General features: G+C 38.7%; 5 protein-coding genes across 7 annotated transcripts; 3 read left to right on the plus strand and 2 right to left on the minus strand.

Moving 5' to 3' along the window:
* Positions 1-3514: 3514 nt before the first annotated feature.
* LOC105041572 (kinesin-like protein KIN-13B) lies at positions 3515-10775 on the minus strand. 3 transcript variants are annotated; one of them, XR_012139226.1, is made up of 13 exons: positions 10281-10762; positions 9977-10174; positions 9603-9797; positions 9214-9321; positions 7296-7373; positions 7136-7217; positions 5826-5985; positions 5437-5739; positions 5134-5352; positions 4576-5047; positions 4430-4495; positions 3976-4356; positions 3515-3767 (listed from the first exon to the last, which is right to left on the minus strand). XR_012139226.1 is itself a non-coding variant. In XM_073252993.1 (13 exons), exons 2-13 carry the CDS (start codon positions 10446-10448, stop codon positions 4177-4179), a joined length of 2229 nt encoding a protein of 742 aa, XP_073109094.1. In that variant the 5' UTR covers positions 10449-10536; positions 10674-10775; the 3' UTR covers positions 3851-4176. The 3 variants fall into 3 exon arrangements, 1 of the variants encoding a protein (XP_073109094.1); XM_073252993.1 differs by lacking the exon at positions 3515-3767 and having other exon boundaries at positions 3851-4356; positions 10281-10536; positions 10674-10775; XR_012139227.1 differs by lacking the exons at positions 3515-3767; positions 3976-4356 and having other exon boundaries at positions 4576-4716; positions 4797-5047; positions 10281-10763.
* A 14132-nt stretch (positions 10776-24907) lies between these two features.
* On the plus strand, positions 24908-26661 carry LOC105041582 (WRKY transcription factor 22). Its single transcript, XM_010918528.3, is given in 4 exon segments — positions 24908-25159; positions 25162-25445; positions 25545-25658; positions 25744-26661. Coding segments are annotated over 4 exon segments (1038 nt in total). The 5' UTR covers positions 24908-25051; the 3' UTR covers positions 26276-26661.
* A 563-nt stretch (positions 26662-27224) lies between these two features.
* Positions 27225-29335, minus strand: LOC140855377 (endoglucanase-like). Its single transcript, XM_073251268.1, has 5 exons — positions 29281-29335; positions 28210-28334; positions 27944-28132; positions 27599-27724; positions 27225-27509 (listed from the first exon to the last, which is right to left on the minus strand). Exons 1-5 carry the CDS (start codon positions 29333-29335, stop codon positions 27225-27227), a joined length of 780 nt encoding a protein of 259 aa, XP_073107369.1.
* Positions 29336-31008: 1673 nt separating this feature from the next.
* LOC105042030 (uncharacterized) lies at positions 31009-35486 on the plus strand. The gene is made up of 2 exons (XM_010919138.4): positions 31009-31513; positions 35124-35486. The coding sequence occupies exons 1-2, from the start codon at positions 31056-31058 to the stop codon at positions 35299-35301; spliced, it is 636 nt and encodes a 211-aa protein (XP_010917440.4). The 5' UTR covers positions 31009-31055; the 3' UTR covers positions 35302-35486.
* Positions 35487-38620: 3134 nt separating this feature from the next.
* LOC105041594 (protein SGT1 homolog) lies at positions 38621-55108 on the plus strand. Its single transcript, XM_073252994.1, has 10 exons — positions 38621-38946; positions 41347-41416; positions 41753-41877; positions 44196-44328; positions 46940-47036; positions 47148-47213; positions 48771-48909; positions 53991-54112; positions 54199-54303; positions 54710-55108. Exons 1-10 carry the CDS (start codon positions 38787-38789, stop codon positions 54815-54817), a joined length of 1125 nt encoding a protein of 374 aa, XP_073109095.1. The 5' UTR covers positions 38621-38786; the 3' UTR covers positions 54818-55108.
* The last annotated feature ends 16403 nt before the right edge of the window (positions 55109-71511 follow it).

The following is a 71511-nucleotide window of genomic DNA, read 5'->3' on the forward strand; positions in this document are numbered from 1 at the left end:
TTAGATAATTAAACTTTATAATTACAAAATCAAAGATATTTTTAAATAGATGATAAATCAAGTTGATAGTATATTTATATAATGATATATTTTTTCTTAAAAATTAATAAGTGTTATATAAAATTATATAGGATTAGAGACAGATTCGAATATTCGGATATGGATCGGATAATTATCTATCCATATCCATATCCATTTCTTTTCATTGATATAAATGTGGATATGGATATTAGATAGATTCTCAAATTTCTATGCATATTTGAATTGATTCGGATACAAAAATAGATGCAGGTGGATATTATTCATATTATTTTTACCGCGAGATGGAACTCATCAAATGAACCACTGTGCTCCAATGGCTGGTGGAATGTTGGTGCAGCTTTTTCTCCTGAAACCACTCTAGGGCCCCTAGCGTTCCGTTGGTTTTATCCCTTCGACAAGAGTTACCCTCTGCTCTCCCGTGGATGATCTTTCGAATCAAAGACACCGTACTCGCCGTTTCAAGAATTAAGGAGTCAGATCAGATTAACGAGAGAGGCAGTAACCCAGTGACAGTGAAGTGCCATTCGCATATCCTGTTCCACCAGAATTCGAGGGATGAATAGAGAACTTGCACAAAGAAATTGCAGAGGTGACGTGTAACATTTCTATTGAAGCATGGCCCAACGAGTGCTGGGTCCTTAATGGCAATTGGTGGTTCGGGCTAGGTCGGGGCTGGTCTGTGGTGGTTGGACCCCATATATTTTTTCCGGCTTGGGTTTTCTTGTTGTCTCTAGTTTTTTGTTTTCTTTGATGTTTTCTCTTATCCCTCTCCTCTTCATCTACTGCAATAAACAAGGAATTTTCACTAGAGCGTTTTTATGACAGTACAAAAAGTGTAGGTACGAACAGCCAATGAAAGGAACATGTGAAAGTTAAGTGACATCTGTCTAATTTATTTAAGTGGGATTTATGTGGTACATTAGCACGGTTCTTCGCATAATAGTTTCAGCAATTTACAAACGAACTTCCAACCGGTCCTTCTCAAATTAAGTTTCCAGTGCAATATGCTGCTACATTAATACATGTCTCAAAAATACATATTCCTACTGTTATCACGGAGGATAATAGATGATTGGTGGGGAGATGTGGGATCAATAAAGATGATGAACAGGGAGGTGTGGGAGTCTTTAGGGCCTTGTGCCAGGCCTCCTCAAAATTTTCAATTTGCTTGGTCTAGAGTCTGTATTGAATGAGATCCAGTATTTTCATCCAAAAAAAAAGAGGAAAAAGAGAGATCCAACATGACTCGAGAACACCACGTTATCAAAAAATAAAAAGGTTTCAACTTGAGTTGTCCATAAGGGTTCATTCCCAACAAAAATCCAGATATTAACTTAATCACAAAAGTTACGAAATAGTTTTGGTGATCAAGCCGAAGTACTCAAAGTCTATTAATTAAGAAAACAAATCTTGTTCTCGCTGAGATATCAATTTACTAGCCGTGGGCCTACAATTTTGGAATCGTCTTGACTGGACCAAGCCTGGGGGCCTGTAATAATAAGCTGGACGATTTCCTGTCCCGAAAAAATCTCAACCCAGCTTGGAACAAATGTCACTTGGTCTCGGGTCTTGGTCGAAAAATCAAAATAATAAAGAGAAGGGCTTGCGCACGGTTCTGCACCGCCCGCGGTGCACAAAGAATTTCTCATAACGCCAGATGGCGCCCGATTCGAACAACAGCCAGATGGTGCTGATTTATCGGGCCGCATTCCTAAATCGGCCGGGTGCAGGGGTGTTCTGTTGGGGGAATAAAAAAAAATATAAAAAAGGGGTTTTGAGACCCCACATCATATTGTGGAATACAAATTTAAACAATAGCCATTATTTTAATAATTATTTATTTAAAATTGCTATTATATAGTGGAAGTAACAGTAACTGATTGCTGAGTAATTTAGCTGGCAGGTTTGTTTGTTATAGCTTCAAATTGGCAACTCCGAATTTGCTCTTTCCTAATGATTTTTTATTTGAAAATCAAAAAAAAAAAAAAATTAGTTAAAGGTAGAGGCAAAACACCCTACACTCATTAGAGAAATGAAGATTTTAATTAAAATCTTGTTCCAAACAAGCCATCTAGCTTTCAGAGGGTATTTGGGGCTTCCCAAGGGCTCATGCTTGCTTGTCTCTAGGCCTGGCGGGAAGGAATTGGTGAAGAAGGCGAGCAGCACACACGCTATAAGAGAGAGCCATGATTGCCTGCTTCACGCGTTTCGCCATGCGACTACGTCACACCTCAAGCCAGTAACTTGTCCCACTTAATAAGCGAATAAAACTTAACTGCCCGTCAACCATTTACAGGTCAAGGACAGCATCTAGATGCATCGTCGAAGGATTCTTTCCCCGAGGATTGAGAGTATGCACGAACGTTCTAGTGTGGCTGCTTTCCTTCTTACCAGGAATCAGAGAGTATGAGAATGTCCTCAATGATAAACCGGCAACGGCTATCCTGGTAGTACAACCCATTATCTAGTTGAAAAGGGAAAGGATTTCAATGCTGGAGGAACAGGAGCCCAAGTCGAGAATTATTAATTAGAACTCCTACAACACGCATCTTAGACCCCCTAATGAGAAGCCATCACATCACCTATAATTGAAAAAAAAATATACTATTATTCAAGCTTAACTAAAAATTTTAAATAAAAAAAATTTATTGTTAATTATGATTGGCCAATAGACAGCTTTTGCTATTTTGAACGAGAAAGATTCATTTTTTTGGATGACACGATGATTTCTTATTGAATGACCTAAGATACATATAATAAATTAATTTAATTTAAACTAATAATTTTTTGTTCAAGTCTCGTCCCTCAAAGACATTGACCACGGTTCATTTATTCTGGGATTTTTTCCAACCAAAAATCATGATCAGCCTAGTTAGTTATGGAAGGGACCTAATCTCTCCTAATTTTAAATATGTACAATTAAATAAACAAACGAAGAAGATGAGAAGAACTGTAACAATAAAAGATTCTCTAATCATAACATTCCTATAAGACTCCAATTCAATGCAGATATGGCTGAGATCAAATATCGTTCGAGGATTGAAACACCAAAAGAAAACCTACAAGGGAGGTTCACTCTCATCAGAATTTTTTGGACAGAGGACCTTTCGATGCTTAAGTAAGCTAGAATTTGAGAATAATAAAGAAAAGAGTGTAAAAAAAAAATGGAGTAAGAGCATGAGGACGTTCTCTGAAATTGAACTTATGTAAGGATCCTCTTATTACCTCTTTATGTAGAGGTGGAGCTTTAAGTTGTTAAGCTGAAACTTGATAGATCATTAGATCCTAATTCTCTAGACTACTAAACCACAATCTGACAAATTAGGATGAGAAATCTATCCACTAATCTGAGGGTCAGTATTGTTAATCGTGGATGTCAGACACAGATCGTGCCCATATTTTGAAAATTATTTAGGAGATTTCAGAGATCATTCACGTAGTTAAATAGACTGATGGCTAGGGATCGGCATAAATCGAATATCATCCTTGTCGTTGGCAAGGTCCTGAACTTGGGGTCACCAAGCATCCGCCCCAAAGATCAGACAGAAACCGACGATATAAAATTGCCTTGCCTTGATTTCTTGAATCTTCTCTCGATATCCGAGGTTGCTCCATCGATAAGTATTCGGTCATAATCCAAAGAGAGAATGCCGGAACGGACAGCGGATGCCCTCCATAACACATAGAATAGCAGCACCCAAGCTTCCAATCGCAGCCATATAAGCCTAGAATATTATGATGCACTTATTTCAGACAGATCTGGTCAATATATTTACGAAAATATTTACACAAAATGCAGCTCAAAGCATGAAGACCTCAAAAAGCAATATAGATATATTGAAGGGAAAAAAGGAAAATAACACAAGCTTTTATGTCAACAAATAATCAGCAATCTATGAAGGGGTCAAAGGTAAAGATTTACAGGCAAAATACCTATCGATATTTGAGTGACTAAGAACCGTGGATCCTGTTATAGCTTTTCCGATACAACGGGATGACACAGAAACAAACAGCCATTCTTGCCATCGCCTAGAGAGATAGCAACCTGGTCGAATGGGGGCTGATTTAGCACCATAGATCTTCATCGATATATATAATTATGCCCAACTGTGGTAAGCGTCTAAAGATTTTAAATCATGGCCCTGGAGAAGGAAGCAGAACATTGTGCTTATTCAGATGCCTCTGAAACCGAGCCAGACGAGCCTGCAGATTTACAATTCCAGCAGCCTTCTGTGAAAGAATAGCGTTCAATTTTGAAATGTAATCATCCAACTGGTTACCAGGTTGATCTGCTTTCACCAACAGATTCATCTCCTGTAAAAACAAAAGAATGAAGTTACCAGATGCAGTTTTCATTCACTCTAGCGTATATAATAAAGATACTTACCTCCCTAACAATATCAATAGTCTCCTCCACTTGTTTCTGATGTGCGATCACCAGATCTTCCTCTTCCTGAGATTCACCAACTATCATGTGTCAAATAGTTGTCTTTGTACAGAAAATGCTATACTTGGTGTTGAACGAGTTCCTACCTGTAATAGAGCACTCAAATCATCTTCAACGTCATTAGCCACATCCTTCCACTTTTGATGTGGTGCATCAACTCTCTTCGCTCTATCCTCTGAAGATGAAACCGAGTAGATATCTGCTTTCCCCTTCCTCAAAGCTTTTCCCTGCTCATATGCCATTGAAGATAAATCAAACACTTCTGCAGTTGTCAAACCCTTGCTTCCCTGCTCCTTGAAATAATCACCATTTAATGTAGCCACCTGCACCTTCTCCTTCCTGTTGGGGACACGATCCACATTAAAAGGTGGAGATGTCTCTCTTCTAGGTTGTTTTGATAAACCAAATTTTTTTTTTTCAATGGCAATTTCATCGTTGCTGCCCTCAAGGGTGGTGACAGGTGGTACAATTGAAGATAAGGGTAAAGAAGTTGACTCTCTTAACAGTGCTGGTGGAAGGTCCTTCCCGGGGTTGCTGCCCTTTGAGAGGCTCTTCACCCTGGCCAAAAAATAAAGCCTCTTTTCTGTAAATAAAACCAAGAATATGTGATTCTTATGGATACAAGTATAAAAGAAAACAATCACCTATCAGCATATCTCAACGTGTTGAGAGTGTGTTCACATGAGCCAGAACTTGGAGAAATGCATGAAATCATTACAGTGCGGGAATCTCCAATGAATGAGTCCCTCAGAACTTCCGTCAATTTACTTCCCCTGAAAGGAATATGTAGCTGATCATTGTCAAGTGCTCGAATGCATTCCTTTAGTGCAAGCAAACTTTTATTGATCTCCGCACCTTCAATTCTGCATTGTATTTGGGGATTTACTTGTTAGCACAGAGAGCCTACATTCCCTCAATTATGGTGAAGAAATCCATTGAATAATTACCTTGTATGCTTATCATTATCGGTGGTATCTGCACCACGCTCACTGCCTGCAAGGTCTATGAAGGATAGCTTGCCAACAATCCGATGTGGCTTTGATTCACTATTATCTACTGACTTTTTGATAGCAAGCTGAAGAATGGCATGAGATCGTGAAGATTCTTCATTCGCACCAGTTGTACCTGTACTCCTGGTTGCATTTCCTTTTTCAATTAGCTCCCCGATAGCATCCACATTGGAAACTCTATGCTCTTGTAAACCCACAATGCAAACTTTCTGTTTACCATCCTCTCTCATGCAAAGTTTTCTGCGAAAGCCAAGTTCAAGAGTCAACCCCCAACAAAAGAAAAAAGGAGAATTTTCACAACTAAAGTGAAAATAATTTTGACAAACCTCCTGTCATTTAGAAGATCAAAGAGTTTCCCACCATATATCTCAAAGAAACTGACAAACAACTGAAAACCTTGATTGCAGTATGTATCTTTCATAAGTCTCAGAATATCTTGCGATGCTTTAAGGGGGAGTGGTTGCATAGTGTATGTCTTTCCACTACCTAATCAAAAAAAGGTCAAAACAATAGAAGCTCATACAAGTTCTTTTGAGACCAAGATAGCAAAAGCAATGTGCTCTATAACAGTCAGCAATGGCACTAAAAAGCATGAATTCAGATATATATAATCTGAAAATCGAGCTGCAAGTACCCCACAAAATGTAACTACGATGCAATTTGCATGCAAAAGGTTGCATAAATCAAAGCATGGCAGGGAATGAGAATATCCACCTATTGACCTCATCCAAAGTGGGAGAAACAAAAGAACACCAAACCAATGCCTAAAGGACGTAAATCAATAGTGCCTTTATATTAAGACATTTGAGTTTCTTATTACAAAAGCAACCTACTGGCATAATAGAAATTCGATCATGGAATAAAAGGATTTCAGGAAGTAACTGCTGAAGTCTGAACCAAATAAGTCATCTTGAGCACAATAAACCAGAGTTCACAAATATCCCAGCCCATCAATGCATCTTTACCCATCTCAGATCATACAGGCATAAGCTGCCACAGTAGCGTAATTGTGATGTTTTCATAGCATAACAGCAACTGTTTCAGAAATGATGAGAAATTGCAATAACACAAAACAAAGTATCAGCAAAGTGCTGGAGATTCTGCATATTGAAAATAAACAAAAAAAATGGCGTGTACCAAAAGATCAAGGAAACAAGTATCAAAGATATAATAGCTATAGAATGTTGGACAAATTATAAGAAATGGTCATAAAAGTAAGAAAAAGACAATATAGGATGCTTTTTAACTAGGAGTAAAATGGAAGTTGGTTCATGCTTTGCATATTAAATAAATAATAAATACAATTGATGTTAGTAAAAAAAAAAAAAAATCCACCAACGAATGGTGCAAGAATTATCTTTTTCTGAGGGAAAGAATTGGACAAAGCCCAATACAAAATTTATTAGCAAGAATTATCTTTTTCAAACTACCAGAAATTTTTAAAAAAAAAACACCTTCTCGAGAATCAAAACAGCAAAAAGAATGTCACAAACCCTACCAAAATGTTAAGCATTGGCATATGAAAAAGCTACTAGAAGCAATACATGAAAAATGTTACATCTATGGTTTCCATAAGCAAATTAAAGCAGCATCTGTTGACTTCTCCATATAAGTATATGAATACACAATCACTTGCCTGTTTGTCCATAAGCAAAACAAGTTGCCTTGGTACGCTGAAAAATTGCAGGGACAATTGGCTCAACTGTCTCTCGATAAACCTGGAAATCAAAGAAACATCAAATCTTGGTGAAGAGAATATTCCTCAAGAAAATTTTGCATCATCATTTTGCACTCACTTCATCATTTGAAACATCCTCATTCAGCACAGAGTCAAATACAAACTCATGTTTCTCAACATACTCTGTCAGGTCAACCTGCAGGAAGATAATAAGATCAGAGGTGAACAGCATACACTCTACAATATTAACTGAAAAATTATGAATCGACACAGATATTGGAAAATCCTCTGCAGGTGGCGAACGTTATGTTACAAAGAGCTAGGAAACAAAAATGAGGCTCTGGACGAGAACACATGGATAACTATCACGTATAAGCAGAGTGGGATAAGAAATAGTGATAGGAATCACAGTTTACAATGAGTGGCTTCCCTCTTCTAGATTCCTGACATTGAAGCAATCAACATAATTTACTTTTCTTGGTTGTTGTAATCTTGTAAATCCTTGTTCCTAGCCCATGAAAGGAGATAGGTGACAAAATAACCCTCAATTCTTACTGTAAAACAATGGCCACATAAAAGGCAATGGACAGAGTGGGCAGCAACAGAGTTGCATACACTGTTGCCCACAAGCGTTTTGGGGATTTTCTATTCAATTTCTCAGGTTGCAAAAGATGATAATGGAAAGGGCATGGGATTTAATCAACTGAAGGAAAAAATTTTAGTCAGCGAGATGTTTCCAACAATACATGATTGATTCTTCAAATTATCATGTGGTAAAATACATTTCCTGGCCACAAATATAAATAATTTAGTCATGATATCTGAAAGTTTTCAATTTCATTGGACCATGTGTTGAGATTTCATACAAGGGATAGGACTAGATAATATTGATCATGGAGGGCAATGCATCATGATATAAAATAGGTTGAGAGCAATTTTGTTGCTGTGAGGGAGGCAAATGAAGTAAAAAAAACAAAAACAAAAAAAAACAAAAACAAAAGAAAAACGGGAAACCTCACTACATCATCCTAGCTTCTGCCAAGTCCTTCAGGTCTATAGAACCTTGGCTTTCAGTATTTTTACTGGCTCGTGGATCTTAACTTTCATCTGTTGAAAATAAAGTGCTGTAACTTAACAACATCTAGGGGACAGTTTGGTGGGCTGCAACGTTGTACAATGGAGACCCATGAATTATCTGATTCATGAGTTTTACGATGCTGACGAATCAGGTTTTTATCTTGTAGTGCAGAATTAATGTTTAACAGGTTTGAATTGAGACATAAATTTTAATAGCCCTGATTATGCATTAGGACCTTCATATGCTTAAATCTAGGGAAGTTTCATATTCATTTGGATCAAGAGATCATGTTGAATCCATATTTTTCAGTTGTAGGGCACATGTGGGTTTTCTATTAAGTTGCTGCGGTCCCCATATTTTGGGTCTTTTTGTCCTTTTAGTTTCCTGTTACAGGTGATGAGGGACTAGGGGAGGGGTTGTCTTAAATATTTGCTTAAATGCATATATTATATGAGGATTGGGTTTTTCTTTTCTAGAAATTTTGTCAAATTTGTGACGGTTGAAGATTGAGCTCAGGTTGGTGCATCATCCCAGAATGATATAAGGCAAAGAATTCTAGGAATAAGGTCACTGGTTAGAGACATGCTTGCAAGCATGTGTGGCCCCTTCATCTCTGCTTCACTTAATGGTTCAACCTCTGAAAAATGGTTCTGATATGAAAACAATAGTTTCACACGCTAAAGTGCCTGCATCACAATGTACACAAACAACTTGGTGAGGAAGAATGCACCATGAATCACATAGGGCAAAAATGATGAACAAATCATATAGCATGTCCCATGGAGTCAAGTTCTTCACCCTAGTCCTTTTCCACTAGCCAGAGAGGTTTCATCAAAAAATAACTAAGAAATTGGCAACTAAAGTTTTCATGGTTAAATAAGGTAGTCATCGTAAGACTATAACAGAAGAAAATACAACAAACGAGGAATAGAATTTCTGTGATCCACTTGACACTCACCTTCAGTTTAGTCTCATGAACGGTAAGAGAGTTCGAATTTGGTTCTATTGTGATGTTGTCTTGCTCTTTCTTTGCTATTTCCTTTTTGTTAAGCGGCCTCTTACGCACCTGCATTTGGAGTTCCAGACTATTAGAAGGTTTCTTTACCATTTAAGTTAAAAAGATAACCTTTTAGCCAGTGCATAGAACATGAGCATGAGAGTGCATCTATGTCCTTTCAGTCCAGAACATGCAGCCTAATGTCACAAACACGCACTACGGCCAACTCAAGGAAGCCACTATTATTACAGACATTAGATTTATTTTAAGAGGTTATGATCATATCACTTTGAAAAAATATTAAAAGCCATTTGAGGTTAAGAGGCAATAATAATTTGAAGATATCATACCACGACTTTGATCTTAGCGACAGAGGCCAGCTTCTCTTTGTCTGCTGAGAAACTTCTCAAGGGATTGCTCTCTCCCACAAATTGAGCCATACTCATCTGTTTGCTGGCAGAAAAGCTTGGATCCGAATCATCAAAGCCTCTACCTGGAGCATATCCAAATGGCTGAACACCATCATACAATCCAGGAATCGGAATCTGCCCATGTTTGTAAACAAATTAGCAAAACCGCGACAAAATTGTGGCTTGCTAAAACTGCACATGGTAGGCCTAGTTTTAAGATACGAAATGCAACATTTAAATATATCAATTCGGGCACTTTTAAACTTAAGAAATTATCGGAATGGCGATATGAACGCAAATATAGAGGGAATTACTTCAGGGAGGAGCTCAGTGTCGAAGGAGTGGAGATCCAAGATCCCAGGGCTGAGCTGGCCGGCGGATATGCAATCATTCCCATTCCTCCTCTGGCTCGAAGACCACGAGCCCAATGCCGACGTCGGGGGCTCCACCGACAAGAAGAGCTCCCCGTCCGTCCCTCTGTTCACGCCCCGCACCGCCCTCGAGTACTCGACCTATATACCAATCGAATGGAACTCGATCAAAATTTGATCTCAAATGCCAAGAATCCATTTGTTTCGGGTAGATCTCGAGGGATAAGACGGCGATCGATCGGAATACCTGCTGGGAAGGAGCGAAGCTGGAGGGATAGGGGTTGTTGACGGCGGCGGAACCAAGCCACTTGCCGCCGCCGCCGCCGCCGCCGAGGAAGTGGTCCGACGAGTATTGCCGCTGGTGGCTGCCGGATCGCGGCGGTACCTGCCTCCCACCCACAGCCCCGCCGCTCATCTTTCTGGCCTTTTCCTTACGATCGATCACAATGAGGCCGTCGGCCGGCCGAACGGTGGGTAGCAGAAGACAGAGAAGAACCGACCCCCTTTTGAAAGGTGAGATGGTCGTTGGGGAAGATTTAGTTTAAAACAAAACCAAGAAAAAGTAATCACAGCGGCAATGATAGATTAGAACATATTATATATAAAAGAAAGAAACTCTGAACGATTCATGAAATGGGACCTAAGATTTTTCAAACGTAGGGAGTGGGGAGCGGCCGGGACGTGGGAGGAGGGTGCGTACGGGGGTTGCGTGCTGTCGGCCGGGTTCGATATGGTATCGCTGCCTTCTTAAAGCGAGGGGGTTGGGGCGGGGTCGGTCGTCGTAGTGTCCGACGCGGTCGATCTTCTAGAGCCTCTTTCTTTGCCCCACCTAGACGATTTGTTCAAAAATTTAGCGGCTTGGGCTGGGCTCTGGTTTAAGGGTTGCATCCTCGGCTCTTCTCGTAGGGCCGGCAGGGGCCCTACTGGTCGGACCAGGTCTGGGCTCGGACGCTGTTTGTTGTACTGCTGCACTCGGAGGTCCTGACAGGTATCCACATGAAGGCTTGAAATCACCGTGCGCGTTGCTGAATTTCTGCACCGAGCACGGTCCACAAAGAATCACTCTTAAACTTAGCAAAATTCTTATTGCACCGCATACGGTACAGCATAGTGCAGAACGAGCTGCACCGTGCATGATGATTGACACGAAAAATCTTCTCTCTCGTGATAAATTTTTTTTTTTCCCGACTCCCTCCCCTCACGATGACCAACCACCACGTGCGGTGCTGAATTTCTGCACCGCGCGTGGTGCACAAAGAATCGCCCTTAAGCTCAGCGAAATTTTTATTGCATTGCGCACGATGATTGATGCAGAAAAACTTCTTGATAAAAAAAAAATTCTTTTTTCTCCAATTTCCCCTCCCCCCTCACGGTGACCAATCATCGTATGATGCTAAATTTTTGCATTGCACGTGATGCACAAAAAATCACTTTTAAGCTAAACAAAATTCTTATTGCACCACACGTGGTGCAGGATGAGCTTCACCGCGTGCAGTGATTGGCACGAAAAACCCTCCTCACCCATAAAATTTTTTTTTTTCAAAGACTCCCTCCCCCCAACGCAATGACCAATCACTACACGAGGTGCTGAATTTCTGCACTGTGTGTGGTGCACAAAGAATCGCTCTTAAGCTTAGGCTGAACTGGCCTGGTTTGGATGTCTACTACCCACTAATGATCAACGATCAGAATTATCTTCATTTCTTAATAAAAAATAAGAAGAAGAATTATAGAGATCCCCATCAATTTAATATGATCACTGTGGATGGCCTGCACTGATCTCTGGCCCATCTTACAGGGCCAGCTTTCAGTCGGTCTTTGAAAAAAGTCTGAAATTTGAATCAGGTTCGGGCTTTGTAAAATAGAGTCTGAATAAATTTCAGATAGAGCCTGCCCGAAGCTGAAGTCGGACAAGATCTGATTTGATCTTTTCGATACCGTTGGACTGCCGTCGGTCATCAGAGCCTATGATTGTCATCGTCGGGGATCGTCCCTTTAATTATGGACGACATTGGCCAGGGAGGAGGATATTCCTTGCCTCAGGAATGAGGGGATAAGGAGTCTCTCTTCTGCTAAAAAAAGAGAGAGGATGCGAGTCCACTATTTTATCGTGGAAGAAGAAGGAAAAAAAAAAAAAAGAAGAAGAAAAAGAAGAGAAGATTGCAAAAAGTCAAATCAATGCAATGGGCAAATAAAAATTACAACATCAAAATTGGTGTGGTTCCAGTGATTTTATTTTTAAACCAACCGTCAAATATTGATTATAAAAAAATTATAAAAAATATTACATCATAAAATAGATGTAGATTAATTTTTTAATAAAAATTAATATTTAAAATATATTAATTTTTAATAGGGAAGATCTTATTTTTTTTATTTGGTTTCAGGCCTAAAAGATAACGGACCGACTCTGATCCGAGCTTTATCTCGTCTTTCTCCTCTTTAGCTTTTGCCCTCTGCGCCCTCCTCTCTTTGTTCTCTTCTTTCTCTTACGCCAATCTCTCTCTTGCCTCCACTCTATCTCTCCTACCTGATCAATCTCCCCTCACTACTGTCTTTCTTCTCCCTTCCCCTCTCTCCCAACTTTCAAATTGCACTTTAAGGTTTGATGGCACATCTAATATTATATCAAATGATATGATATATGAGATATACTAAATGCTTCTTGATTGGGCAATACAATACATACATGCATCCACACACGTGCGCGCATGCTCAAATACGCACGCATATAAAAGAAAAGGGCAACACAAAAATCTTGGCGAGCATGCACAAGCATACACCTATACATACGTGAAACCAACAAAGGTGCTGCCAAATTTTGCAGGATAATTCAAAAAGTTGAGCAGAAAAAGAAAAATATATGATCACTTGAGCAAGGTGTTAGGTCCAAATATCATCTCCTTCCAAAATTTGCCATTCACTATTTTATTAGAAATTAAGGTTTGCATTTTGCCCAATCATGATATGGATTCTACAAGATATAATTTCTATAATTCATTAATTTATTGAAATAGTGATTAGATTACAGATCATTAAGTTTTACTGTTGTTCACATAATAAAATAATTTCTCCGACTCATGATTTTCTATCTCCGAGGGTAACTGTGATATTTGTGGAACCTGTGAGGATATTGATCATGTGCTTGTTAGTTGTCGGGTGGCTCGTCAGACTTGGCTTCTGATTGCTGATTTGTTGTTCATCACTTCCTCCTTTACATCACTGGTAGATATTCTAGACTTTATACTAATAGTTGTCATCCGATGCAGAGATCTATAATTGCCTATATAGCCTAAATGTTATGGTCTGTCAGAAATGGGAGAATCTTTGAACATCTTGAGGTCCCCCCCCCCCGCTTCAATTATAACTCAATCCTTCAACATGGCGAAGGAATTTGCTGTTTTTAGTGCTGCCTGGTACAGGAGTTCCTGCAGCTCTAGTTGCTCCACAGCAATGGTCACTCCCATGGTTCATTGGGAACGTCCCTCCCGGGATGCACTAAAGATTAATTTTGATGGATCTTTTAAACAAGGCAGTAGAGGTGCTGGTTTCATCATCAGAAATTATTTGGGCGAGGTACTCTATGCTGGATTTCGAACTTTTATGGCTTCATTAGTACCTCAAGTCGGACTTAGAGCGGCTTGGGAAAGTCTCTTTGTGGCTGTTCATGTGCTTCGAAGTTGGAGGATTATTTTGGAAGGGGATTCGATGGTGGTCATCTCCTATCTTAAAGATATTAGTCCTAGCAAACAATCTAATCCACTAATTATGGATATTCATAGAATGATTGAAACCTTGGACTTCTTTCAGGCGGTCCATATTTTCCATGAGGCAAATTTTTCAGCTGATTGGTTGGCAAATCTTCATAGGCAAGAGGAAATTTGGAATTCAACTTCTCTTCTTGCTGCTTTAACTTTTTTGGTTTACAGAGATTCCATAGGTTTTTGTTGTTCTAGAGGTTCTTGAATGCATTTTCTTTTTCTTTTGTTCTTTGTTCACCAAAAAAGATAGCGAAATTGTCAAATAATGGGCTTAGTTCTCCTAAGGAAGGATGTACGGTGATAACAACGGTGGTTATTATTATAATGCAATGGTGGGCCTCCAAGATCATCAGAAAGACATTCTAATGTACAACACTCAGTTTAATTCCCGCACCGGACTATTCTTATGATTTTTCCTCTGAATTTGTGATTGAATGGGCGACCAGCTCATGTTGGCCAATTGGATTAAGACACAAAACTCATTGCAAGGCTTCCCACGTTCACATCCTGCTGCAAATGGCCAAGTCCGGCCGCCGCCCGCTTGACAAGTAGGTAAGCCCGCATCGTTTCATTGGGTTGCTTATGCACGCATCACATTTGTCACAACAAGAATCTCATCCAAAAAAATTAATTATCAAAACTTAATTGATTTTTTTAATTTTATATAATTATTTAAGATCTCTCCAACTTGTAATTAACATGGAACTAAACACGCATCTCCCCACGTATTCATTTTGTTTAAATTTTGACATCCTCACCAAATTAAAGATCCAAATCCATTCAAATCCAATCATAAAGATCATGATCGACCATGATCAACCTCAATAAATCTGTATTATAGTGTCTCTTGGTCCACCTAGATTATGGACTAGATCCAACTATTTTGTAATAATCTAAGATTTTATCCAAAAAATCTAGTCAGAAAGTAATTTCGTTATTGGCAGCGTGTGTGAGTGGTGTGAATATACTGGATGGCCTAAAAGAGTTGATGGAGAGGGTGGAGGTGGGCCTTCAGAGTGTGGAACATCGCCCTTTACCGGAAAGCTAGAAATCCACTATAAAGTGGTAAGTGGTGCACTTTTGATGGAAGATTAGATTGGATGGAAGAATGGATGGGTTGTAGATTAATTCCACATCACGTTGAGAGGGAGAGGAGGATCAAACGCAAGCCAGGTGGATCCCCGCACAAGGAGGAAGGACCATAAGGATTGGGCTATAATGAAGAGAGCTTATGGGGTGGGTCATGGCTCTTCGTCTCATGGGCAACACCTCAGAAGGGTGGGTGCTGCATTTAGTACCAAGCATGATCTACAGAAGAAAGGACCCTATGATGGACCGCTATCATATTTTTGCTGTGATCGCCCTGATATATTTTATAAGTAAATATTTTTTTTTTTAATAATGATTTAAAATTATCACGCCTCCGATCCGAGATTGTGAATCGAGGGTCGCAGCAACCGTCGCATACTCATGAAGAACTCTTTCCAAAGCATGCAAGGCATCTCATCACGATATCAATGCATCACAGCGGAATAAATTCAAATAATTATTATTCAACTGTAATTCAAGTGATTAAATCAAATATCTTACATCCAATAAAATTTTTGCTAAAAATAAAACATTAGATCTAAGTTCAATAGAGTTGACAATGCTAATCTCACTTCTAAAAGCTCTGTCCCAATATTTTGTTTCACGCTCGAAATTAATTATCTGAATCTGAAAAATAGAAAGAAAAGTAATGAGCTAGACAGCCCAGTAAGTAACAAATATCTCAACCAGATATTTCAGATATTATAAAATTTTCAAGAATAATGCTGCAAATAAAAATATATTTCATGCTGATTTAATACAAATTCAATATTTTCAAATATTCACATATAATATAATATAATCATAAATCCGATTCGATGCAAAACATTCGTAATTCAACAGCCTCGACTATGACCAACGTTTAATCCCCATTGACGGGGTCCACAGAATACCAGCGCACAACCCCCACTGGCAGGGTTCATAAATACCAGCGCACAACCCCCACTGGCAGGGTCCACAAACACCAGCGCACAACCCCCACTGGCAGAATCCACAAATACCAGCGCACAACCCCCACTGGCAGGGTCCACTGAGTACCAACGTATAATCCCCATTGGCGGGGCCCACTGAAATATAGTTAGACTGAGAGCATAAATCCGATCTGTATCAAAACACTTTGTATCATAATATATCATAATTTTCCACTGAACATGTGCATAAATCGACATACCATAATATTTCAAAAGCACTTTTCTTTCAAAATATAATTTTATAAATCATGTATAATTTCAGAGAATAATTATTTATTTTCAGAATAAATATGGAATATCTCGAGAAGATGATTCATTACTTACCTTTCACGGAGCACTGAATGAACAGATCGACTAACTTCTAGGAGATTCTTCCGTGCCTATTATCCAAAATTATATTTTTATATTAATTTTAATTCAAAATTAAATCTAACAAATCCCAAAATCAAAACCTCACTTAAAATCAGACTCTTCGCTAAACTCGATCAAAATCATCAATGAAGCCTTCCACTTCGCTAATCCTAAAGGAATAACTTTAGAGAGAGAGAAATCCATCAACAGAGAGAAACAATCTAGAGAGAGAAAATTTTAGAGAGAGAAAGTCCAATTTCAGAGAGAGAAAGTCAGGGTTCAGACTGAAAGAAGAAAGAGAAGAGAGAGAAACTCTCTCTCTCATCATTTTTTTTATTTTATTTTTTTTATTTATTTATTTATATATATATATAAGTATATATATATATTGTTATTATTATTATTATTATATTATATTTTCTTTTCTTTTCTTTTCTTCTTTTTCTTTTCCTTTTCCTTTTTTTTCTCTTTTTTTTTTTTTTTTTTTCTTCTTTTTCTTTTTCTTCTTTTTCTTCTTCTTTCTTTCTTTTTCTTCTTTTTCTTTTTCTTCTTTTTCTTGGTTCCTTCCAGGCCGAACAGAGGACGGCCGTGGTTCTCCAGCCTTGACCGACCGTTCGGGCCACGACCACCGCGACGGAGGCCGGCGGCAGAGGGGGGCATTCCCCCGGTCACGGAGGAACATGACCGGCGATCGATTTCGATCGCCGGCGCCGGAAAATTCATGAAAAAGAGGCCCAAAAACAGAGTCTTTTTTCCCGACTGAAAATCGGCGACGCTCGTCGCCGGCCGTCACGCATAAAGTATGGGAGGAAGGAGGAGAAAGAGGGGAAGAAGAAGGAGACTCACCTCGGCCTCCGGTGACCTCGTCGGTGGGCAATCACGACGAGAATCAAAACGGTGTCCGCGGCTTCAATCGAGAAAAATGGAGAGAAAGAGAGAGGGAGGAGGACGATGTTCGGTCTCAAAGGAGAGGGGGTATTCTTATAGGGAACCCTAGGATTCCGAGGGGTCCTAGGAGTCCGATCTCGCCCGGGTCTCGTCGGAGAAGAAGACTCCTATCGGGAGTCTTCTTCCCGGTTTTGATTTCCCCTTTTTTTTTTTTTTTTTTGGGCTTGGGTCTGTTGGGCTGAGATTGGGCTTGGTTTGGGCTATAACATTCTTCACCCCTAAAAAGAAATTTCGTCCTCAAAATTTTTTCATACCTGTCACCAGTGTGTTGGAAGCCTGTGCATTTTGTTGAGTAAACGCATAGACTCTTCCCTGGGTTTTAGAAATCTGTCCACTACCCTTATGTTGTCCTTCATGAGTTCTTTGGCCAATTTGATTTTCAGTATTTAGCGGGCAGCTAGCAATTTTATGATCCATCTGACCACATTTGAAACAAGCACCTGTATTCCAATAGCAATCCTTGTCTGCATGATTTTTGCCATATCTGGAGCATGGCTCACCATCAATCTATTGAGTCTTATTATCTATTGCTCTCTTAACTGAACTTTTGATGTTTTTATTATTATGATGCTCATACTTTAACGTCCCAATATTCCTAATGTTTACCCACCTACACTCATACTATGTCAAATTCTATGTGCCATAATTTATCCACTTATGCTCTGATACCATATTAATTGTCACGCCCCCGATCCGAGATCGTGAATCGAGGGTCGCGGCAACCGCCGCATACTCATGAAGAACTCTCTCCATAAGCATGCAAGGCATCTCATCACGATATCAATGCATCACAGTGGAATAAATTCAAATAATTATTATTCAACTGTAATTCAAGTAATTAAATCAAATGTCTTACGTCCAATAAAATTTTACTAAATCAATAAAATATTAGATCTAAGTTTATTGAAGTTGACAATGCTAAATCTCGCATCTAAAAGCTCTGTCCCAATATTTCGTCCCATGCTCGAAATTAATTATCTGAATCTGAAAAATAGAAAGAAATGTAATGAGCTAGACAGTTCAGTAAGTAACAAGTATCTCTACCAGATATTTCAGATATTATATAATTTTCAAGAATAATGCTGCAAATAAACATAAAAGTATATTTTATGCTGATTTAATACAAATCAAATATTTTCAAATATTCACATATAATATAATCATAAATCCGATTCGATGCAAAACACTCGTAACTCAACAGCCTCGACTATGACCAACATTTAACCCCCACTGGCAGGGTCCACAAACACCAGCGCACAACCCCCACTGGCAGAGTCCACAAACACCAGCGCACAACCCCCACTGGCAGGGTCCACAAATACCAGCGCACAACCCCCACTGGCAGGATCCACTGAGTACCAACGTATAATCTCCATTGGCGGAGCCCACTGAAACATAGTTAGGCTGAGAGCATAAATCCGATCTGTATCAAAAACTTTGTATCATAATATATCATAATTTTTCACTGAATATGTGCATAATTCGACGTACCATCATATTTCAAAAGCACTTTTCTTTACAAAACATAATTTCATAATTCATGCATAATTTCAGAGAATAATTATTTATTTTCAGAATAAATATGGAATATCTCGAGAAGATGATTCATTACTTACCTTTCACGGAGTACTGAATGAACAGATTGACTAACTTCTAGGAGATTCTTCTGTGCCTATTATCCAAAATTATATTTTTACATTAATTTTAATTCAAAATTAAATCTAACAAATCCCAAAATCAAAATCTACTTAAAATCAGACTTTCGCTAAACTCGATCAAAATCATCAATGAAGCCTTCCACTTCGCTAATCCTAAAGGAATAACTTTAGAGAGAGAGAAATCCATCAAGAGAGAGAAACAATCTAGAGAGAGAAAATTTTAGAGAGAGAAAGTAGAGAAAGAAAGTCTAATTCCAGAGAGAGAAAGTCAGGGTTCAGACTAAAAGAAGAGAGAGAGAAACTCTCTCTCTCATCATTTTTTTTATTTTATTTTTTATTTATTTATATATATATATATAAGTGTATATATATATATATTGTTATTATTATTATTATTATATTATATTTTTTTTCTTTTCTTTTCTTCTTTTTCTTTTCCTTTTCCTTTTTTTCTCTTTTTTTTTCTTTTTTTTTTTTCTTCTTCTTTCTTTCTTCTTCTTCTTTTTCTTGGTTCCTTCCAGGCCGAACAGAGGACGGCGGTGGTTCTCCGGCCTTGACCGACCGTTCGGGCCACGACGGAGGCCGGTGGCAGAGGGGGCCATTCCCCCGGTCACGGAGGAATATTGCCGGCGATCGATTTCGATCACCGGCGCCGGAAAATTCACGAAAAAGAGGTCCAAAAACAGAGTCTTTTTTCCCGACCGAAAATCGGCGACGCTCGTCGCCGGCCGTCACGCATAAAGGTATGGGAGGAAGGAGGAGAAAGAGGGGAAGAAGAAGGAGACTCACCTCGGCCTCCGGTGACCTCGTCGGTGGGCAATTACGACGAGAATCAAAACGGTGTCCGCGGCTTCAATCGAGAAAAACAGAGAGAAAGAGAGAGGGAGGAGGACGATGTTCGGTCTCAAGGGAGAGGGGGTCTTCTTATAGGGAACCCTAGGACTCCGAGGGGTCCTAGGAGTCCGATCTCGCCCGGTCTCGCCGGAGAAGAAGACTCCTATCGGAAGTCTTCTTCCCAGTTTTGATTTCCCCTGTTTTTTTTTTTTTTTTTTTTTTTTTTTGGCTTGGGTCTGCTGGGCTGAGATTGGGCTTGGTTTGGGCTATAACAAAAATTTAACTATTTAATATTTTTTAATGGATCTTTTTTTTGAGGTTTTGAATGGGTGTATCAAAGAAAAGCATTTCTTGGATGCTAAATCCGAAAAGTTCATCTATCAACGAGAATACATCAAGAGAGGCATCTCTTGATTTAAACTTAAAAAATTACAACATTTCAATTTGTGTTTAGGCCCAGGAGATGGGTCCTTTCATTGAAGGAATGCAATACATCCGAAAAATACATCTATTTAAGTGAAGGGACGCAATCCCTTACTTTAAGACATCTGTTCGTTCATTCCCTCTCACATTTATAAATAGAGTATGGTTTATTCGATTTCATTCAACTTAGGATCTAGAAGAAGATGAGCAAAAATAGATTACCACCTTGGTGAGATTTGAAAAATATGAGTAAATTAAAGATGTACATTTATTGGGCTTCTATCGATGCAGTTGGATGTCTATAAAAAGAGATCTCCCAAAGAACTTTTACTGCAAAGATTATCTTGAAATTATTTTAGCATTGCATTACATTCGGGCAAAGGCTTCTGAGGCTCGTCAATGATCCTATTTGAATGCATATTAGAAGATTCTAGTGGTTCATTATATTGGACTTAGTCACCATTTAGTTGCAAGCATATAAGTGGTGACAAATTTCATTCTCAAGAAAGCATCGTATGTGACATGCCTAGAATTGAGTTCTAGTGTACCAAAAAAATTTTAAATTATATGAAATATTATTTTTTTGTATTACGTATAATAAGAAATTATAGAGAAATATATTTTATTTATTATAGTTTATTCATTTTTACCTTCCCGTTCCCTTTTAGTAATTTATTATGGATCATATTAAATAAAGGTTGCAGTTTAGGTTTATAATGCATCGAGATAACATGGTGTAATGCACAGTGGGCATTGAGATTAGTGCTTAATATATTATCATATTTGCCAAACAATTGTTGTTGCATCATTTGTTCTACATGAATACGAAAGATCATCAGGCAACTCGTCATGCCTAACGGATTCTCTGTTTGTACTGCACAATAAATATAACTGTATCGTATTAGAGTTTAGCTGTGGCACGCCACAGGATTAGAAAGAGAGAAATAAAGAAAACAAAAGCTAACGGTTGGATGTTCTTGCAGCTCATCTCCGGTAGGATGGTCGGATCGTCGTGCTTGAGTATAGAACGGCAAAAAATTTATGAGGAAGAACTATTTGTCGAAGAAAAGACACAGTCGAGAGAATCAAGAATGGAAATGAGAGCTCGCGATACAACGAACGGAGGCAAGATCAACTCGGATCGGATGGAAAGGATGACCAGTGACGTTCGGTGGCAGCAGAAAAATCTGTAAAAAAAGTTCATGTCGGAGATGGCTCCGACAAAGACACTCCGACGTCCAAATCAGTTTTCAACTCAAGAGATGGAGAAGCGAGTGAGACAGCATTTCGGGCTCTGAGTATTAGGATATGCGTACTATCTGGAGGTTTTTTCTTATCTCTATTTATAGAGAGAGCAGGATGAAGGACGAAAGGATAGAAATATATTCCAATAACGTTTTATCATATGGAGCCGCATGGGACATCTTTAAATAGTCTTGTCAGTAGGCATGTCTTTTGTTCGACGTGCCAGTGGTCACGATGGCAGGCTTTATCATACGTATGTGGCATAACTAATGACTTTGTGGTGTCCTATCATGGTACGGAGCAAAGCATTTAAGGTATGACCTCAGAATGATACAACTTGATGTGACTCGACATGTTCGCTTGGCAGCCTCGCTTGACCACCAGCTGTTTGGCCGATGTCGATATCCAAATCGGTCACTAGCCAAAGTAAGATAAAAATTGATTAGAAGCGATTCGGAGTGAGTGACCCATGTGCCAGCAGTCCCGGACTCGCTAAGTAAAGTTAGTAGGTTAGGTTGGTAGATGACCGATCTGAAGTGTCCGACGCTGTAGATAGCTGAAGAATCCGATCTGTGAATCAGGACTGTTGTGATAGACAAGTACATCGGTTTCTCATCGATGTCACTGGAGAAACAGACTGGTCATTCACCGATATAATCTTCAATTTGGACTGTCGAAATGTCGAGATGATATTGAGGTCGGACCTTCGTCGATCTTAATTTTTAGATGAGGTTGATTTCTTGATGAGATCGACTTCTTAAGGATCACGATCTTTTGATGAGATCGGTTTTTATCGAGATGGACTTCGATTGAGATCAATTATATGACAAAAATTTATTCCAACGGATACCATTCAAGAACCAACTGTTTGATGCTCCTAAGGATCTGTTCACTTGGTGCATCAAATGCAAGTTTCTATAAATATTAACAGCACCATCAAGCGGATGCTGAGGTCTAGTCGTCTCGGAAGTGTTATGTTGTTGTCTGTGTAGTTTTTTTTTTTTTTTAAGATAAATCATATGTGTTGCGGCCAATCCCCCGTCGCCGTCCGACCGCCGGCATCGTGCACCTGCAAGAGGAATCCGCACAGACCGGAGATGCCTTCGCGGGGATTCTCCGACGGTCAAGTCAGATAGAGACTAGGCAACAGCAGAAAATCAAAGGCCCAGCTCGAGAGGGCTCGGGTAAGCTTGGGAGCTGGAGAGAGCGTCAGAGAGAGCTTACTAAGACTGTTGCCTTACCTCTTTTTATAGTAGAACGCGGCGTGGTCCCGCCATTAATGATGCAGACAACTGAGGAGTTGTCAAATCGCCGAGAGCTGTCAATTCGTCGTGGACTGTCAAATCGCGCGGGTTGTCAGAACGAACCCATGTCCTCGACAGGACAATGCCCCAGGACGACTGCACAGCATGTCCTTGACAAGACAACAGCCCATAGCGGTCGTACGGTCATTGGGCGGGCTGGCCGACCATACATCGGTATTCGACTGTCGGGACGTCGGGTGATGACCCGGAGACACCGTCGGTCGGTTTAATACCTCGCTGAGGTCGGACGTCGGCTGCCGCCCCCGACAGTGAGTCGGTGATTTGGGCTCCACCGCTCGACTGGTTGGGAACAGAATGGGTCTGCCCGACCGACACTCCTTCAGTCGGATAACGTCGGAAGCTACTATCGGCAGTCGTCGGTCGGTGCGGTTGGTAGAGTCGGGCATCGGTCGGAGTTGTCCGTCGGTCGTCGGTCGGAGTCGTCTGTCGGGGTCGTCCGTCGGAGTCGTCCATCGGAGTCGTCGGTCGGAGTCATCCGTCGGTCGTTGGTGTATGGAGGTCAGTCAGTATATACCAACAATATGTATTATACCAATATGGACTATAGAGTAAATACGTTTGCCACTATTAAAAAAAAAATCTAAAACTTCAGAAATCACTAGGAGTCTACGATATAGTCTTAATATAGTTATCCACACATCATTGGCTTGCATCATCTCATAAGAAAATATAGAGATCCCTATATATTTCTCAACAATGTTGTATCAAGGGATAGAAGTTGAATGCTGTAGGTGATAGATCTGGTAGCACCTAACAACTATCGAGAAGTCATTCTCTAATTAAAATAATATATAACTTACCATATGTCAGTCCTCCAGTAGTGGTTGCTAGGTAGGTCAAATCCACTATTTAGGCGGTGGACCAGTCCAACCATAAAATAATATTAAAAAAATAATGTAATACACATATATTTATACGTGTTACTTTATAGTTGAGCTAGCCATCAAGTTCAACGGAGGACGTAAAGCTCCAAATCTTTCCCGGGTCCGCCTCGTGCCGTGCACTAGCCAAGTTGCTGGAGCGTACGCGACTGTGCTGGTCGCATCAACCCTCGTGCATGCGCTTCCCGTCACCCTCGCGGTAGGGTTCGTCGAAAAAAACCCGTTCCTTCGGCTCCGCGCATGGCCCGTGATAACAGTGTGCCCACATTCGCACCGATAATATAGAAAATTAACGAGATAGGAGAAGGGCTGTCCACGCGTTTTGGCTAATGAATGCGTACGTTGAGCAAAATCCACTTTTAGGATGTGATTTGATGCGATGGACGGACTAATATTTGATCCCATCCAGTATCCAATTTATCCATCCTCCCGCGCCTGACGGACCTTGACTTGGTAGTTTACTAGACCATTGCATGATTTTTGGACTTAGTGCACCCAATCGGGATCTGGGTCCCTCCACCATTTCGTCCCCTTCCCGAGTCTTCTCTTCACAAGCGGACGTATGGGCGGATGACGTCGCGCTGCCCGCCTTCCACGTTCCAGGCTTTGTTTGAAATTAAATATTCGTCCTCTACATTTACATCCACGTATTTCTCTAAAAATTTCAGGTTAGTCAATGTAGTTATTAAAAAATTATTATCCGGCCCATGCCAGATAGACTTTCCAAATCTTACGATGGATAACACACCACTTTAACCCTTGTGTTTCACCAATTCTCAATTGCATTTTCCACCATGCAAGTGCTATGCGATATGCACTAGCCTATCAGGATACGGTCCAGACCATAATTTCTTGTGATCACTACATTTTGTAGAAAAATATCCATGTTAATCTTTTTTTAGATAAAACATGTTAATCCTTAATTAAACTCTATTACAATGTGAATAGAATATTGACTTAGATTTAGTTGAAATATCTAAATTGGCCTTGGTTGTCTAGGTTGTATTGGATCACATACCATGATTTAATTTATGAATGGCTCAACGTTGTTGACCAATATACAGACGCGACTGTAATTAAGGATTGGATTCTTTCACTAAGACGAAAGAATTGCAAGCAGTCAAACCAAGGAAACGGCCGAAGGATTTTTATTTTATTTATTTTTAATTGGGACGTAGGGAAAGGAAAATGAGAAAAAACCATTTTCTCACTCCTTTGACCTTTAGGCAAGTCAAGTTGCACCGAAAAAAAGGTGTGTAGGCGAAAGCGGTTTCGGGATTTTGGAGATCTATCGCCACTCACTTCTTGGACGACCGTGACCACCACCGAACCCATTTGGATAAATTCCCACACCTCGCTCTTTCTTTTTATATCTAAATATCTTGCCCACCTCCCGGCCGTGCAGAAAAGACAACGCCCCACCCTCTTCACTCCTCTCACCCCTTCGTTCCAGGGCTTGAATCAAGCCCTAAACCTCTCCTTCCTTCCGGTACCCCATTGAAATCCTAAGAAGTCATTAGCAATCCAAATCCATGGACGTCGACAACTGGGATCTGGAGGCGGTAGTGAGGGGTTGCTGCTTCAGAAGACCATCAACGAGGACCACATCGACGGCGACGATGACAGATCCCTTCTCTTCCTTCGCTTCTCTAGTCCTAAAGGGGAACAAGGAGATGGAGAAAAAGACCACCTTTTTGGCTTTCCTGACATCATGGACACGGAAACCGCTTTCCGTGACCTGGAAGATCTCTGCAAGCCCTTCTTCCACACACCCCATCAGCAACCATCACAGCAGCAATCCCAGCTCTTCCCACAGCAAAGTAGACCATCCTCCTCTCCTGCCGTGGCCGATCCTTGTCAAACCCAGCAACAGTGGAGTCCGCCTCAACGGCCATTAGAAGCTAACACCCCTCGTTCCAGAAGAAGGTAGATCTTTTAGCTCTCAACACTGAATTTTTCCTTTAAGCAAACGAAAAAGGAGCAACATTTGTCTATATTTAACGTATTTGAGGGGTAAAAAAACAGGAAGAACCAGCAAAAAAGGGTGGTCCGCCATGTCCCCGCCGACGGCCTCTATTCCGACATGTGGGCTTGGCGCAAATACGGCCAGAAACCCATCAAAGGCTCCCCATATCCACGGTATGGACTATAAAAACTTTCCTTAATTCTTCTCCTCAAACTCTTTCTCGTTACGCTTAAACATTCTAACTTGGAGGGAAAACAGGGGATATTATAGGTGCAGTAGCTCGAAAGGGTGCTTGGCGAGGAAGCAGGTGGAAAGGAGCCGGACCGACCCAGCGATGCTGGTCGTCACCTACACCGCCGACCACGACCACCCCCTTCCCACGCACCGCAACTCTCTCGCCGGAAGCACCCGCCAGAAGCTCCCCCCTCCCCCGGCGCCCGCCGCCACCTCCCCTTCCGCCTCAGGCGGCGGCCAAGACGGGGACCGGATGCCGCCCTTCAGCACACCGTCATCGTGCGTGGAGGACGAGCACCTCCGGCAGCGGAAGGGCGAGGAGGAGGAAGACGAGGAGGAAGAGGAGGTGTTAACTGTGGCAGACATAGAGATGGTGGGGGAGGAGGACGTGCTCTTCTGGGAGTTTGAACAGGGCGGTGGGCGGAGGGGCGTGGGCGCCAGGGAGTTGCCGGCCATCTCGGGCTTCTACGCTGACGAAGGTGGCTATGCGGATCATTTCTTTGCTTCCACTTGGATGGCAAACAGCAACGCTGCGGCGGCAGCTTGGGGTAGTTAGACAAGCAAATTAGAGAGAGGCTTGGAAGCATCGGAGCCTGATGCTTGCCAGAATTACAGCGTTCTCACTGTTTTGATATTTTTGGCCTTTTGCTGTCTAGTGGGAAAGAGACAAAAATATCTCGCGATGCTCTCTTTTTATCTAATATCTCCAAAGTCTAGCTACGTGGTAACTGGTATTAATCAAAGCATGATGATGACCTGCCGAATAATCTTTTCCTCCAGCTCCTAATGTTTCTTCCTTGTAGTATTTGTACTTTAATTATATTAAAAGATTAGTTACGTATATTGATTGTGGCGATGGGCGTTTGATTTCGATAAATCGGGGCTTCCTCTAGCTGTTATACATCTTGCTTAACAATAAAAAATTCTGAGTTCAAATCTTGACTGATGCGTTTCCATATATTGGAGTATAAGTAATCGTAGTACATGCATCTTCTACGAAAAAAAGAATTGATAGTGCATGCATCTCTCTCTCCCTTTTATATTCAAAAAAGTGGAGCATTGTTTGTTGTTTGGTGGAGTTATTTTATTCTACTGAACTATAGATCGAATGGGACTTCATAACAGTGATTGGATGGTGAAACTTTTGACTGCATAACAATTCGATAGATTACGATTGTAGCGAATTATGAAAGATTACAAATAGGCTAGACCTTTTTGAGGTTTTGCAAAATATTTAGAGTCTATTCGACTGTCTAGGCCCAAAATCCCATGAAATTATTTCATGGGATTGGGCCAGCACAGCTAATTTTCCTAGCTGTGCCAGCTAAATTCCATGAGATTTTGGGCCGAGACAGTCAAACAGGCACTTGTACGTTTGGTCTGAAAATGTAGCTCCTACATATGTAACAGCTGGCTTATGGGTCGGCCCGTTTGCAGACCTATCAGCACCCGTGGATAGGTGCAGGCGCACTCTAATATTGTAGACTTGGGAGAGAATGAATATGTTATGCGGTGATCCTTCTCTTTTGATTTTCTTGAACAATAGCTTTGCTCTTGAATCCATTGTGCAGAGAATTGGGGCCGCCCACAATTGCTCCAGTGTGAATGTTGGTGTTGGGTTCATGGGTGTTAAAGAAATCCGCAAAGCCTTCGCCGCATTCCACCTTTGCTGGATGAACTTTGATGGATGGTGTGGATGCACCTCGGTGGTGTATACGCTGGGGGTATTTGGTGCCGTACCCCACCAAGTATGAGTAGCCCAGTGGGCTGTTGTCCGGTGTGTAATCCACCTGAAAGAAAAATTGTACTAAAAATTTGTCCTACCAAGAATTGATTCCGTAACCAAGTAGTATTAAGTAGCCGAAGTTATAATGTTTGCCTGTGATTTAGCAAATGCTCTGATTTGAGCAGCAGAGAAGTTAGCGGAGCTGCACTGGACTACGCCAATTCCAGCAGAGTCTATAAGATTTGAGTAGTAAAAGAGCACCATGACAGCATTGGTAGTCTATTGCAAGTTGACAGTGTCATGCGTAAAACATTTTTCTTTTTTATTTATAAATAGCTCATGTAAAATTCTGTTCTTTCAATAAAATTAGATGACTGTTGTCTCCATATGTTTATATATATATATATATATATAAGAAGACTGTGTCGTGTGGGAACAATAGCCTTCCTGTAATATTTTTGCCAATGGAGTTACTTAACTCAAGGTTTGAAAGAAAACCTGCCTCTGATTTAGCCTACAAAGAAAAGCACAGGTGAAGTCTAATTTTTGTCCTAGCTGAAGAAGAAGGATCTGGTACCGGGTGCTGTTTGGATCTTCACGGTGCCACTTCCTGGCATCAGTGAAATTGACAAATCCATCAGCATGGGTCTTGTATCTAGCTAGATCTTTCTTCCCTGCCAAATATTCCTGAAAGAAGAATCACATCAAGGGTGTTGTGGTGGTTGGGGTCGTTTGCGACGCACTGTGTATCATCGAAAGGATACCTTTGCAAGCACTGCCTGCGCTCCAACGAATTTGTTGTCCCAGCTCAACTCAGGAACCACATCACTCCAGTTCTGATTATTTGATACGAATGTCAGAAATTGGACGTCTTTAGTTGCTTTATATCCTTCTCAATTTGAGGTAGAAATAGAGAAGATTCATTCTCACAATCACGACCAGCTACATATTACACAAGGGTTGTGATTACTAGGGTCCTACATGATACATGGAACAATAAATTGTATCAGATCATGGAGCGCTCTTTCAATCACAGCTATTGTGCAACACACTGGTTGCTATAATTGATAGGCTGGACATATCCAATTCAATTTAGAACCGGAAAAGATCCCAATTCAATGTCATTTCAATGGGTTTATATGCAAGGAAAGTCCCATCGGCAGGTTTAACGGTATGAAGACGTTAGGTGCATTATATTGATAATGTTGTTATGGTAATGTGATTGTAGAAAAATATGATTACATGATAAAATTATAGAAAATTCTGTACTACAATATTTGGTATGTACAGTAATATTATTATAAAATTATAGAAAATTTTCATTATAATATTTGATATACAATTTAGATTAGATGGAATATAAGTTAATTTTTTCAGAATATCTCTATTTTTACTTATTGATTATTGTCTATTTTTTAGAGATACAACTTAATTTCGGAACCAACTATTTTTCATGACATCATTCATTATATTTTTTTTTATTTTCATCAATTGAGACTATTTATAATTTATTTTGATTTATTTTTATTTATTTTGATGGAGTTATTTTGATCCTGAAGTTATCTTATTGCAAGATTGTAGGATTACAAGATTACATATAATCACACGGCTATCTCTCTTTAAATAATTAAATTATTTTTTTTAAATAATAATATTATTAATAAAAATAATATAATAAATAATATAATTTAATTATTTATTATAAAATTATATATAATCTTGTCATTATTACGTACTATCAAACGACCTTGCCATCAATTTTATTATAGAACTCCTCGCCAATCCCCTGTTTCGCCATCTAGATCTCCCGAGGCCTCACCCCCTGCCCATCCAACTTTGACGAGCGCCGCCACTCAGCTGGGGGCGGCAATGCTTCTCCGGTTCGGGCATAACCCCAATCCCCAAATCAGGATGTCGTCTGTCACCTCCGCTGTCGGAAAGGATGATACCACATCCTCCTCACGATGGCCTTAGCGGGGTATCCGGTCGAACGCCTGGCGCGCACTTGGAGTTCAGTGGGCCTACTCATCATGAGTCGGGATGGCGGGGTCGGAGCCAGGCCGGCAGTGGGACGAAGGCCGGAGGCCAGGGTGTGGGTTCTGGGAGTACGGCTTGGGAGAGCATGTGGCGAAGGAGAAGGACAGGACCGTGGCGGCCGAGGGCGGTGGCGGCACGGATGAGGGAAAGCCGGCAGCGATGAGGAGGAGGAGGAGAGGATATGGGCGTAGCAGCTGTAGAGCCAGCGGGCGTAAGAGGCGGAGAACTTGGAGAGGAGGAAGCGGTGGCGGGGCGAGATTGACATGGGCTCGGAAGACTCGGGCTCAGAATACTTTGACGGATCGTGGTTGTATCCTTCGTACAAAAGTAGGATTCACCTTGCATGGCGCAAATTCAACGTTGGATCATCCACTGCCCCCTCAGGAGCCGTACATACGGAGGAAGACAAAGTTCAGAGCATTTTGAGATCTGTGCGGTGGGTGATCTAACGGTAGATTCGCGCGAAGGAAGGTGAAGAGGATACAACCGTGATCATCTCCTCCAGGGCTGCTCTATCCCGCATCAAAAAAACGCGTGGACTAGGCTCTTTAGAATGTTTCAAAGGGCCCTAGCTACTAAGCAATTTCTTGGGTTCAGGTCGCCATCATATCCTCCACATCATGGTTGCAACCAAGTAATCCGTAAGTTGGTTTTCCTCGTAAATAATGGACTAATGTCATTTAAGAGCCTCTAATTCTGATTAAGTGCCTGCCAAATATTTCCTACCTGACTAAGATTTCGTTGTGGGGACGATAATTAACTTCAGGTGAACGACACGTAATCCATGTCATTCCACTTATATTTTCTCACCCCAATCCATTATTATTAATTTCAACAGACACTAATTACAAATTCGCTCTACAGCACGACTACTTGCGTGCGTCTTTAATTAGTTTTCCCTGTTCACGTGGAAAGAATTAGTGCCGTCACTTGAGCCTCTGATTAGTAGTTCAATAGTTAACTCCCCACATTCATCACAAGAATAAGAAAGAAAAGGAGCATTTTCAAATCATTGACGATGTATCTATTGTTCCAACGTCCTTTAACTAATTTATTAACCAAACCCTGTCCATCTACCAAAAGGGTTTCACATACGTTATGCTTATGACAAATAACAGGGAGAAAGATTTTTTTTTTTTGAGGAAAAGGGACGCAAAGCCACTCAACAAAAGAGAAAGGTCATCATGATTAATTTAAACATATAAGATAAGCCTCTCTCAAGTCTCAAGGTAGGAAGTTGGCAATGTGGTGCATGCATGCACAAGGAAATTTCCCTCCCCCCCTTCACTGTATACACGAGTGCAAACCATGGTTCAGTGATTGACAAGTTCCATTGAAAATTTCAAAACGCCAAGGATGGGCAGGGCAGTTGAACTGAAAGAAAAGTAGTTGAGATATTGTTGGCGTTCTCTCACACGCGTGCTTCTTTTACCCTGGCTATTGTAGTTGACGCTTCCCAACCTATTTCCCACCTTCCGGTACATCTAACCACCAGGAACAAAAATTCTATCATCTCTCCATTTTTCTTCCCCTTTAAATCCTGCAGGGCTCCCTACCTTTTAGATAAACCGGTATGAGTATGATGGAACCTTTGGAAGGAGATGCACCACTACCTTTACCCCACGTCCCTGGCTTCTCAGCCCCATTTGCACCGCCGGGCTCGTCTCAGAACTGCCCTTCCACTCTCTCCAGCCAACAGCAGCAGCAACAAGAGCCTTCTTCACTAGGCTGTGGAGAAGCACCAGCCATTGACTGGGCTTCACTGTTCTTACCGAGCTCGATAGGACTGCAACAGCCAACGCCGGCGGGATTGTTACAGAGCGTGGAGAGGCCAAGCGAAGGCGAAGGTAATGCTACTAAAGTTGGTGGTGGTGGTGGTTGTGGCAAGGAGAAAGTAAAGGGTGGAAGGGCAAAGAAGGTCAGCAAGCCGAGGTTCGCATTCCAGACTAGGAGTGCTAATGATATACTCGATGATGGTTATCGATGGAGGAAGTATGGCCAGAAGGCGGTGAAGAACAGCATTTATCCCAGGTTTGTTTCATCTTAATCTATTTCTTTTATTGATCAGTGTCAAAGGAAAATTTGCCTCCAAGAGGGAATATGACGAATAAATTTGTCATCTCCTTCCGGTTTTCACTCTCTGATGATGCATGACCACCTTCATATGGCATTCACCTGCAAAATGTCTCGTAAATATGATGGATAATAGAGACAGATCCAATTAGTTGGGAGAACAAATCATAAGAATGCAGTCTACGTACGTCTTTCTACTATAAGTTATACCCGGAAGGGTTTAATCGATGATAACGAGTAGCTGATAGCACCTGAGATGCAAGAAATTGGAGGTGTTACAAGTTCCATGATCTGTAGGCGTATCTCAGTTACCTTCACGGGAAATCATACAAACCAGCCCATAGGGGTTTCACCAATTCTCCATTTCATAGGCTCACTTAAGGTAGAGAAAGAAAATTGCACAATATATAGTAGCTGCATCACGATGCTATACGTAATTTCGCATGCGCGATAGCATATATTTCGTTCAACTCATGCCGCAGAGGCTGATAGGGATTACTAATTAACATTTATTTCTTTTTTGAAAGATGGGTTACCAGTAAACAATGAGTACTTATCATTTAATGCCTCCTAAACGGGTTATGTTATTATCAGGAATACTTCTGTCGAGCAATAAACTGTAAACTCAGGGTGCGTTTGGTTAGCCAATAAAAAATATTTTTTTTTATTTTTTAATTTTTAAAAATAAAAATTAAAAAATAATATTTGGTAATATCATGAAAAATAAAAATTAAAAATTAAAAAATTAAAAAATTATTTTATATATAAAATAAAAATTTTTTACTTTTCAAAATTTATTTTTTTACTTTTTTTTTGCTTCCTCACATCTAAAATACTAAATCAAAAAGTAAACAGCCCAAATCCTCCTCTCTCGTTGATCTCTTCACCTCCCTAACCCTTTTTTCTCCCTTCTCGAACTCTTCTCTTTCATCGAGCTCTTCACCTGCCATCCCCAAATATTATTTTTTGCTTTATAGCAACGCAGTTACCAAACATACTTTTTATTTTTTTACTTTTACTCAATAGCAAAAATAAAAAAAAAATATTTTAAAAAAATTAAAAATAAAAAAATATAAGCAAACGCATCCTTAGGGTGCATTTGGTTAGCCACTAAAAAGGTACTTTTTTATTTTTTAATTTTTAAAAAGTAAAAATAAAAAAATAATATTTGGTAACACCATGAAAAGTAAAAAGTAAAAATAAAAAAAAATCAAAATAATTACTTTATATGTAAAGTAAAAATTTTTTGCTTTCCAAAACTTGCTTTTCTACTTTTTTTGCTTTTCCACATCTAAAACATCAAACCAAAAAGTAAAGAGCCCAAATCTTTCTCCCTCGTCGAACTCTTTACCTCCCCACCCCCTTCTCCCTCCTTGCCCAAACTCTTCTCCCTCGTTGAGCTTTTCACCTGCTGTTTCCAAATTTTGCTTTTTGCTTTTTGCTTTATAGCAATATAGTTATCAAATATATTTTTTATTTTTTTACTTTTACTCAATAGTAAAAATAAAAAAAATAAAAAATATTTTTTAAAAATTAAAAATCAAAAAATCAGAAAGTGTAACCAAACGCACCCTAAGTAATATCCCCTTTTGTGCAATATAGCATTCAAAAATATAATGAGGACCATAAAAGTCAATTCATGGTTTATTGTTATAAAAACAATTAAGCCACCAAGGGCTCATTTGGTTGACGGAAAGTGAAAAGGAGAAGAGGCAGTTTCTGAGAAGTGAAGAAGAGATCTCTTGTTTGATTGGAGATTTAAAAGAAGAGAGAGTAAAAAAAAAATTTTCCATGAGAAGTCACTTTCCATATTTTAGACTCGTTTGGTTGATGGAAAGTGGAGGTGAGAAGAGGCACTTCTTGAAAAGTGAAAAGAGGCCTCTTATTTGATTGGAGTTTAAGAGAAGAGAAAGTAGAAAAAGCTCTTCCTATGGAAAATCACTTCCCACATTTCATAGAAAGTGAAAATCCATAGGGGAGGTAGATTTTGACATTTCTCAAGGAATGTAAAGTAGTGTTAATTTTTTTCTCAAAATATTCCTTTAAATCTATGGCTAAGATTTTGTAAAATATCAATGGATGGTTAGGATAAAATACTGAATAGCACTATAATATTATATTAATATTATCTTAATATTTTATATAAATATATTATTATTATAATATAATATTAATATTATACTTATATCTATATTAATAAATTTATTATATTAAAATATTAATATATATTATTATATATTACTATTATATTATCATAATAAATTATTATAGTCTAATATTATAATATATTAATATTAATATTAATATAATATTAATATTTGTATAAAATTTAAAAGCAAAAAGATATGGTCTTATATCTACTAAGAGTATAATAGGTATTTTACATATTTTTTCTAGAAAAATGAGTACTCAATTAAACATAAGCTACTCTATAATAAATCACTTTCTCATGGTAACCAAACGTACCAAAATTCTATTTGCAGGAAGTAACTTCCTGAAAAAAAAAATCTTTTCACGAACCAAATGAATCCTAAACATATATAATGTATAGTAAATTGTAAATTAAGATCTCGACCTAGTTGAATTAAATGATAGCTAGGAATTTGTTGCGGTCAGGGGTTCGGATGGGTCAGTCTCTCCATCTATCTTGACGAGATATTATTTGCTTTGACCTCTAGCATGTCAAGATACCATCTTAGATCCAATAATTTTATTTTATGTAAAAGGCACCTCGCTAGGGGAGAGAAGGCCTTGATCCAAAATAAGATAGAGTCTGATCTCGACTCATAATCAATGTGAGACTAAAGATGCCATCTTCCCTCAATAGAATTCATTCTTACATATGTCCATAAATCTATAATATTTTAACTCCATTTAAACCCATTGTAACTTGGAAGCATAATGCATTTTCTGGTTCAAGGTGGAATCAATTGGTTTATATGCGCTCACAAACTTGGACATGTTACAAACAAGGCCACAAAGTGCACGAATATTGCCAATTAAGCTAAATGATATGGATTTAGTTAAGGCAGCTTACTTTATATGAAACTTCATTTATTTATTTATTTTTTAAACAAAGGTTTAGAAATCCTAGTATGGAGGTTGTCGTTTAGTAAAGAAGTATAAGAAAAATTAACATTAAGAAAAATGTTAATGACAAGGGAAGAAAAAGATACTATATTTACTTACAATTCATGTATTAACAGAAAACATATAGACTAGAGACTAGTTGCATTTCATTTTGATAACAATAGTTTTCTCGAGAATATTCTTGTTAGCATTTTCATGTGGTGTTGAATGAGGTTAGGATAGGTTAGGTCAAATGAAATTATATGCTTAGGCTTGTATCCTGGTGCAAGTTGCACATGATCTTTGCTTGTAATTTTGTTTCCTTCATGACTTTTCTACTTTAGTATGTGTGTGAATGTGTTTGTTCAACTCTTATTTTTCGTGCAATTTTTATTATTTTTATCATCATCTTTTTATATGATCACTTTAGTTTATGCATAATTTTGTTCTCATGTTTAGATTTTTTTTTTTTTTTTATCATGTTATTATGTGGAAAAAGAAGCTATTATCGATGCACGCACCACACATGCAATGTGAAAAAGCAAGTTCAACGTCTATCCAAGGATACAAGCATTGTTGTTACTACATACGAGGGAGTGCACAATCATCCGTGCGAGAAACTAATGGAAGCTTTGAGCCCTCTTCTCAAGCAGATTCAATTTCTCTCTCGATTTTAACTCTACTTCTATTAAGTTGGGTAAAAAAAAGTTGCCCATCTTAGCAAATTATACTTGCTTCATTGTATAAGATGTATAAAGATATGTCCAACTGCAGTCCAAGTTATATAAACTTGTAACACAGAAAAAGCTTTTCTTGTTGCAATTAACACTCGCATTACCCTTGTGCACCTTGTTGTTTTATTTCTCTTCTTTTCTGGGATATTAATAATAATGAAAAAAAAGATTGTAACAAAGAACATGAGGCATGCATGAAAAATAGGCTAGGATCCCAAACTAAGTTTGGATATCATATCCAAAATAATAGAATTTCTAAAAATTATACCGGCGTCCAATACAATGCAGTCCTTGATATAAGCATTGGTTAACCATTTTTTTTTTGGTAAAAAGAAAATATTATATTAAGAAGAGAAGATAGTTAACCTTTTGACCGGCAAATATGGACTACCAATCACAATACATCCCAAGTATACCGAGCTTCGGGCTATGGATATGTTTTATAGCAACAGATTATTTATAACCAAGTTGAAGTAGGAATGTTTTCTGTTTTTGATAGACCTAGACATTGCATTGCTAACAGTCCATTTTCTACAAGATTACTTTCCATGTTGAATTGGATAGCAATAGCAAGTAGTTAGTTACCTCCATTCGTAAGATGTTACTTTCAGAAGTTAGTACTGTATCTACACCTATTAAATGGAAAGGAAAGAGAATACACTGCAGCCCTTTCCAAAATTCAGAAAAATTGAAAGAATTTTATAGGAAAAAAAATCAAGAAAAAATGGAAAACCATATGACCCTGCAAAAAAAAGAAAATGGTCGAAAAATTTGTCCAAAAACCAGAAAAAAAAGGGAAGATAGTATGTTTTTGGTAAAAAAAGAATGGTATTTTTTTTTAAAAAAAATATGATGCCTAAAAAGAAAAATTGGACTTCGAAATCTTTCAAATTCCACAAGGTATTTTCCTTGAAAAAATTGAACTCTTCAAAATCCTTCAAAAAAATATGAGTCTTCAAAAATTGGACTCTTCAAAATCCTTCAAAAAAACACAATGAATCCATGAAAAAAAGGTAAAATTACTTAGACCATTTTTTGTTTTTTGATCTCTTGATTGATGCAAAAAAAAAAAAAGAGTAAATTCTTTTTAAAACCGCATGACTCCAAGAAAAAAAGGAAAATAGTTGAAAATAATATAAATTTCTCTGCACACATCCACATTTTTTTTTTGAAAAATGATGACTAAATATGAGATATTAAAAATTTGTTCTATATGGTTTTTATTCAAAAATGATGTCTAGAAAGAAAATATTAAACATTTAGTCATCCACATGATTTTTTTTTGAGATATGGAGCTTAAATAGAAAATATTAATTTATTTTTTCTTTTTTGATCTCTTCATGGATGTGCAAAAAAAAAAGAAAATTTTCTATGGTATTTTTTTTTGTTATTACTATGGTATTTTTTTTGATATGTGATGCGAAAAAAAGAAAAAAAAATCCTCAAGAAAATTCTACTTCTTAATTTTTTGGGAACCTAAAGAAGAGATAAAAGTTTTAATTTTCATGATAACCAAAGATAATCGAAGATTGAAAGAAAAACTTATCTCTATTTCTTCACACAATTAAAGTACTAATCCATATCATAGCAATCGAAGCGATCGAAAGTATTAGTATTACATCTCTATTTTTATTCTATTTTTTATATTTTTATTATTCTTTTATAATATAAATTATATTTTATTTTTATTATTACAACATGCATCGTGTAGGCAACATTCTTGTATCAATTAAAAATCAAGCAGCGGATAGGGGTTTAGTAGGTAAAATTTTGATTATTTGGAGATATAGGCATTACCGCCTGCATTGTCTTGTATCCTCAATGCAGATGTCTATGGTGTACTTTTGAGATTTTAATTTTGAGGCCCCGCTCTCCTTTTTGCCAACGGAAAGAAAAAGATCAGTGGAATCAACGAAGCAAAACCACTTTCATGATCTCAATAAATTGAGATATCGATCTCTTTCTATTCTTTTTTTTTTTTAACTATATATTGGTGGAAGGAGGGGTGTTTGGTTCGCAATCAGAATCGAAATCGAAATCGTCAAATCTTTCAAAATATTTGATTGGTGATCGGAATCAGAATCGAAATTGGATGAATCTTAAGAGAGAATAGGGATTAAGTTTTGGATAAATTGGACTATTTCTATTTCACCCTGAAATTGAAATCGAAATGAAATTTCTTCCAACTAAATGATTAAAATAAAAATAACCTATTTCCATTCTGATTCCAGACTCCACTTCCTTCCAACCAAACACTTTCTAGATGTTTTTTTTTTTTTATTTGGCATGAGCAATCGGGGATATGTTCACTGGTATCATCATGTTAGCTTTATCATCTCAATTAGCAACACAAGGCATGTTTATATTCAAACCTCAGTCTGATCCCTTTACTCACCACTCACCAGTTGATGCTGATAAATATGGTATTATTGGAGGACAAGAATTCTGATCCACTCTTAATTAATAATTCTTAAGTAATGAGTTTCCGGAAGGGTATGTGGTACTCTATTACTTGTTATGAGATGAATCCTTTTGTTTGGATTACGATAGTTGGTAGTTTTAGGCTCCGATATATTTCTCTACTTCATAAGTGCTCTCTGATAATTTCTTTATAGGAGACCAGATCATTAATAATATTATCAAAATTTTTTTATAGATGATGAATGCGCAGACATCCAAAATAATGCTCTAAAGGATGGGGCTTGGAGTGAGCTGGCTTGCAAAATTGGCTTCATTATCTTGATTAATCCAAGGAGATATCATATCTTTTGTATTATTATATATGTTAGCATATGTGTCATAATCCTCTTGTATCTTGCATCTTATTTTGTTGAGATTGTATATGTTTTAAGTAATGATGGAACTCTCTCATTGTACTGATATTTTATATTAATGAAGCTTGCTTCTCCTACTTTTATCATAAAAAAAAAAAAAAAAACTAACAAGTCAATGTTTATGGATCCATCAATTCATTTTCCAAATATTATCAAATATATATAGTTGACTAGGTCTTCTCTCTGGTTGGAAAGTGGAAACAAGTCTGTGCCGCATGCGATTCGATTATTCTGGATTCACAGCTACCCTGATAATAAAATTCGTCTCTTTGGCAAAAATCCTGGTGGGTCTACGAGCCTTGGGTCGGCCTTGCTTTGGGTCCATATCAGACACGAGAAAGGGTACGTAGACAGTTTCCCTAGCCCTCTTGGTTCGTGGAGCTCACAGTATCTGAAGTCGGAGTCTGCATTCCAGAGTTTTCCAAGTCGGTCGGTTGACCGAAGTCCTGAGGAAGTTCCGAAGTCAACTTCCTTCCCCCCTCGGCTTTAATTCCTTGGTGTTCTCCGCTTGAGCCTTTTGATTGCTCTTCTATTCGCTTCTCCTCTCGTCCTCTTATCGCGCTCGCTCGCTCGCTCGCTCTCCGTTCCTCTTTCATGGCGGCGGAGTTGGAAAAGAGGGCGAAGGAAGCCTTCTTCGAGGACGACTTCGAGCTCGCCCTGGATTTCTACTCGCAGGCGCTGGAGTTGGACCCCAAGAACGCCGATCTCTACGCTGACCGAGCCCAGGCCAATATCAAGCTCAAGAATTTCACCGGTAATGAAGAAAACTTCAGTCATCGCTACATTGCTGTCAGAGATATTTCAACTTCTTGGCAATCTTTTCTAGGGTTTTCGTCTTCTTGCTTCTCGCTTCTCGGGTGATTCTTGTTGTTGATTGATTTCTAGTTTCTTGCGAGATTCCTATGTTCTTTATATATTTTGTTGATTTGTGAATTCGAATTTTAGAGATGCTTTTTCTGGATTTCTTGTTCATCATCATCTTCTTCTTCTGACTGCTGATGGACATTTTGTAGCCGGAATAGTTCTTGCTGCATTGCTCTCAGAGATGTTTCTACTTCTTGGTGATCTTTTCTAGGGTTTTCGTATTCTTGCTTTTCGTTTATCGGGAGATTCTAGTTGTTGATTGATTTCCAGACTCTTGTGAGATTCTTGTGTTCTTTATATATTTGATTGATTTGTGAATTTTAATTTTAGAAGTGGTTTTTCTTGATTTCTTGTCCATCACCATCTTCTTCTTCTTCGACTGCTGATTGATTTTTTTATGGACAGAATAGTTTGTGCATGTCATCAACGATGTGTTAATCTTTCCTTTTAAATTTCAAGACTGTGCTAAGAATGGAAAAAGGTGTAGTCCTAGTCGAAACTGCTATCCTAGGACCACCTATCTTTGTGTGGACTGCGCTGAGGTGATCATTCGTATGCTTCTTCTTTTCTTGTTCTCTGTTTCTCGTGCCGTTGGTTGCTATAGTTGTTGCCTGTTGCTAAAGCTAGTTGCATCAATCCAATTAAAGTTGTTAGGATAGTTACTGGTTTGTTTCTTCTCTCTCTTGATTGTGTATCCCTTCTCTTCTTAAAGCACTGCTTTCCGATAGGTATTACATGATTGATCTTGCTGTTTGCGATGGGACTGAGGGGCCTATCATAGAGGTGGAGAATTTTGGAATTGAGATCAAGGAATTGCTTGATTTGATTTCTGTTTTTATGGTTGTTTAGTGGTTGACTTTTAGGTTAGGTCTTCAATAAATTTTATACCAATGTTTGTCATATTGCCCTGAACCGGACATGTACCTGGCCAGAACCAGCACAAAAAGAGCATTCAGATTGGTACATGCCCCGAATCGGCCCCTACCTAACTGTAGTGAATTGAATTGAGCTTAATTGTACTATGCTATCTGGTACAGCCCAAAATCAAAGTGCGCACCATATCCTACTGATTTGCATTGCTTGCTTTTGGATGGTACCATGATAAAAAGTGAGAAAAAGAGGTGATGAGTTGTTTCAGTATGGGATGTGTGCCATATCATCCGTGCCGAACTAGCAATATGGTGGTATAGAATCGGTACCAAGATTGCGGATCTTGTTTTATCTGATTTTCTAGAAATAGGACAAATTTTCATGCCGTGCAAGTCAAATCCTCAATTTGTAGAGTGATTGCCAATCTAATCTCTCTTCTTCTTACCAGAGAAGATGAGTTAGGGAAGCTGTTTTGTTTTGTTAGTTTCATATGGAAGAGTTTTTGATTCTAATGACATTAGTCTTCAAATGGCAGTGATTAGGTTACCAAATTTGAATAGTTTCGTATTAGGACCCACTAAGTGATTCTTGATCAGGATAAGACTTCAACTTCAATTTGGACTTTTTTGGAAAGATAATCATAACGATTATTTTACATTATTGATCAAGTGGTTAGTGTCGTGAACTTCAATAATTGGATGACCCTGAGTCATTGTAGATGGTCACTAGTCACTGTCACTACTCTGGAGTTGTTTCACGGTGGACCCTATCTTGGCCATCTATTTAAGCATCATGGTTATGAAACCTAATCTCATGGTTACAGCAACTTGACTTACACTGCCACTCTGTGAACTACATATATAAAGTTCAGCCAGCCTGGGCTATATGAGTTCAGAATAATGTACTGAACTACTTCCTGGCAGTCCTTGGCTATACAAACACAAATAGTATATTGTGATACCTGGACAGTCTAATTCATTTTCCTTAATATTACTAACAAGTGATGTTTCTCCACAGTTAAATTATTCCAGTATAACTTCTTAAAATTGGCCATGATGGTTAAGGAGAATATCTTCTAACATGGTGCAGGACTATATTCTTGCTTATTTATTAAATTATGAAATTTAACTAAGTGATCTGTGTGAAGAGGGATTGTGAAGCAAGAACTATGTTGCAAGCTTTTTATCCCTAGAATCTATTGGTGGATGTTTCAAGTACGTTAGTTATAATCTATAAAAAATTGATGTTCAGCTTGCTTCTGAGCAATTTGTAGTTTAGAATGCTGTTTTGTGATACTCCTTTTCTCCTTTTTAATTCTATGCAGAAGCTGTCCATCTCTATTTTGTTTCAATTATCGATATTTTTTTTTACATGGCATAAAGGGATAGCAAGTTAATGTCAACCTTTTTTTTCTGTGTAGAGGCTGTTGCTGATGCAAACAGAGCAATTGAGTTGGATCCTTCGTTATCTAAAGCTTACTTGCGAAAAGGGTTAGTTCAGTGCTCCTGTTGTTTGTCCATCTCTTATGGTCAACTTTGTTGTGTATCTTGTTCTTTTGAAAGAGCATTTAAGTCTCAAGGAGTCTGTCCCATTTTCCTCCTTATATTATATATAAATCAAGTAAATGACATTATGAAATTATGATGCATTCAATTATGATATATCATGCATTATGTCTGCTCAACCTCATCTGCAAATATCAGGCATATTCTTTGCACAAGTTGTACATGTCACGGGCTGATAGGATGTCTCAATCTTGTTAATTTCCTTTTGAGGTTGCTTTTCTCTCGAAAATTTGATGATGCAGGTTTACTTTTTATTAACAGAACTGCTTGTATTAAACTTGAGGAATATCAGACTGCAAAGGCAGCCCTTGAAGCAGGTTCCTCTTTGGCGCTGGGGGACTCAAGATTCATACAACTGATTAAGGAATGTGAGGAGCAAATGACTGGTATTTTGTGTGTTTTAATTTGATGACTCCTCTTTTTCCATGATGAGCAACAATTATTTTTTCTACCTAACACCCACAAGTTATAACAGGGAAAAAGTCTTGAAATTAAATTCAAGCCTGTGTACAATTTAAAGGGTGCAACTTATGGCAGTCACCCCAGTTATATGTAGGATAGGACCACATTTGGTTAACCCATCCATTCTGTGTCCCTTTTGTGAAATCACATAGTGCATGAGCACTATGAGGACTGGAAGGATATCCCATACAACAGAACAACGAAAAGCATATGCATACCTGAAGTAACCTACAGCTTCTGTATGTCTGGTGCCTATCATAGGCATATCACAATATAATTTTACCTATTACTTTAATATAAAACCCATGATTTTCACAATATTACTTTAATATCAAACCCATTATTTTGGGTCAATATGATATTATTAGATTTATTTAAGGAAATTCAAAATTTCGAACTCTCATTAACTTTAGAGAGTTTTGAAATGAGACATTCCAGGATTCGGTATGTTATTGATATTGCTGGAATGACTTAAGCAATGTCTGAAGCTGGTTTTGGTACCCATACTGGTATTGATGGATAGTGTCAATATGGTACATTTCTTGGTATCAGTACTCGGTTTGAGGGTGTACAGGGTACTGGTTCCCAACCAATATGGTATTTTATGCTGCTACGAGTCTGGTACTTAAAATGTTGGACTGAGGTATGTTAGGAAGTCCTACTGGAAAGCATAAGTGATTGCTAAGTATTTTTAAAAATGATACTACAAAAATAAAGGGAGTTGTAAATGATCACAACTCTTTTCTTTCTTAAAGAAAGCCTTTCCAGTGCCCTTCCTATTCTTCTGTCAAACCAGGCAAGAACAATTTATAGGGGAGTCAAGGTCAGCATGTTGAGCATTAGCTTGAGTCTCTCTTAGCTTGCATTATTTTGCAAATTTGTATGCTTCTTAGTTGTTGTTATTGTCATCACTATCATTTTGGATAAACATGCGAACAAAGGAGAACCAGATCTAGGACATGCCAAATTCGTGTATCATCATTGATCTGATAGAGGAAACTGCTGAAACTTATGCATCATTTCTATGCTTAAGTTTTGCTTAAAAACAGGGTATTAGAATGTCAACAAGTTTTGCTAAATCCAAGTCATGATGGATTCATGCTTGCCTGCTGCATTTTAAACACGACCTGGACTCAGTTTGGCCTCTAGGTATGGACCTGAGTCTTGGTAAGTAAATCTCCATAGGACTGGGTAAGATCTGACCAACCTTTCCAACAATTTTTTTTTATCTGATCTGATCAGACATAAGACATAAGCTGCTCTGTGTTTTATGTTTCAAACTGAGAAATACATTTGGTTTTCCACTATATATATTATCAATGAAATTAGTGAATCTGGCACGTTTCTTGATATGGGACTCTTGGGCTTTAAGTATACAAAAATTTTTGCAAATTTAGTTGTCATTTCGTAAGTTAAAATCCTGAAATAAAGATCTCACCTCAAAATTATCATTCTGATACCAACACTGCTGCAGTTCAGTTGTCAATTAACAGCCTCAATAATGCCCTATGTATTTTTGTTGCTTAGTTTAAGGGAAGAGCCTGCACCCACCCCACCCCACCCCTAAAAAAAAAAAAAAAAAGAGAGAGAGAGAAAGAAAAAAGGTGCAAATTTCTCAAGAGAATCACATGCGATGGACTTATTCCAGAAGAGCGAGTGGACTAGTCGTTTATGTCACCTCTAGTTTATCCAATCAGATTCTACTTAAATCTTGATTTAAGGAGAATTCTTCTTAATTTGTTGGTCTTGGTTCAAGGAGAGTTAATTGAGACAGGCTAGGGAGAAACTTACTTAAGGATTAAATAGTGTGTGGATTTACTAAACTGTTCATAGGTTGGACCTGGGTGCTCAAACCTGTGCTTAAGATTTGTTGGCTCAAAAAAACTAGAAAGCTGACTTTATCCTTCAGCATATCAAAATTGATTAAATGGATTTGTTGGTTTTGGACCTTTGGTTGAATGAGAGTTAATTGAGTATGCTCAGGACAAACCTTAAGGATTTAATAGGGTGTGGACTTGAGATCTGTACTGAGAGGAGTGCTATGATATTTAGACCTAGTGGTCACTGCTGGGCAAAATTGAGATTCTTACAACTAAACTGTTAAGTCAGATAATACTAGTTGAATTCTTGTAAAAACATGAGAGTACGTAAATGAGGCCAATGACTCTTGTAGTTTCCTAAGTGATCAATTAGCTAATCAATTCTTATTTAAGATTCTTAGATTATGTTTGTCTTCTTGCAGAGGAGATCAGAAACCTGCCTGAAGTGATGTACGAGGCTCCACCAAGTGCAATTACTCCTTCAAACAACGTGGGGCCTACTCATGATATGTCTTATCAGTCTACCATAGTTGACCCAAGCAAACTAAAATATAGGTATTTAAATTACTAATGGCAAATGATTATTTAGCTTATCATGCATAACCTGTGTGAAGGTTTCATGGCAAGATTGCAAGTCTTGAAGAAATGGCCATACGAGTCAAGACTATGGCTGCAAGTCTTGCAGATTCCAACATAGGATTTGGCAGCCATAAATATGGAATAACAGAAAAAATAATTTAATTTTTAGCTAAGCCACTACAAGGCCTTTTCATCTATATACTGTTGAATAAAATCCCACTTGAGTATTTATAATCTTTTTTGTTCTAATTGTGCTATATATTCCTCAAAAGCATATCACAGTGTTGTAAGATTGAAACTTGAAAGCTCATTTTTATATGCGGCAAAGTTAGAAATACTCATTATCGAATACAGTATGATTTAGTAAGTAGAATTTTGAAACATATCTGTAACAATGTGCAGTCATTGTATCTGGTCTATCTGCTCTTTCTTTTTAAAAATGACAGCAGATTAGATGGTATACATGTAGTGGGTGGTAAATATGTTACAGGTGGGTTGTTGCTTTCTTCTATAGCTATTCTGACTCATATATTTAACAATCCATGATACTAACATAGAAATTTACTTGCAATCCTTTAATTCTAGTGCATTTTATAATGCTTCTTTATACGTTTATTCTCATCTTCCTTGTCTGATCTCACTTTTATACTTTCAAATCGCAATAGGGCACTTTGCTTCTTATACAAAGGATAGAAGAACAAAATGAAAGAAAGAGTGGTGGATGGGGTGGTTGCTTAAATGCCACATGGCAAAATGGTATCCTAGAAACAACTGACAGAAGCTCTCATACCCCGGAAAGGTCCTCCTAGCTGAAAACCAGCAATGATAAATGGGACTCCCACATGTTGCTGCCCTTTTGTTCAGTTTGTCCATTAAATGTGCAGATATGCATGTTCACATGCTTTTTCTTCTTTTTTATTTTTCTTTTTGTTGCAAGAAAAGAGACCAGACCCAAATTATAACTGCTCAAAACTGTACTCTCATATATTTCCCAAAGCAGACATATCATTGTTGTGAAGTCGTTTGTCTGGACTCCAGACTACCTGATTGGAAATCTGATTTCCTTCTTTGTGGACTGCAATGTGGGGTGCGTGATGCATATACTTTTTATTAAAAAGTAAAATAATAAATGCTATGGGCATGAGAGGATGTGATCATATTTTTTAATTTTTAATAAAATATAAGACATCTAAACAGAAAATTATTATAAAAGCCATAGGTATTCCTTGAACCTTTAGAATTTGTGGTTTAAAAGCTACACACTTGCCAGTTAGCTATACCATGTTTTGACGAGATGGGAGAAAGTCAACGCCGGGAAACATGGGATGGGAAAAGGCGGTATGGGAAATGTGAATGGTCGGACTCGCCTCATGGGTGGGCACATTAGAGGAGTTGGCATTATATAGTAGAATAGATATATTATGTCAAAACAGTTGAAGAAGGTTAACCAGTTATCCTATACAATTCTTGTTAGATCTGTAATATGTTTGGCCATAGATGTGTGTTAATGTTAGTGCTTCTACAAAAAAAAAAAAATTGACCTTGTAGAGGGTCCGAGCAACAGAATCTTGTCATGCAATCTAATGCCAGGGATTGTACAAAGATACAAGCAAAATATTTGAATCGTGGATGTACAATATGAATTATATGAGCCTACATTAAAGTGGTGCAATATTTGTAGTGGGCCATCAGAATCAAGAATATCCACAATTATTTATGATCAATGACATCTTAACTTGACGAATTATGGGAAGTCTCAGATGACATTACAAATCATTTGATTAATTAATGGTTTAGAAATAACCTACTTCATTGTAAAATGTATATTTCACAATCATTATATAGATCTTGTTAGTGTTTATGCTCTCTCTCTCAGCCTGTCAGATGAACAAATGAATAAAAAGCACTTTGTTCTAGCAATGATAGAACTAGGGCTGCAGCCACATGAATATTGTGCCTCACATTTTCATAGACATGGGAAAGCAAAAATGTTCCATTAGACCTATAGTTAAAAATCTTAATTAGAAGTTCTTCCTTTGGTTCATTTGTAGCCAACTCCATCCACATTCTATGCATCCTTTTCCCCATCTTCTATGATTTGATCTCTGCGATTTTGTCCTTTTCCAATGTTTACCTTTCCATGGCTTCCTCCTCCTCCTCCGCCTATCCCTTTCCTCTTGATAGAAAATCCCTTCCATACAGTCAAGCTTGCTGTGCTTTCCTTCCTTCTTCTAGTCCAATATCATACCCAGCCTTGCAGCTCCTCTCTTACTTGTATTCTCTTCCATCTTTTCCTGACGCCCATGGGGGGGGGGGGGTGCATTGTAGGATGGGCAGGTGGAGTGATGAGTGGAGGTAGGAATGGTGGATAGATGGAGTGGTGGAGGGGGTGGCTGGATGCAGGAAACTGGTTTTGGGTTTGGGTGACGTCCAGTGCGACCGGCTAACTGAGGGGTAGTTTTTCATGGAATATCGTGTGTGCATAATGATGTGATAGAATTCTTTTCTCTTAATAGTGCACATGCTTATCGATTATGGTTTCTACTTTCAAGTAAGAGTTAACAATAAATTTTTCATTTTAATACAGACATGACTTCTACAATACTTCTACAGAATTGGTTTTGAACATTTTCGCAAAGGGCATCCCGGCTGAATGTGTGAATGTTGTCTTCGGTGAACAAATAGTATGTTTTTCCTTAAGATCATATGCCTTGAAAGTTTTCTATTTGTATCTCCCTTCTTTCATTCTATGTGATTCTTTACATGTATTAGTGTATATATTGTTTTCTTTTCAGTTAAGCATCTCCATCAATATCCCAGGTGAAGAAGCCTACCATTTTCAACCGCGTCTATTTGGAATGGTGTGCTTAAATCTTGGATATTTTATTTTGTGTACATGATGTTATTATCATGTTATAAGTAGTACTTGTTTAGCCTTTATACACTTGTAATATATCCTTAATTCTTTACCTCTTTCCTGATGAGCCCCTAGCTATATTTCTTCCAACATCATTCAAAACACATTGTGACAGTGACTTTTATTGCATACTTAAGCTCATCTCATTGCATATGTCTGAGGTGATGTGAGTTAGTAACACCAATGTTATATTTCTACTATATTATAAATTTATTAAAAATATTGAAGATCATCCTAATCGCACTGTTTTCTGGTTTAGAGAAGGGAAATTCATTGACATGTTCACCTGTTAAACATGCAACCTGTATCATTGTTGTTGCTCATCAATAGAAAATATAGGCTTCGAAAGTACCCACTTTCCACAAAATCTATGATAGCAATGAGGGGTCTGAATACATGATGCTGCCAGGTTTTTTCTTTTAAGAAAGAGGCTCTAGATAATAAAAAATTTCTGAGCTTGAGCTTAGCTTTAATTGGCAATTTAAATCAATTTTCATTTTTAATGTTGAAAGGTATGTATATGTATCATTTTTCTCCATAATTCGTGGGCTTACCTTCCATAACTTGAGTGCTTTGTTGCTTACATCCATGTTTGCTTATCATGTCTTCAATGTTTTGATTGTGTAAACATCAAAGTATTAGATAATCATATACAAAAAAAGGTCAAGATTGTTGGATGTGTCTTATCATGCATTATCTATAATATTTTTAGGTATTAGAGGATATATATTGTCTTTCTTTCAGCATAATTTGGCTTCTTCTTTGTTGCAACCCTGCTTTACTTGTGTAGTTGTGTTTGAATCAAGCAGTGCTTGAACCTATTGCATTCAAACTGGTAGGATGCAGTGTATATTTTTAATTATCTATCTTATTTTGAAGTGATTAAGTGCTAGCAAAGTCTGCCAAATTGGTGCTGGCCTGCAACTAGTTTGGTATGGTACTAGTACATATTGTACCAAGCCAAGGCATACCAAACCAAAGGGAGGGATAGGGAGAGTGGGCGAGGGAGTTAGAGAGAGATGAGGGAGGCTGAGGGGGCTTATCGAGAGGGGGGAGTGGGAGGAGAGGGAGGTGGAGGGAGATGTGGAGGGAGGGATGTTCATGGAGAGGGGGGAAGAGGGAGGGGAGGGGAAGAGGGAGATGGGTGCTTATTTAGCCGTCAATTGGTGCCGAAGAGCCGGGGGGGGGGGGGGGTAGCAAACAAGCAAAAGAAGAGAGAGTGAGCATTCTCTAGAATCTTCAAACAAATATAAGAGGGGGGCCCCCGGGGGTTGGGGGGGGGGTTATAAACCGACCCGACCCACCAAACTATCCCAATTTGGTGTCAATTCGGTTTGATATAGGCCAAATCATCTGTTAGGGTTGGTTCAATGAACACTACGTGGTAGTGCTATTGTTTGTTGTGTCTGATTTAGATATCTACTTGATAGTTGATACATTTTCACATAATTTCTTGGGGCTGTTTTTTTTTTTCTCCCTTTAATTAATTCTTGGCAACCAGATTATACCTGAAAAATGCAAATATCAAGTGTTGTCTTCAAAAATTGAGATTCGACTTGTTAAAGCTGAAGCCATTAGATGGACATCCTTGGAATTTAGCAAAGAGAAATCTCTTCCACAAAAGATTAATTCATCACCAGGTGACAACTCTTTATTTTTCTCTCATACTTGATTTTGTGTTCTCATGTCCTATTCTTGCTATCTTAATCTTATGGCTGCATTGTTCCAATGGAATTCAGTCACTGTATGATTAGACTATCTTTATTGACCTAGAAGTACTAATTTTAAGGCTCACTTGTGACTTTATCAAAGAGCCTGTTTGCTTGCTTGCATCTATGCACTTGCTTTCAACTCATGGATGTCACATTTCTCTTCATTAGCTTTTGCATTAGCATTGCGCATGAATTCTGTTTATATTTTATTGATTGAATTCAAAACAAAATTCTAACACTGACTCGATGTTTATTGACCTAATATAAAAAAGAGCATCCCAATGTAGGAGGCTCCAGCCACTGCAGGGTCTAAAGGGGGTTATAGATGTACATCGTCTTATCCCCATGTACGAAGAGGTTGTTTCCATGTTTCAACCTATAACACCCATATCATAGTTGAGCAACCTTACCACTGTGTTAAGGCCCGTCCTCCATCAATCAACCTAATATGATGTGTAAGTGTTTAGTAAAAATGTACAATTTTTGACAAGCTTATGTTAATGCATGCTTTTGCAAATGTGATCCGATTGGAGAGAAGGAACCAATATTCAATTTGCTCAAATGCAAAAAAATAATAAAACATAAAAAAAAAAAATGGAAGTAGGGTCCCTAGCACCTTTTGCTTTCATTAATTGATGACAACTTGTTTATAATGTCTTTGTTTATATAAGTGAGGTCTTCATCCCCAGATCATGGTTGGATTCCTTCTCTAGTTAAGAGAGGTGAAAGTTTTTCTAAAACAACAAGGGATTTATATTAAGATGAAATTCGTCCATAGTTAGATTTGGACTCCTCTATCAACTTTGTCTCTTATCATGTTGTCCAACTCTTCCTGAGTTGGAAGATACATTTATTCAGAGTCTTACACGAAAAGAAAAGATTTATTTTGACCTAGCTGTTTCGTGCCCCACATATTGTCAAACCACCATCAACAAGGTGCGAGAAACCTTTTGGGATTGTCATAACCTTGTAGTAGTCAGCAAGATCTTTTCTGTCATCTGGAATGCTGAAAATGGATACTATATGGGAAAGTTTTGGTCTTCAAAAGTTATGGTTCATGAATTGGGTCGTGGATATGGTGGATCTTGCTCCTAGACCATGTCAAGACCTACATGAAGTGGCCAAATTGGTCCTTGTCCAATGATCCTCCTATAGCCAAATATTTTTAAGGGGGTTGAAAAGGAATAGGAACCTAGGTGCTGCTTTAGCTTTTCCATAATCTCAGAAATACTCTTTCCCCTTCTTGTTTTATTCGAGTGCCAAAAAAGTTGGCTGGTTGAATAAAGCTAGATATGTGGACTTTATTTCGGTCTTTTCCAAGTCATTCACTAATTTTATAGGGCCTTTCTAGAAATAATTTTTCACTTTTGAGTTTTATTATATAATTATAACCTAATATACCTTATCAACCCTATAAGTTGGCAAGTTTTCATGTTACCTTCTTAACATTCTTCTAGTTGCAACGATTAGATCGCATGGTGCATGGAGAAGAATGGCTATGGAGCTTGAAGACTTGGGCCAGTATTGGACTAGCAACAGACTTGTTGAGAATTGGCCACATGCACTATTTGGAATTGCCTTGCAACATGTCTTTATTGTAACTGAATGATTTGATGGGCCTTTTCACTCTTGATATGAGTCTCTATCGATTACTTACAATTTCAAACACATTCATAGCATCGTTGTTCATTATTGCTTCTCAATTCGCAAAGCATTCATCAACCCTCTCTCTTCCTTCCTACCCCCAAGAAAAAAAGAAAAAAGGAAAAAGAAAAAAGAAAAAAAAAAAGGTGATAAAAATGATAGCAAAAGAAAATGATCTTCTCCCAAAATGGTACACACACAGAGAGAGAGAGAGAGAGAGGCCATTCTTCTCCATCAAATCCTCACACCATTCCCATCTCTCCTATGCATCTGTGATTCTAATTTGCATTATAACCCCGAAGTGTCATCTTTGTAAATACATTTGATCAATATGCCATGGATGTAGATGAAGAAAAGAGGTATTCAAGAGGAGGAAGAGATGAATAGGGCAAAGAAGATGAGATTAATAATGCAGAGAAAGGAGAAAAGAACATATTATGGTGCAATATTTTTCAGTCTATTTGTTGCTATCCATTTTGTTAATGGTCATGTAGCATACTTAGGTGCAGACCGAATCTAAACCTCTCTCTTGCGATAAAAAATGTAGAATGTAATGCATCATTGTCAATTGAAAATAAATGTACAGAAAACCAAATACCAAATAAAATGCAATTGTAGAGCCCCAAAATGAGCTGATAATTTCTAATCTAATATAGCGCGGTGCGAAATTTTAAAAGAAATGAACCCCTAGGCGGTTTATGCAAAGTGGACCACTTAGATACATGTTAATGGTTTGCTCAAATGTAGGGACCACTTAGCTAAGCAGGGTTGCTTTAGGACTTTGTAAGTCTAGGTGGATGATATTTAAAAAAATAGTGGTAAATTTTGTGATTTATTAGAACTTTAGATTTTCTAGAGGGTTTTGCTATGGTACTGCATAATATTTTATAAAAAGTTGGGAGACATTTGGACTGTCTAATAGCTTAGGGTCATCGTTCGTTGAATCGTCCCAAACCGTATTGGCGGAAAATCGGTCTGATTTTGGTGTACAAAATGGCATAGTGGCTGTCTCGGAGGGAGGGAGAAGAAAGAGGGAGAGGGGGGAGATGAGAGGGAGAGGAAGAGAGGGAAGTAGAGAGAGGGGGAGGTCCTTACTGGGTGTTCGAAGGTTGTCGGAAGCCTCCGGATGGACGGTAATGCCGCTGTAATGTCTCTGACGGCTTACGAGCCTGCGCTGAGGGGCCTGAAGGCGGCCGAGGCCGGAGGAGGACCGCCCTCCAATGCAAAACAGGAGTTCATTTTTTGTTTTGGGTTTTATTGCACGAAGTCGGCAACGCAATACAAGAGGCGAACCCTTGTTTCGCATTGGAGGAGAGTGGAGGCCCTCTTCCGATCTCGACTGTCGGAGGCCCTCTCTTCCTCTCCATCTCCTCTCCTCCCTCTTTCTTCTACCTCTCCTTTTTTTTGCCCTATCGGTTTAGTCCGACATAGACCCGTACAAATCCATACCGAACCGTACCCACTGGCTGGCAGGCATGGGGTCCAGCTCCGCTTCGGCTGTCCTTGGTTAGGTTATTTAAGGTATTTTCTTCTTAACATGTTAGTAGCAGGTTATCTACAAATTACCAACCTCCCACTTTTTAATTATTTTTTTGAAAAGAATATTATTTTATTATTTTTTGTTCTGACTTGGCCTAACCAAGCCAAATGGAAAGCTGGCTTAGTCCTTACTTTTCCAATCTCTTTTTTATATTCTTCAAAAATGAAAAATTATTTTAATATTTTTTCTAAAACCCCTCTTCTTCCCTTAACTCTATTTGCCTCCCCAAGTGGTTGAGATTCAGTGGTGAAGACGATGATTTTGGCACTGCCAGTGCACTTACCATGAAGGGTATCTGACTGTTGTTGAGATGAAAGAGCTGCAACTATCTCTATGCAAAGATTGGTGAGCTCCTTTAACTCATCAACACCCTCACCAACATCATCTACGAACACGCCCTCCCCCACCTCTCGACCACCTCCATTCTCTGCTTCCGCTCCATCTCCACCTTCTGGTCCCAACTCATCTCCTCACCCATCTTCACCCTCACCTAGTCTCACTCCTGCCGCTTCATCTCTATCTCCTCTCCTCCGCTGCCTTCTACCCAACCTTTGACCTCTTTGGGACAATCTTCTTTGGCACGGCGAAGGTCAGGCCTATCTTGGCCCTGTACAATGCCTTGTATGCTTGGTTCTTACCCATTTGGGACAATTCAAGGTCAAAAAGAATAAAAAAGAAACATGGACAGATTGAGCGAATTGAATCAATGGAGATGTTGAGGATCGAAATATTGCATTTGTATGAGAGTTGATTCGTGCCACTAGTTCGATGCATTTCTACGAATCCATCATAATAGAAGGGAAGGATGAGGGTCTCCAAACCAAGAGGGATATTGTCATTGGAGCACGGAGAGGAAGAAGGCTGAGTGGCATCAGAGGAGGAAAGGGCTTTGGTAATGCCCCTCAAGTTCAACTGAATTACTGCACAAGCCACCCATTATATTCAAAAATGCCCCTAAAATTCAACATAATTAATGCACCAGCCATGCACATCACCAGCTACAGCCAGTTGCTGGTGGGTAAGTTAAAGCCATCCACATTGAATTGGACAGTTAGAGATTAATCACATGTGAAAAGACAAAAAATCCTTTGGAGTATCATAGCATTTCCCTTTTCTAGAACTTGCCTGTGATGTGTATTGCAAATTTCTGGGATAGCGTTTAGTCATGTTTTGAATTTTTTTTTTTGTTTTAGTTTCACTTTTGATTACATTAGAAAATACTACAACCATAATTTGCAATCTTTTGTCCAACCATTTGGGGTCAGTTTTATGACGTTTATTCACCATTTATCCAATTAAAGCTAAATATTCATCATTGCCAGTCTACAAGACACCTTTTTCTGGTAAAGACATTTTTTTTTTCCTTTTCTGCTGAAGATTGACACGTTATTTTGTTGGCTATCTTGAAATATTTTCTGTTCAAGACCTTAAAAATCTATACTTGTAATCTAGCTAATGTTTCTATGCACATCCATATTTAGTTTTCCTTATTTTTGTGAAGATCAGATGTTGCTTTGCTTTTGTCTTCTTCAAGTTTGATGTTTTGTAATGTCAGCTTCAGACATGATACTGTTCAAGTATATGGAACATAATTGTTACATTTTGTGTAATCATACAAGAGTCTGTAGAGACTGTCTAATGAGCTTAATGATCAATGATTGCCAATGATTGCTTGACACTAATTTGATTGTATAGTCTCTGGCATGAAATATGAACGATGATAATTCGTGTACTTTTTGGTTGAGCTCTTTTGTCGCCCATCCTGATTGAAGTGACTATAATTCAAAAGTGATGTAGAATATTCTCAATGATCTTACTTTGCTAGGTATTGATGATTATAAATCCTGCCCTTCTGGTTTTGCTGCTGTGACATCCCAAAGGCCCTCTTACCCATCTTCAAAATCCAAAGTAGATTGGGAAAAACTGGAAGCCCAAGTAAAGAAAGAGGTAATTTGGTTCTCCACCTCCCCCTCCCTTCCTCCTCTTGCTTTATTAAAACTAACATTATTTCTTCTTGTGACATAATATCATAGGAAAAAGAAGAGACGCTAGATGGTGATGCAGCATTAAACAAACTGTTCCGTGATATTTACCGAGATGCAGATGAAGACATGCGACGAGCCATGATTAAATCTTTTGTAAGATAATTCATGCCTATATTCGTAACATGATTAAGAATTTTTTGGACAAATTACTTTAGTATTTTTCTGTCAGGAGACCTTTAACTGGTTCCTTTTGGCGATGCTTTTATGCTGCTGTAAAATCCGAATAGCAAGTGAATCTTTTTGAAATGAGAGTTGTAGGCTAATCTTTGGCTTTAAGCCAATTCCTTATTGGAGATTATAGACTTTGTTCTTTAAGAGAATCTAAGCTGCAGATTGATTCCTTTTTTTCATAACTACTTTATGAAAGAAATTTTTTTTTGTAAGGCTAGGCTGTTGCAGATTCTTTTGTAGAATTTAGTTGAGGAATACCTTGGTTATTTTATGTGCATAAGTTTCTCTTCATTTGGTTGCCCTATAATGGCTTTGTAATTTGATGTAGGTGGAATCGAATGGAACAGTGCTGTCAACAAATTGGAAAGATGTGGGTTCAAAGAAGGTGGAGGGGAGTCCGCCTGATGGCATGGAACTGAAAAAATGGGAGCATTGACGTCATTACTATTCCAATGTTGTGGCAGTTCCATTTGTACAACCCATGTGGGAGTCAAGTGCCGGTAAATTTCATAATGACCGCATTCGAGGATAAAATGGGTTTGTTTCTGCAGTTGTTTATTGGACATATTGCACTCTTGTATCTTTGGTTTCATGCTGTAGTGTCTGGTTTCTTCGTTGTGACAGCTTTTCTGAACATTGGTAAGTTATCATTGTAGCTGGTGTTACAAACCTTTTCTTCAGTAGAACATTTCCACCAGTAAGTTGAATTTCTTTCAATCTTCCTCAAGGTCTACTGCTCCTATGTTGGACTCTCTTTATCTTCCATTATTTTGTTAATTAATGTTTACCTGATGATTTCTGCTCAGAGTTTCCTTTTGAAAAACATGTCCAATTGGCGCTTATACAATTGGCACTCTCTCTCTTTTCTGGATCTTTAGATTACCCAATTGGATGATTGGATGCTTGACACCTTATAAAATATCATACGGTCCTGGAGCTGTCCGTATCAGGTTCTCTGAACTTGAGTTTGCCTATAGGTTTGTCAAGATGGGTAACATACCTCCTGTAAGGTAAATTGCAAGTTTTTTTTTTTTTGGTTTATTTTTTTATCTAAACCGATTTTTTTCTAAATAAAAAACAGTATGTCTCAGTGATCCCACGTTTTCCCAATGTTGTTTCAAGCTTGATGCTGCAGTTAGTTTGGCTTTTCGTTCATCTCTTATCAAGCGTGACATGGTATTGTCCTTGTATGGTTTCCTGTAGAAGCGCGCTGGAAGCAGGATAACCATTCAGGGTAGCTTGTTATCACTGACAATGGAATAGTGGGGGATGAGCAGGGACGATAATAATTTGTGTTTGGACCAAATTATTTCATCCCCATTTAGTCATTTGGGTTATATATTCTTGCGTTTCATCCTTGGTTTTTAAGCTGCTTTCTGCTCAATGAAAGATTCTTTTAGATATTTTCACTAATCATCGGGTCAGCGTGGTTCTGAGGAACCTCAGGGAAGAGAGATTCTTGGTTATCCCGGTTTTGGCCAAAATTATTGGGGATTGATAGTTGCAGAATCGTGGGGCGGACTTTGGGTCTAAATTTTAATTTTTTAATCGGGCTTTGTGTCGGGCTTATGTAAAATTTGATATTTTTTAGGCTTAAGTCTGGCTGATGATGAGGTCTAGTTCCAGCCTCCAAAATGTGGAGTTTGTTATCCGGTTTGACAACATGGCTATACGATTGTATGAGGTCTAGTTCCAGCTTCCAAAATGTGGAGTTTGGTATCCGGTTTGGCAGCATGGCTATATGATTGTACGCTTATGACATTTTTTTGAGCAAGTAACATGGCCTCTAGACAGCAATATTTCAAAATTATCCATGTTACGCAAATACCTATAGAGGTATCACGTGGCAGTTGAAGCCTCTATAGACTGGAAGGTAGTTTCCAGTAGTTTAAGAGTTTCGTTTCCAAGGTTGGTCCAAGGGTGTTACCTGGACAGAGATGACGGATCTACAACATATTATTTCGCTACGTTTTTCCTTTTTGATTTTTTTGTTCCGTGCGCAAAAAAAAGGATGGAAGGAAAGGAAGATTACAGGAATGGCCAACGGTCTGCCTCTGTTAGTCCTCAATCACAATCAAGCTTATCAGGATCATATGGCACCTTTAGTGGAACCTCCAACTTTGTCGCCTCCCTTGCCGCCTTGATCTACCTTGGGTTCAGCGTTGTGCCCGACACTACTGCCCTATAGCTGTCCACCATCAAAACCATAATATTATAGATCGCCGATGGTTTATAATTGATTTTTTCTGAATCATCAAATCTTTTATCAAAAATTTAATGCGCCGATCTGTTGCTTTTTTTTTTTTCCCCAGTGAAAGGGGAAGAAAAGTTGACCTTCACATATCTAACAATCCTTGTTTCTGTTTTAAAGAAGAAATATCAATAGCTTATTTATTCTCTCTAAAACTTCATCATTACCTTATTATCATGTATATGATTGCTTGGAAGGACAAACTAATTAGACTTCTTATGTCAAGACCATATTTGTTTCTTTTTGAAGCTTGAACGCTATCTTATTATCATCTATATAATCTATACAAATACATTAAAAAAAAATCAATGCCTTCCAAAATGACAAGCATCGCAAACCTGTTATACCACATATTCATAATATGAAATGCCATGTATTCTGCATCTAATGGTGCAGACAGCCCACTTTGTGGCGGACTGCTTACATAAAAATATAATAAACAAAAAATACGGTGGATCTGCTGATGGATTGAATTCATATTGCGACTGGATTGCTACTATTTAAAAAAATAATTAAAAAAAAAATGTGGCAGTTTTACATCAGTTTATTTGGCATTAAAAAAAGAAAAAAAATATGTGCTTCGTATGTATTTCTTTGGCGACAGAGCTTTCCATGGATATTAATTACAGGATGGGATTTGATTTGAATAGAATAATTCTCAGATGTCTTTCCTGACTGATTCAGGAGGAATGATGGTCTACAAATATTGGATAAGATTTGGACAGGAGCTCAGCCTACAGGCATCTTTGACAGATGGAGGAGACTGCTTGATCAGAGAAGTAGAAGATACGATATGATGGAGGACAGTCAGTAAAGGAGGACAGGGTTATAAATATCCCTTTCTCGGTATTAGCTAGCATGCACGGGGGAAGGCAGGATTTTCAGATGAGTTCTTTCATTACGGATGAATTTTTTTTATATTATTTTTTTTACTTTGAACTCATCTGACTGTATGAGGTGGTTGCTGTAGGTGTGCTGCAGCCATCCCTTTCCCATACTTCATCATATGAGAAAGGGGGAGGATCGGTCCAGATCGAGGTATGGTCTATTAGCCCTTTCACCATCAGAGCTACGAGGAGTTGCTGTATCCTTTGGTAGCCTTTCCCTTCCATACTACATCATGTGGGAGATAGGGTTATTGTGATCAATGTGGATCCGGGATCACTGTTGATCGTGATTTGTAAAAGTTGCTACATGCAGCAGCCTCTAATTTTTGGAGATCACCATGGATGGTGTTTTAGCAAGCATCCATGGTGACATTGAGGAAAGGAGAGCGAGAGGATAGCAGGGGGTGGAATGGTTGCTAAGCTTCAGCCCCTCGGTCCCTTAGTTTTTTTTTCCTTTTTTGGTTTTTGGGTTTCAATCCGAAGAAATTAGTTTCGGATCTCAGGTTCGAGCAGATTGGTTCAGATTTTATTAATCGAGCTAATGGGTTTGGTCTAAAAAGTTTGGCTGGGTTAACGTTTAGGATTGGAGGACCCATTTTTTTGCATAGACAACTTAAGAAACTTGGGCTATCGGGTGATGGGTTATCATATATAAGAATGGGTGAATCCGGTGTAGGATTTTGATTTTTTTTCCCCTAGATTGGGTGAGCCAGGGCAGTTGGATTTGGTCTGGGTTTCTCGGTAAGATTATCCCTGTGTTTAAAGTCAGAGTTGGGTCCCCGATCAACTTCAACGTCGGGTGGCCTAGGCTCAGGGTCATGGTTGGGTTGAGCTTAGTTTTTTTTTTGGGTTTGGGGTTGGGGTCAAGTGGGCTCAAGGTGATGGTTGGATTGAATCTAAGTTTTTTGGGTCTGGACTTAGGTTAGGTTTGGATCCCTGATCAGGGCCGTCATCAAGTGTCTGGGTTAGGGTAATGGTTGGGTTAGGTTTGAGTTTCAAAATAAATCTTGGTGTGGGCTCAGGATCGGATCTGGGTCTCTGATCAAGGTTAACAACAGAGAGTCTGTGATAGGGCGATGATTTGGTTTCGCCAATTTTTCAAGTGGTTTCGGCCTGGGTTAGGGTTAGGGTTAGGGTTGGGTTCCTGATCCATGTCATCGGGATTAGGATTAGAGTTTGGTCTGTGATGGTAGAGGAGGGCGATGACGGCCAGTGGTGAGGGTCCAAGTTAGGGCGATCGAGATGGTTGTAGGTAGGTTGACGATCGATGTTGGGTAAGGATTGGGGATCGGTCTATGGCGTGATGACGGCAATATGCTAGGAACTTTGGAGGGTCAGGAGTGGTATGAGTAGGGTCCAAAACGGGGTTAAGGTCTAGATGGGGATGGCGCCTGTGAGAGTTGGGGTAACATCGGTGTCCGAGCTAGGATAAGGATTGGGGTTATGGTGATAGAGATGGTAATAGAGCAGCCCGCTAGAAGATAAGGACATGGATAAAGAAAGATGTGAAAAAAAGAGAGAGTGTTGAATCCAAGACCATGGGAAGAGGAAGAGGGTCGGGATGATAGAAGGTACCAGAGGCGGAGGACCTAGCGACGAGCCAGCGCCATCACATCTTGCCGACGAGTGCTGCTCAACGAGCATTGGCTTGCATTGGTTTTAGGCTCCTTGGGCCGCATCCTTAGACAGTTGGATGATGGAGGGGGTTTGGCAATGGTTGAGCATCAAGAAGAGATCCGATGGCTGATCAGGAACTGATAGAAGGCTTCGAGTATGGGGCATCGGCTGATGGTGAAGGGGTTGCGAGAGGTGTTGGGGTAGATGGGTTGAGAGAGAGTTCGACATCCGACCAGGGAGAAGCATCGGGTGTGGATCCGATAAATGAACACGGATGGTGGCAGGGTTTGGGAATTGTGCGGAGGTGGGGTCGGAGACAGGGTGGCGTTGGATTTTAGGGGAGGCGATGGGGTGGGATGGGTTGCGAGAGGGTTAGGGTTATTTAGGGGCCCATTCGCATAGAACGGTTTATGGGTGAGCCATACATAAAATGACCTTGGTGATGGAGAATCTCTATAGAAAAAATTATGTGACAATAGATGCATATAAAATATATATGGGTGGTAGCATTTTTTTAGCTTTAAGATTTTTTTTATGCTGACGTCCTCGTATCTATACTATGTAGAAATTAGGAAGCATTTATATTGCTATGCCTTTTGCTTGAATTAATTTTATTTTTTAAAAAAATAACAAGATAAATCCAATACCGTATTACCTTATTTTTGTTGAAAAAAATAACATAAATCACTGAGGAAAGAGCTTTTTCTTTGAAATGATTTGATCGAAAAAAATAAAATTCTCATATCATAAATTTTATATAATATTGGCATACATAGGTTATTTTTTTTAAAAAAAAGTTTATCGACGTAAATTATCAAGAAAAAAAATTAGAAGAGAGAAAAATTGGATATGCTTATTAAATAATTCATTTTTAGATACTAGTATGAATTGATTAATTTTTTTTAAAAAATTACTTATTAACATATCTAATTTTCTCCTACACTTATTTATCAGTAATTTCGGTTCTATTAATTTGTGTCATATTTAGGTTCATACGTTATTTGTTCTTTTTTTTGTGGTTCGGTGGACGACTCCCCCTACGTATAAAAATTCATAATATATTCCATAGATATTTTTCTTCAGCACCAAATTAAAGCGGATCTGGTGACCCCAAGCATGTCTTGATTTATTTGGAGAACCGTTTATGTACTGCATATTTTGCATTTGATATCTGTATTCTATGTAAAAATAATAAAGATAAAAACAAGAAGATTTGTAGGAGATGAATAATATAATTTTAATTAAAATAATTAATTTTTTAAAATTATTATTATATTTTTATCACGTATTTTTTTATCTCTGTTCAATTTCGATCCGCCGCGCAGGGTGGGTCCGTTGATAGAAAATGCATGGAAGGACCAAGTAGCTAGAAAAACACGTGCATGACCAAGCTGCCGGCACTCTTGCGGGTGTAAGAGATCTCTCAGACGAGGGCCTTGTTGTAGGGATTCTTCCAACTTCGATATGTTGTTAATCTTGTCGGCAACAAACTCCTTCACCTTGTCGATGAGGGTTGCCATGATTTTAATAGGTCCCTTTCAAGTATAATTGTTTCTTTTTTTCTTTTTCTTAATCATCTCTCTTTTGGTAGATATAATCCTGCTAAGCACGTAAAGGTATTTTATTCTTTGGGTTATCTTTAAAGGGATTTCAAAATCCGCTGGTAGCACCAGTGTTTTTGCTACACCACTATTGTTTCTGATTTAGTTATTTCACATTTAGGTTTAGTAAAAATAAAAAAAATTCAATTGCATTGCAGTCGACCTAGTGATTGAAATAGAGAAATTACCGGAGAACTTGAGGCAGCAATCATAGAAATTTGAAAGAGGTTTTGATATCTAAAAGATTTAATTAACTGCTTACCAAAAAAAAAAAAGTTTTAATTAACTAGCTTTAGATGCTCCATGAAAAGATAACATGCTTGTCCAACAAAAAGATACGATGTCTTTTTAAAATAAGAGAAATAAAGTTAACAAAACATTCCCATGGTTAATGGTAAATGCTTGTGATTAGCGGTTTTACTAGATTTTGAGGGATGCATAACACTTTTGGTAGAACGAAGGTTGGGACATAGGCTGCATTTAACTTGTACTTTTCCCCTCCAATGCCCGAAAGCGCAGACCACACCACCGTTTATCCAATTACATCATCATGGAGACAGATTCACGTGGACTTCAATTATCATACCACTCTTACCAAAAAAAAAAAAAAAAAAACCCGTATCCAAAAAAAAAAATATCATGCTATGCAGCTGGATGTATATCCATGTTGTTATCACCAGCTCTCAATCATTAATTAGTGATCATTAACAAATATCTTGAAACATAAACGACCAAGATAATGCAAATCTCTACTGCAATGTATCTTATGCAAGATCTAAAAGTTGTTAATATCTAAGGCTATCTTTATGTGAACCAACTCTCTATCAATATCTCTTGTAGGCTAACCCTGCTTCGGAATTGATATACAACTAGGGTTGAGTTAGCTTGCATTAGTTTTGGATCTAAAATTTAAATTTTATTGTGGACCACGTCTGGGTCTCGATCGATCATGTCTCGCTTATGGCGAGGTAGATGAGGATCGGCCACAGCCGACCTAAAGGAGTTGGGAAAGCATACCCCAGATTTGGCAGGTCTTCTCAGTTAAGCAAGATAACAATTTGGGATGATAATCCTTCCCGTGGCTGACAAAGGTCAGATAAAGAAGATCTAACCATCAGTTCTGATTTCACCCCAGAAGGCAACTATCAGCTAGCTTCACATCTAAATAAGGAATACAACTCCTATCAATGCCATCCACGTATATTTTTCGGGAACGGCAAGTCTCCTCGACATATACGACTCCAATTTCTCTCTATGAATAAAGGGTGTGGGAACCTTCAAGGTAAGCTCTGGAAAGACCTCGAAACGCTCTCTCTTACTGATGTTTTTCAATTCTAAGCTAATTTGAGCATCGGAAGGTCTCCATCGAAAATTTTTCTGATCAAAAATTTATTTTGTAGGTCTAGTTCTAATAGTCAAAAAGATAATTTTACTTCATCTCCAGTCGAGGATACTTCCATCTCATTTTAGCCGAGGATACTTCAACTTCATCCTAGTGAGGAGGCTTCTACGTAATTTTCAACCGAGGATACTTCCACTCATTTTCAGCTGAGGACTCTTTCACCTTATTTTCTGACAAAGATTCTTTGCTGTACTTTTTTTCAGAGAGCCAAAGTCTGATTTTACCACCTTAGGTTTTGGCTACAACAAATGAACTTGACCCTCACTTAGTAGGCTTATATTTTCGGATCAGCAAAGTTTCAAGAGCTAAACTTTGGTCTTTGAATCTTGAATTGGATATGTTTTAACAGTCATACCCCTCTATTTAGCGGTTAAAGATTTTGGATTCAATTATTAAATAGTACATTTCTAATGATCTAGATGGTTATATTTTTGGTGATTTTTTTACTCTCTCATTTCCATATTTGACCCACCTCAAATCATTTATGTGTCAGTATATTTATAGGATTTTTCTATGGTGCTCCAAAGACTCTTTTAGTTATTTTACTATTATTTTTTCTATTTATAACAATCAATTTTATATAAGCATATGCATAAATAGTATGGTAAATAATTCAAATTTAGATATAATTTCAAAACTAAAAAGCTGATGGATTCCACCCTCTTCTTTCTCCTCCCTCCTCATTAAGCACGCCCCCTCCTGTCGGGGGTCAGCGTGTGGTAGTGGGGAGGCAAGTGGTGGACTCAAGCCAATAGAGGAGGAGAAAGAAGAGGAGAAATATGACTTTGAGAAGGTGAGCAACGGATGAGGAGGATCGGCATGGCTGGCCTAAGTGGTGGAAGGGGAAAGGAGGTGCAGAAGTAAGCGATGGGAGAGGCGAGCGACTGTGATGGGGAGGTGAGTAGCAGATCTAATCAGCGGAGAGATAGGCGGAGGAGGAGAAAAAAAGGTGGTTGTGGTAGCGGATTTGAGCGATGGAAGGAGAAAGGGGATGGGAAAGCGAGTGGTGGGGAGACGAGTGACAGCGTGGAGAGACGAGTGACGGACTCGATCGATGGAGAGATGGACGGAGGAGAAGAAAGGGTGTGGCTGTGGTGCAGTCCGAGCCCGAGCGACAGATTGATAAGGGAGAAGGCGAAGGATGGAGGTGGTGTGTGGTGGCAGGAAGGTGGACGATGGCGGAGAGATAACATGCTTGTCCAACAAAAAGATATGATGTCTTTTTAAAATAAGAGAAATAAAGTTAACAAAACATTCCTTATGGTTAATGGTAAATGCTGTGATTACGGTTTTACTAGATTTTGAGAGATGCATAACACTTTTGGTAGAGCGAAGGTTGGGACATAGGCTGCATTTATCTCGTACTTTTTCCCTCCAATGCCCGAAAGTGCAAACCACACCACCGTTTATTCAATTACATGATCATGGAGACAGATTCCCGTGGACTTCAATTATCGTACCACTCTTATAAAAAAAAAAAAAAAAACGTATCACTTATAACTATCCAAAAAAAATATCATGCTATGCAGCTGGATGTATATCCATGTTGTTATCACCAACTCTCAATCATTAATTAGTGATCATTAACAAATATCTTGAAACACAAATGATCGAGATAATGCAAATCTCTATTGCCATGTATCTTATACAAGATCTAAGAGTTGTTAATATCTAAGACTGCCTTTATGTGATCCAACTCTCTATCAATATCTCATGCTGGCTAACCCTGCTTCAGAATTGATATACAACTAGGGTTGAGTTAGCTTGCGTTAGTTTTGGGTCTAAAGTTTAAATTTTATTATGGACCACCGTTTGGGTCTTGACCAATCATGTCCTCGCTTATAGCCAGGGTAGATAAGGATCAGCCATAGCCGACCTAAAGGAGTTGGGAAAGCATACCCCAAATTTGGTAGGTTTCTCAGCTCAGTAAGATAACAATTTGGATGATAATCTCTGGCTGACAAGGTCAGATAAGAAAGATCTAACATCAGATCTGATTTCACCTCAAAAGATAATTACCAGCTTGCTCCACATTGTAAATATAGGAATACAATTGCTATCAATGCCATCACAAGCATTTTTGGGGAGCGGCAAGTCCCCCGATGTATACGACTCCAATTCTCCCCTATAAATAGAAGGATGTGGGGAAAAGGCCTCGAATGCTCTCTCTTACTACTGTTTTTTAATTCTAAGCTACTTGAGCGTCGGAGGGTCTCCATCAAAAAATCTTGATCAAAAATTTATTTTGTAGGTCCAATTCTGATAGCTAGAAGGATAATTCCACTTTATCTGTAGCCGAGGATACTTTCGTTTCATCTCAGCCGAGGATACTTCAACTTCATCCCCAGCGAGGATGCTTCTACGTCATTTTCAATCGAGGATACTTCTACCTCATTTCTAGCTGAGGACTTTTCACCTTATCTTCTGACAAAAATCCTTTCGCCACATCTTTTTTTGGAGAGCCAGAGTTCGATCTCACCGTCTTGGGTTTTGGCCACAACAAATGGACTTGACCCTCACTTGGTAGTTGTATTTTTGGATCAACAAAGTTTCAAGAGCTAAACTTTGGTCTTTGATCTTGAATTGGGAATGTTTTAACAGTCATACCCCTCTATTAAGCGATTAAAGATTTTGGATTCAGTTATTAAATTGTACATTTCTAATGATCTAGACGGTTATATTTTGATGATTTTTTCACTCTCTCGTTCCCATATTTGACCCACCTCAAATCGTTTATACATCAGATATATTTATAGGATTTTTCTGTGGTGCTCCAAAGTCTCTTTTAGTTATTTTACTATTATTTTTTTTATTTATTAACAATCAATTTTAAATAAGCATGTGCATAAATGGTGTGATAAATAATTCAAATTTTAGATACAATTCCGAAACCAAAAAGCTGATTGATTCCACCCCTCTTCTTTCTCCTCTCTCTCGTTCGAACACCGCCCCTTCCGTCGGAGGTCAGCATGTGGCAGTGGGAGGCGAGTAGTGGACCCGAGTGATAGAGGTGGAGAAGAAGAGAGACAACATATGACTGAGAAGGTGAGCAACGGATGAGAAGGACCGGCATGGCCGGCCTAAGCGGTGGAAGGGAAAAAGAGGTGGAAAAGTGAGCGATGGGGAGGCAGCGACGGTGGTGGGGAGGTGAGTAGCAGGTCCATCAATGGAGAGATAGGCAGAGGAGGAGGAGAAAAAAAGGGTGGTTGTGGCAGTAAATTTGAACAGTGGAAGGAGGAAGGGGGTGGGAAAGTGAGTGGTGGGGAGACGAGTGACAGGATGGAGAGACGAGTGGCGGGCTCGATCGACGGAGAGATGGATGGAAGAGAAGGAAAGGGAGTGGCTGCGGTAGCGAGCCTAAGCCCGAGCAACAGTTGATAAGTGGAGAAGGCGAAGGATGGAGGTGGCGTGCGGTGGCAGAAACTATGAAGAAGAAGAAGATTTAAAAATAATAAAAAATTATTTAAAAAATATAATATAAAGATAATAATAATATAATATCTTAAATATTTTTTATAATAAAATATTATTAAAAAATATCATGGCAAACATCATATTTATATCCACATGCTACTCTTTGTGCGATGGGTAGACTAGCTAATCTAATCGACCGCTCGCTGCCTAGGGATGGTACCTTATTCCTAATCCAAATAGTTTGGAATGTGTTTGCTTCTGATTTTGTTATCCACTATGCTTGTATCGATGATCTGACTTGACCGTCATTTTTTTAAAAAATTTTACTATGGTACTTCTTTATTCTATTTTATTGTAAAGGACATTTTAGATATTTCACATGATTATTTTTATATATTTTATTTAAAAAATATATTATTATTATTATTCTCTTTTTCTTCCTCGTGTCCCCCTCAACACCCCCACTATCGTGATGCTCGTGACTCCCTCCATCAGCCTCCCCCCCTTCGGCTTCGCATGCAAGCGGTTCCTTCTCCGTCCCCCATACCCCACCCCTCGACCAACACTTTGGCATTGATGGCTTTTGCGCCCCCGCTCTCCGACGCCCGTGCGCCAACAGTTTCCCTAACACATGCCCTCCAGATGCGGGCGGCTTCTGTGGCCCCCCTCGCCCATCCCTACCCCCTCTCGAGGTGTCTCTCTGACAGTCGTTGCTTCTGCACACCCCCATCTTGGCCCTGCGGTTCCTCCACCTTCCAGCACTGACGACTTGTGTGGCCTTCTGCTCTGCATGTGCCTAAGATTCCTCCATCCTACGCTGGTGGCTTCTGTGACCCCACGCCGTATGCATCGAAAGTTCTCCTACTCGTGGCTCCTCCAATCTACCTATGGCTCTCCGTCTTCGTGATTATGACGAGATTTAAAAAATATTTTAATTATTTAAAAAATAATTTTATTTTTTAAAATATATATCGTATTACTTATATATAAATATTTTAATTAATTTAAATCTGAATGATTTTATTTAATTCGATAGGCAGAGGATAATATCGGAAGTTCAAAATATTTTATGAAACATCGTTATAAAATCTTTTTTCAAATCAATCGGAAAGGACGGGACAAAAGCGTAAATGCAACGCGATTTCTGCCGCAGCAACTAAAGTGCACATGAATTTCGAAGCATGTGCAGATAACGCGCAATCGGGAATTCATGCAATACAAAGGTTAATGTGGCGTGTTATGCACCGTGGGATTTGGCTGGTCTAGCTAGGCGTCGTGCAGGCAATAGTTTCGCCCAATTATCCCTATCTCCGGATTACGCCACGTAGACAAGGTCCTCTCCATTTATGAACCCTGGCGTGCAGCAAACGGGACCCATGCTGGCTGCCGCGTCTAATTAATACTTTCACCTGGGCGAATAAATACACGGTGGACAACGCGCAATCGGAAAATGGTGAAATACGAGGGGTGATGTGGCGTGTTATCCACCGTCGAATTTGGCGTGTTCCATTGGACCTGTGTGCAGGTAATAATTAGTCACGGCGAGGTAACCGGCGCGTTCCGAGTGGGGCCGCGTCGCTTAACTCTCTCTCTCTCTCTCCAGAAGAAATATAAATAGTCCCACCGCCTTTCCCGAGGGTTTTCTCGTTTGTGTGAGGGACAAAGAAGCCCTCCACGAAACGGAGAGAGGGAGAGAGCGAGGGGTAAACGGAGCGTCGTGGAGAGAGTGGAGTGGGATAGCGAGCGCGATTCCTCCGCCGCTATGTCCCCCGAGCGGCCGCCGGTCATGAAAGCTGTGACCGCCGCTCCTTCCGCAGCCGCCGCTCCGCGGTCAAGGCCTCCATCGCCGGTGGCCGCCGTTCCGTACTGCGGAGGCGTCTCCCCGGTCGTGGCTAACTCCGTTCTCTTGGGGCTCCCATTGGAGCGTCTTGGTCGCTCCAAGAATCGAGGAGTTCGCTCCAAAGACTTCTTCCAGCTCTGTTTCTTTGTCGCCAGGTATCAGACTACTAGTCCTCCTTCAGCTCGTTCTTGAATTATTTCTTTAATGTTTCGTTTCATCCGGTTTTGGGATTTTATCGTGGATGGCTGGTTGTAACCTTGGATTCTTGACGCTGTGAAATATAGAGACAACGTATGAACCGTTCTTTCCAATAATCTGAGATGAGAAAATACTTTGCTTTTGTTCTTGGATTTTTTTTTCTTGTACATAGGCTCCTTTTTTCTTTGATACTATATAATATATTTTCTTGGAGGAAAGAGAATTGTTTGTTTGTTATTTTCCGCGTATCTTTGTAAAAAAAGTTCGAGATGATTTACTTCATGAGGACTGCAAATTTACAAACTGTTTTGCTTTTCGTTCTTTGTCCGATGAGTCCTTTTCTTTTCTTTCTTTTTTTTTTTTAATTTGTTTGCGATGTTATTTTTTAAAATATTTGGTATAGTTTGCTTCAATGAATGTAGAGGTATTGGTCATGCAATGTTTATGCAATGGCTCATCGTTTATCTTCAATTGTAAAAGAGTTTATACACACGCGCGCACGCAGGCGCACACACACACACTTATTGAGGATTTTATTTCTGTTGTCTTTTAAAACTTTCTGGGATTTATTTATGAGTATGTTTGCTTTCTTTTTCTCTCGTTTTTTTTTTCTTTTGGTTGACGAATTAGTATGGCTTACTTTCTTGTGACAATTTTTTTATTTTTATTTTTCTTTACCCTTTCTTTTCTTTTTGAGATGGTTGATCAGAGTTTATCTATTAGATGATTGATATATTAATCATAGCTATCTTCTAGCTTTTCGCCTTTTGGCTTTTTCCCGTTTGTTCTAGGAGTGGACCAAGATATCTGCGTGACCATCGCACATTCTCACATTCTTACCTGTAACAGCTATAACTTTTTATTCGCATGCATACCATAATTATTCAATAATATTGTTTTTTATTTTTATTTTTTTACCTCATGGTACTCAAACTAAGGATGCTTATAAAACTAGGAATGTATTAGAGGATGATGAATGTAATGCATATGAGGTCTTTATCTGTCTTGAACTTTGCTACATGGGAAACTTGAGATGCCAAAACTTAAAAGATGTGGTATTATGTCTTATTATTGCGAATTTAAGAATTATATATATATATATATATATATATATATATATATAGAGAGAGAGAGAGAGAGAGAGAGAGAGAGAGAGAGAGAGAGAGAGAGAATAATGACCTACCAAGCATCCCCAAAGAGAATGATGACCTACCAACCGTCCCCGGTCCATCGTCCATGACATATCTGAAACATTTTTACTGCATTAAGGATGTCAATTTTAATTAGTGCAATATTAAGTAGAACAAATGAATTTGTAAGCAAAATTTTTTCTTTATCAGCTCTTATTTGATTGCATTGGATTTTCTTTTCCCTGACAAGTTTTGATGAATGCATTTTAGCATGAAAGCCATTAGGCTTAGCCTAATCTTTCTGAAACAGAAGGAATGCGTTTTAGTAAACTTCCTGACCAAGTTATCTTCTGTGTGTGCGTGTTGGGAGAGAGGGGGGAGGGGGGGAGAGACCTATTGCATTACCATTTGTTAGAAAGGGAATTATAAAGCTGGGTAGTTTTCTTAAGTGGTAGAACATGGAAACTTTGAAATTTCATAAATGAGTGCATGCTTGTGAGTTCTTAATAAATGAGTATATAAAAAAACATAGTGAACTACTTGAAATTTATCAGATTTTATTTCCTTTGTTTATATATATATATATATATATATATATATATATATATATGTACGACAAGAACATGTTTGGTATTGGCAGAGGGTTAGATGGCTATTGAGCAAAAGTGAACTTGGTTCATGATTGGAATCTTGTTTCATTATGTTACACCAGGAAGATTGTTCTTTTAGTAAGCAACTTACTACGTTTGGTTGTATCTGGTGATAATGGAGGGATATATCTATGTATGTAGGATAGTTTTTCATGAGATCTTTGTTGGTATTTACTGTTGAGTTTTCTAGCTGTTTAGGGAGCCAGCACAATCTTCTCTCTCTTTTGTCTTGCCTGAGGAACATAACCAATTTTTCTTTTTTATTTGTAATGCCTACTAGCTAAAGGAATGAATGTGGTTTCTTTAGTAAGAATCTTTGTTATTCTTTGTCATGATTGTCTAATAATGGAAACTAGAGTTGTCATTTATTTGCTTTTGGTTTGCAATAATTGAAAATGACTAGAAAGAAGATTTCATATACCTACTGATATTTTCTGTTATTGCATCTATGACCTTCCAATACATGGTTTTTGTGCATAAATCTTTATCTATGCTGGAGGGGTACATTTTTGATATCTCATATCTTCAATTCCTTCATGATCAACTTTATGATTTTAGTCGCCATAACAACCTATTTAATCTTGCACCTTGCATCATTGTGCAGACTAGTGTTGGGCAGGTGCTGTGCATAAGTTTAAGATAGAGGTGGGGCCATCAGGTCATACCTATTCATAGTAGGATGCCGATATCAGAGCATCTTCTGCATACAAGAAAATGGCTTCTCAAATTCTAGATATTCGTAGGCTTTATCACTTATGTCTCAGACCATCACACCACTTCTCAATTGAAAAACTTTCTCAAGATCATCATATATGTAGACTTTCTGCATGGCTGGCATTGTTTTAACCAATCAGGCACTCTTCAGAAATGGTTTTTCATGGGGCATATGCCTGAACCTTTCTCACACATTTAGCTTTATGTGAAAAATGTGTGCAACACATTTCACGAGATTTGGCTTGTCCTTTTATCACAGTGGTTTCCTGGTACTTCTATGTTCTACTGTGAACAGCTTGAGGTGTATTAAAACTCCAGTTAAAGGACATACTATGCAAACATCATCAGGTCAGAACCTCATTGCTTATCAAATGAACAGATTGAAGTACTCTCCCCGTTCTCCCATGCACCTCTCCAGTGATCTCTTGACTACTAGAACATTGTTGCAGTGTTTTGACCATCACAAGTTCATGGAGGTGAATTCAAGCAAGCCATTGTGGCATTGCCCTTGGCTACATTGACTTACGGATTGATCAAAATATGGTAAGCGTTTCAACCATTCAATGATTATTGAGTTTCCATAATTAGAACAGATTACATTTTTCATGGGTCCTGGGAAACAATTGTTGATCACAATGGAAGTACAAATCAACTGCATGATGGGTACAGGGAAACGGTTACTTGAATGTGAAGGCAATGGTGAGAGTGATATCCTGAACCACTTGTTAAACTAGATCGAGGATACAAAACTTTTCAAGGTTGTTCCTATTTTTTTCCTGTTTCTGATAGTTTTTCTGCATCACCACTTGTCAGCTACACTGCTGTAACCGCTTAAGCTACTACCGTTGAGATAGGGGATGATACCTGGCGCTCAGGAATTGGTCATCAGCTTCTACCTCAAATGGATCGATAGCTTCCACCGCTCTGCCTGATTCTAGTATTGATGGAACCTTGGGCAGTTTCTTATGCCCGTAATTGAGAGCTTGCTTCTAGTCATGAATTCTTTCGACCAACGTTGCCACTATGACTGAGAAGCCGTGAATACCTAGAACTATCTGCAGAACTTCCGTGGCAGTTCAGGCCCCTGCCAGGTAGGTAAGCAGCTCAACTTACAGGACAAGCTAACGTACTCCCAACATCACATCCAGTAGCAACCACTCCACTGCGCTCAATGACAGGTCAAACTTCTTTTGAACCTAACAAAGGAAATCTATATTTCGTATCTTTGATTATTATGAATTGCTTGAGTTGGACTTGGTAGTTGCTCTGGTTTCAAATCTTTCCTTTTTACTTTCACGATGCTTTATAGTATTTTTCATCGTACATGTGCCAAATAAACTTGGTTATATTTATTATTAGAAAGATGAAAACAGTTTTTGAGGCATTTATCATAGGGTTTTTTTCTCTTTTTTTAAAATGCAGGAAT

The sequence above is a fragment of the Elaeis guineensis genome, chromosome 2 (genome assembly GCF_000442705.2).
Source record: "Elaeis guineensis isolate ETL-2024a chromosome 2, EG11, whole genome shotgun sequence".
In the NCBI taxonomy this organism is placed as follows: Eukaryota; Viridiplantae; Streptophyta; class Magnoliopsida; order Arecales; family Arecaceae; genus Elaeis; species Elaeis guineensis.

Coding starts and splice junctions, on each gene's coding strand:
- LOC105041572 (XM_073252993.1), bottom strand. CDS start 10,448: ATGAGCGGCGGGGCTGTGGGTGGGAGGCAGGTACCGCCGCGATCCGGC. Junction 7,374..9,213: donor TTCATGAGACTAAACTGAAG/GTGAGTGTCAAG, acceptor ATCTTCCTGCAG/GTTGACCTGACAGAGTATGT. Junction 5,740..5,825: donor GATCTTCTAAATGACAGGAG/GTTTGTCAAAAT, acceptor TGGCTTTCGCAG/AAAACTTTGCATGAGAGAGG.
- LOC140855377 (XM_073251268.1), bottom strand. CDS start 29,335: ATGCCCGAACCGGAGAAGCATTGCCGCCCCCAGCTGAGTGGCGGCGCT. Junction 28,335..29,280: donor GAGTGGCGGCGCTCGTCAAA/GTTGGATGGGCA, acceptor CAAATTGAGAAG/GATATAAAGCAACTAAAGAC. Junction 27,510..27,598: donor GAGCATTTGCTAAATCACAG/GCAAACATTATA, acceptor TTTTTCTTTCAG/GTGGATTACACACCGGACAA.
- LOC105042030 (XM_010919138.4), top strand. CDS start 31,056: ATGAGTATGATGGAACCTTTGGAAGGAGATGCACCACTACCTTTACCC. Junction 31,514..35,123: donor AAGAACAGCATTTATCCCAG/GTTTGTTTCATC, acceptor ATGTGGAAAAAG/AAGCTATTATCGATGCACGC.
- LOC105041594 (XM_073252994.1), top strand. CDS start 38,787: ATGGCGGCGGAGTTGGAAAAGAGGGCGAAGGAAGCCTTCTTCGAGGAC. Junction 41,417..41,752: donor AAAGCTTACTTGCGAAAAGG/GTTAGTTCAGTG, acceptor TTTTATTAACAG/AACTGCTTGTATTAAACTTG. Junction 41,878..44,195: donor ATGTGAGGAGCAAATGACTG/GTATTTTGTGTG, acceptor GTCTTCTTGCAG/AGGAGATCAGAAACCTGCCT.